The sequence below is a fragment of the Chionomys nivalis genome, chromosome 4 (genome assembly GCF_950005125.1).
Source record: "Chionomys nivalis chromosome 4, mChiNiv1.1, whole genome shotgun sequence".
Taxonomy (NCBI): Eukaryota; Metazoa; Chordata; class Mammalia; order Rodentia; family Cricetidae; genus Chionomys; species Chionomys nivalis.
In genome coordinates, this window is record NC_080089.1 from 119847234 (window position 1) to 119919322 (window position 72089).

The 72089-nt window shown below is 40.1% G+C and overlaps 1 protein-coding gene across 1 annotated transcript; it reads left to right on the forward strand.

Moving 5' to 3' along the window:
- Window positions 1-27325: 27325 nt before the first annotated feature.
- Window positions 27326-35856, forward strand: LOC130873656 (probable C-C chemokine receptor type 3). Its single transcript, XM_057768526.1, has 2 exons — window positions 27326-27383; window positions 34639-35856. The coding sequence occupies exon 2, from the start codon at window positions 34649-34651 to the stop codon at window positions 35726-35728; it is 1080 nt and encodes a 359-aa protein (XP_057624509.1). The 5' UTR covers window positions 27326-27383; window positions 34639-34648; the 3' UTR covers window positions 35729-35856.
- Window positions 35857-72089: the final 36233 nt, after the last annotated feature.

Genomic DNA, 72089 nt, shown 5'->3' on the forward strand with positions numbered 1-72089 from the left:
AAAAAAATCACACAACCATAAGGACTGGTGTCACTCTATGGATGAATATATTAAAAGGCTCTATTAAAAATTATATTTAACATCTGTCAGCTGTGTTTCTATCCACAGGTCAATATTTAGATTCTGTCTTTTTTTTTAATTCCTCAACATCCTCTCTGACAGCCTTGCTTTCTATTTCACTGAGGAAATAGAATCTAAAGTTTCAGCTTCTTCTCTATTTGTTCCTCTTTATTGTATCCTTCAACTCTGCCTTCAGTCCTGTCTCATAGATAAATTCTAATTTATCTAACTCACTCTAATTTTGTGCAGGATCTCAGCCTATTTTACCTATTCATGACCATAACCTAACAATTTTTTGTCTTGTTAGTTTTTCACAATGCCCTAATATATTATTTCTCTGAAAACACACACACACACACACACACACACACACACACACACACACACTCACATTTCTGTATTAAGCAAGAAAGCAAACAAGCAAGCATCAAAGAAAGAAATTCTTGATGCTACTTCCATCTACAGGTACTCCGTTCCTTCCCTCTTCGTTACAATAGTTACTTGAAAGGGTTGTCTTTAATTTTGTTCATTCCCTTTCTTTCTGGAACTGAGTTTCTGCTACTGGTTCCTGTTTAATGTCTTACCTTGAGGCCTTGTGTGCTCCAGGCACAGTCCTTGAGCCTATGCTCTTTTACTTCCTTTACTTCTATGTCATTGTTTCAGTAAGGTCATCTTTAACCATCTCACTTAAAGTAGAATTTGTGGTCCTTTCCTTGCTTTATTTATCACCACCTAACATACAAAATATATAATTTAATTACTTGCTTACTGTTCTCCAATAAGTTACATTCTTACTGTGAGAAGCTGGAATGGTCTCTTGTGTTCATAGCTATAACTCAGATGATATGTGTTTAATAAACACATTTAAATGATTAAAAATCCAAAGTTGGAGGTTTGGCTACAAGGTGGCTGATTAACTGAGCAGCTGTGCAGCTCCTCCTGAGACTCATATTTGCCCTATACAGTCTTTCTGCCTTGTCCTGTTCAGACCAGCTTTACTTGGGGTAACCATATGACTGCTAGTGCCATTCATACCCAGGTGTGATGAAACTCATCAGAGAAAGGATTTCTATTATTAGTGGGTAGAGGCGAGGAATCATGGACAGACACTGTGCAAAAACAGTCACTTTGAAGGGAATTTCTTAGGATGTAAGTAAGACAGAAGTATATGCGTGCATGCTCACAGGAATAATCCGTTAGAACAGCAGTTCTCAATCTGTGGGTCGTGACTCCTTTGAGGGTCGAATGATCATTTTGCATATTAGATATCTTTCATATCAGATATTTATATCACAACAGTAGCAAAATTACAGTTACGAAGTAGCAACAAAAGTAATGTTATGCTTGGGGATCACTACATCACGAGGAACTGTATTAAAGGGTTGAAGCATTAGGAAGGTTGAGAACCTCTGTATTAGAGCATTTTAAAGAATAGCAAGATAGAAAAAAACAGTTAGACTGTGGTCTTGAGTGGATGAAATAGTTTGGGGACCTGCACAAAACGAAAGAAGGGAATTAGATTGGAATAAGAGGGCTAGGAAGAACCTGGGAATTTGCCATGTTTGTTATCTCTCTGTGAGTCTTTTCCTTAGTGTTTATCTGTCAATGATTTTTCTAGCTTTTAGTCCCTCAGAATAACTTAGGCCAGGGTGTAGCCTGAGCTCTACAATTGTCACCTAACAAAGAAAATAGGCTAGTAAGTGTTGCTCATTACAGGCTTCTCTCTCATCTAGTAGACCCCCTCCAATGTATACATATGTTAAGCTGCATCTGCCCTGGCCATGCCCACTGCATGGCAGTGTGAAGTATGAGACAATTGTTCCTTTCAAGCCTTCAGTCACAACAAGATGCACAAACCAGACACAGGGGGGCAGAATTTGAGAGCTTATGAATACAGGAAGAACTGGCTTCCTGCTTCTATCCTTTCTATGTCCTATATGCTTTGTGTAGATACCTACTTCTAGGTCCTATTCTGATTCTGAGGCTTACTGAGGGTCACTGTTTCTGCTGATAATGGCCACAGAGTAGGACCACAAAGCTGCAAGGAGGATGCTTCCCAGAACAGCAGCACATTGTGTTCTGAGCCTAGGGAGGGGGTAGTCAGGAAAGAAGAGCCTGAAAAATGATAAGAAGTCCTTTGTACACCAAGCTCAAGCTTCAGACAGTCTAGTGTACATACCTGAAAGCTGCGATTTAGCCGGATCCTGCTGTACCTGATGTCTGCTCCCCTTTATGACAAGCACATCATGTGTCTGAAGTTCATGTGTCTTCCTTGGAGTCCTCGGGAGTATGAATCAGACAAAGCCAGGAACCAGTGTCACTCCAGGTGACGTGGTGCAACAGCATCATTAGGATCTAGCTGGACACCAAGCTTCAGGGTCCAGCCCCTCTCAGGGGGAGGAGCTGTTTTAATAAGCTCACTGAGTGCTTCCTATTTATGCTAGACTTTGAGAATCCTTCTCAGACCTTTGCTGTTCAGTGATGGCAAGGCTTGAGGGCCAATCAGAAACACAGACTGTCCCACAGAGTACTGAATGGAAGCCTGAACTTCCACCTGATCCCCTGGGGGAAGTGTTTACACATTGCTATGTGACTGTATCATGTCTAGTGAGACATAAGTCTGCACAGAGTTCAAGAGACACCTAGGAGAGACATGGTTGGAGTGAAAAAGCACATTGTAAAGATGTACTCACTCAGGGTCTAGTAAGACATGTTGGGGTCAGTCAGATGATCTGGGCTAGGAGATGGCTACAGAATCTGAATAGAGAGTCAGGTATAGCCAGATGTGGATTCTTATTAATAATTTATTATTGGGTGTGGGACCTAAGGACAGATCCACTAAGCTGTATAGATAGAAAACTACATCTAGGTCCTATTCTGATTCTGAGGCTTACTGAGGGCCACTGGAGTTCTGGAGTCAGTTCTGACTTTGACTTTGGAGAGGTGTGTGTGTGTGTGTGCGCGAGCATGTGTGTGTGTGTGGAGTATGCACATATGTGCAGGAAATGTCATGTCTTCCTTTTGCTGGTGAAAGTGGAAATTAAGTTTCCTGCCACAGGAATTGTTTGGTTATATCTATGATGCGGTGGGTATATATTTTGTTCCAAAAATTGCGTTTTTAGGAATTTATCTTACAAATTACAAGTTAATAGGAAAGGATTTTGCTGGGGGTGTGTAAGTGTTGACTAGTTTTACTTGTAACCCTATACAACCTTAAATTCAGACTTAAAAGAAGATAGAAGACCAGAAAAATGAGCAAGTGTACTGTAATTATTCAGTGGTTCCTGTTCAGGTTTCCATTTTGAGATGTCTCTGATATCTCTGGAAGAAAACCCAATAAAGTGCTAACACTCGTGGAACCTGGGAAAGAGAGAGATAAAGATGTATTCATTATTTTGTACTATTTGACTTTGGAATCAGGTATAACTATTATTAAACTACTGTTCACAAAATGTGTTCAAAAGAGCTCTGTGGGTTCTCAAAAATCAATGCAAGGGGTCCCAATTATCTTACTGCTCCAATTATTTATCTGTATAAAGTTGGCTTTTCTTCATAAACTTCTACCAGATCTGAAGAAGAGCAGCTAAAAGTCACGTGACTTCTACTATGCCAGGCAATAGGTAGTTTGCAAAAATGGAGAACAATGCCATTATGTTCGTTTTGGAAAATATAATTATTGTCACATTTTAATTTTCTTTTAAATTTTCTTTTATTTAAATAACATTTAAAAATTTATTTTGCATACTGACTGCAGTTTCCCCTCCCTCTTTTCCTCTTCTCATCTACACCCCTCCCTTCCACTTCTCTGTCTCCACTGAGAAAGGGACAGACTTTATGGACTTGAGCCAAGCATGGCACATCAGATTGAGGCAGGATTGAACTCCCCCTCTTATGACAAGGCAAGGTAAGGTAATGCAGCATGCAGAACAGATTCCCAAAAGACAGCTAAGTTCGAGGGACAGGTCCTAATCTCACTGCTAGGAGTCTTACAAAGAGACCAGGCTAAAAGACTGTCACACCACATGAAGATGGCCTAGGCCAGTCCGATGGAGACTCCCTAACTGTTGGTCCAGAGTTCATGAGTTCCCATGAGCTCAGGTCAGCAGTCTCTGTGGGCTCCGCAGACTTTTTGTTCAAAAGTTGATTCAAGGCTCTCTGCTCCTCCCTGTTCTAGAGACAGCCGCTTCTTTTCGTGCAGTGCCAGCCTCATTCCAGAGACGATGGTGAAGGTCGGAGTGAACGGATTTGGCCGTATTGGACGCCTGGTTACCAGGGCTGCCTTCACTTCTGGCAAAGTGGAGGTTGTTGCCATCAATGACCCTTTCATCAACCTCAATTACATGGTCTACATGTTCCAGTATGACTCCACCCATGGCAAGTTCAAAGGCACAGTTAAGGCTGAGAATGGGAAGCTTGTCATCAACGGGACGGCCATCACCATCTTCCAGGAACGAGATCCCGCCAACATCAAATGGGGGGATGCTGGCGCCGAGTATGTTGTGGAGTCGACCGGTGTCTTCACCACCATGGAGAAGGCTGGGGCCCACTTGAAGGGTGGGGCCAAAAGGGTCATCATCTCCACCCCTTCTGCCGATGCCCCCATGTTTGTGATGGGTGTGAACCATGACAAGTATGACAATTCCCTCAAGATTGTCAGCAACGCTTCCTGCACCACCAACTGCTTAGCCCCCTTGGCCAAGGTCATCCATGACAACTTTGGCATCGTGGAAGGACTCATGACCACAGTCCATGCCATCACGGCCACCCAGAAGACTGTGGATGGACCCTCGGGGAAGCTGTGGTGAGAGCCGTGGCGCTGCCCAGAACATCATCCCTGCGTCTACTGGCGCTGCCAAGGCTGTGGGCAAAGTCATCCCAGAGCTGAACGGGAAGCTCACGGGCATGGCCTTCCGTGTTCCTACCCCCAATGTGTCCATCGTCGATCTGACATGCCGCCTGGAGAAAGCTGCCAAGTATGACGACATCAAGAAGGTGGTGAAGCAGGCATCTGAGGGCCCACTAAAGGGCATCCTGGGCTACACTGAGGACCAGGTTGTCTCCTGTGACTTTAACAGTGACTCCCACTCTTCCACCTTCGATGCTGGGGCTGGCATTGCTCTCAATGACAACTTTGTAAAGCTCATTTCCTGGTACGACAATGAATTTGGCTACAGCAACAGAGTGGTGGACCTCATGGCCTACATGGCCTCCAAGGAGTAAGAAGCCCACCCTGGACCACCCATCCCAGCAAGGACACAGCAAGAGAGGCCCTCGGCTGCTGAGCAGTCCCTGTCCTAACTCAACCCTTGACACTGAGCATCTCCCTCACAGTTTCCATCCCAGACCCCCAGAATAGCAGGAGGGGCTTAGGGAGCCCTACTCTCTTGAATACCATCAATAAAGTTCATTGCACCCCTAAAAAAAAAGTTGATTCAATAATCTACCCTTTATCTTATCATTCCTGTGTCTCTCTTTTCTTTTTTCATAAAGAGATCCCTGAATCCACTCTCCCTTAGTTTCCAAAGTAATAATTGGAAACCAACCACTCTAAACAATGACAAACATCCATAACCCACCATATGACTAAAAACTATTCACCTCATCTCTTGGAAATGTGGGCATAATGTTCTTAAAATTACCTCCTGTTGTCTGGGGGTAATGGCATCTTTAGGAGACCCTGGGAAAATTGAGATAATGAACAAGTCCTGGGAGAAGTATCTCTACCATTTATTGTCCAGTCTCTGTGTAATAGGAAAGTGCAGGGCTTATATGAAGCCCTGGATGGAGTAGCCGGCAAGGCTGGCTTATCTCAACTAGCAACTTTGAAGCTGTTCTGGATGCAGTTTTTGTGGAAACAGCAACAAAGACATTCTGTGAGGCTGGATAACCTGGATTACCTGTGTTTATTGGTGTCTGGTCCTTTTTTTTTTTTCGTTTAAAGGTAATATATCTATCTGCATATCTGTATGAATGTGTGGTATACATAAATAAGCTAACAATGTCTCTGCTCTATGTTTGAGCAGGTAAAATGTATAGGTTTGTTTAATTTAGCAGATTTTTCTATAATTCAATATCACTCAGCAGCATTTTCCCTTTGCTCATCAGCATTGAAAAAAGTTAAAGTCAACAAAGCATCATACAGGATCCAGACGCCCTGCGGATTTCACATTCTTCTGTGGCTTATTCTTTTTATATTACTTTGATCTTTCTTTAAAGACTTCACTTTATTATTTTAAACTATTTTTTCTAGGATCATCTATACTCATTTTCTTTTATTTTTTCAGTACCTAAGCATATTTTCAAACATATTGCACCTGTTTAGAGATTTTTTAGGTCTGGACCTAAATTTTTGCATGTCTGCAGACTTCTCTGACTGTGTGAGCCAAACTTTAAACTGTTAGGTGGCAGATAGGTTATCCAACACATGACTCTGCTTAGCATAAGGCATGGGCATCAGGTTCTGCCCCTTTTGGTTCCAGCAAGTAGCTGTGCCTCTGTGTTGACAGAAATTTCTGTCCTGCCCAGTGCTGAAGCCATTAAGTCCCAAAGAATCACATAGAGATCTACATTAATTATAAACTGAATGACCTATTAGCCCAGGCTTTTTATTAATTCTTTCTTACATCTTATATTAGCCCATTATTCTTGACAATGTTAGCTGCATGGCTTGTGTGTCTACATGCTCTATGTCTGGTTTCCTCTGTATCTGGGTGATGACTGAAGACTGAGCTTTTTTCTCTTCCCAGAACTCTCCTGTTCTCCTTGCCCCACCTCTACTTCCTGCCTGGTAACACCACCTATACTTCCTGCCTGGCTATGGGTCAATCAGCATTTATTTAGATTACAAGTGACAGTGTACAGACCACCATCCCACAGCACCTCTATACGCGGTCATCATGGAGCCCGTTTAAGAGACCATGGCAGCAGGAGGCTGTATCCTCTGTGTTCAGAACTTTCCCCCCAGCTTTCTCAGGTCCTATGTGGATTTACACGCACCACATTGGACACCATTCATGGTCTGACTTTCCTTTGTTCTCAAAAAACAACACAGAGACTTATTACTAATTATGAAAGCTTGGCCTGAGCTTAGACTTTTTCTCGATTAGCTCTTATAACTTAAATTAACCCATATTTTAAAATCTCTGTTCTGTCACATGGCTCAGTTACCTCTCCTCTACAGAGGACATATGTCCAACTCCTTCAGTGACTCACTGGTGTCTCTTGTGTGCCTAGATTCATCCCAAGTTCCTCTCTCTTCTTGGAAGTCCCACCTATTCTCTCCTGCCTAGCTATTGTCCTTCAGCTTTTTATTAAACTAATCACAGTGACTCATCTTCACACAGTGTAAACAAATATTCTGCAACAAACCATCTCTTTCATGCCCCTCTTTTTATTATACTAATTCCCATGATTTGTTCCTACCTGCATCCAGGAGCTTTCAGGTACATGTCCTTTGTGTGTTCTGTACAGGGTCCCAGAGTCTTTACAGAGGTTTAAGTTGGAGAAGTGTTTCTCAAGTTAGGTAGTTCTGAGATTGCTGGGACATTCTTGCTCTGGGTACTTCCTTTTTGAGCAGTGGAAAAGGGACAAAGAGAACAAGTCTTTCATTCAGGGGCCTAAGGTGGGAGAGCTGCTAGAATAGCTCACTGAGATTCTGACCACTGAAATAATGACCATAGATTGTAGGAGAGATAGAGTCAGTGGACAGTCCTCTTGTGATACAAAGATGAGAGGATTATTAAAAAGACTATGATTACCAGTGTCCATCATGACAACCCTTCTCCTCAATCCAGAGAAAGTAATGGCTTTCTACACATAGTGTAATATCAAAAATTCCCTTTGACTTCTCAGTCACACTAGCAGACTTCCCAGTCTGTAGACTCACTAGAATAATGGAGATTAGATCTCTCTAAGTTGAAGGGTCAGTGAAACAGAAGAAGGACAAGGAGCCATGCTAATACCACGTTTACATAAACATGTAACCTCATCTCTGCCAGGGCTCAAAGTTAGGCTTGTTGAGAGCATTTCTGGGGGCATTGTGGAAATAGACATATGAGAATTTTCTGAAATAGATGAATATTCAGCCACACTGGGCATATGATAAATTCTGTATTATACCTTGGGGCTGACCAAAAACCTGGTTATATCACTCCATCTCCTTAGATTTGCCTCCCTATTATTGCCACTTTGACTTTTGAAGCAAACCAGGCAGGTTTAGATTGACTCTTGACGAGTGTCATGAAGCTTCCAGGGAGTTCAGGAAAAAATCTTCAAGACCCCTACTCCTTTTGGGTCTTGCACTAGCTGTCTATCACCTTATATCGTGAGTATCCATGCCTCTTCCATGGCCCTTTGTGAAGGCAAAGAGCAAAGGTGGTATCTTGCAGCAGTCTGCATGCACTCAGTGTACAAGTCTGTGGCTAACACATGGTTTCCCCAGTTACCGGTCATATGACTGTGGGCAGTCTCCTTTACCGCTTTTTTTTTTTTTTGAGCCTCAGGGCCCCAGTAGTTCCTCCTCAGAGTTGTTGCAGGAGTTAAACGTGGTTTAATGTGTATGTCTTACAGTTAAAAGGTGCTCATTGAATGGGAACTATGCATCTGTTTGTTTCCTCACCACAAGTCTCAGTCAAACCTGAGGTATCTGTTAAATGCCTTCTATGTTCAAGAAAGCTGCCAAGAAACCCCCATCCTGAATAGAGGAAGGACAGTATCTCAAGGAAGTGTTCCAGAAACTTCTCCTCTTGGTTCAGTCCAACTTAACACTTATCAGTGCTGCATGTCAAGCTTTAAAACTCTTGATTCCACACTTCACTTTTATTAGCCAATATGACATATTTTATTATATCATGTCTTCTGTATTATGTCTTTCTTTCCTAATATATTGAAAACTTCTTTCTAACTGGGCCCATTTCTAATTCTTTATATGTGAAGCCTTAATCTAATTAATCTAATCAATAAAAACCTGGAGTCAGATATCAGGGTAAAAAGCCAGAAGATCAGAGAACTGGGCGCCGCCACCAGTTGCTTCCTACCTGTTTCCTTCCTCTGTCCAAAATGACCAAGATCCTGTCTCCACCCCACCTTATCGTTTCCTGTCTCCACCTCCTGACTGCTTGGATTAAAGGCATGAGACACCACCACCCTGCTTCTATGGTTAACTAGTGGTTAGCTCCACCCTCTAATTTCCAGGCAAGCTTTATTTGTCAGAACTTAAACAAAATATCACATAACAATGTTTTCTGTAATCCCTAGCATGGAGCTAGATGTGTGTATGAGAGAGAGAGAAAGGAAGATAAAACAGGAGAGAGGGGTAGAGAGAGGGCAAGAGAGATAGAAAGGGAGAGGGAGAGGGAGAGGAGGGGAGAGAGAAGAGGGCAGAAACTGAGGTAGAAGTCAAGGGGAATTCTGCTAACTAGTTTATTCCCCATGCCTCACTCAATCTGTTTTCTGATATAACACAAGATAATCTGCCCAGAAGTGCAAAAGCCCGCAGTGAGCTGGGCCTTCCCACATCAATCATTAATCAAGACCATGCCCCACAGACTTGTCTACAAGTCAGTCTTATGGTAGTGGGGTCATTAAGTGGTTATTAAGAACAGTTTAAAAAAATTAAGAAGAGGGGCTGGAGAGATGGCTCAGTGGTTAAGAGCATTGCTTGCTCTTCCAAAGGTCCTGAGTTCAATTCCCAGCAACCACATGGTGGGTCACAACCATCTGTAATGAGGTCTGGTGCCCTCTTCTGGCCTGCAGACGTACACACAGACAGAATATTGTATACATAATAAACAAATAAATATTTAAAAAAAAATTAAGAAGACCTAATAATTGAATCCTGGTAGCTTAGGAAGAGGAAGAGAGTCCAGAAGAGATAAAGATGCCAAAGTGCTCTCAACTTCTTGCAATGTGTGGCCTTGTACCATCTTTGCATTCCCTGAGCAAGAAAAGATTGTTATTAATAAAATAGATGGTGCTTTATTTATGTGATGGAATACTGTGTAGGGAAAAAACACTGCCATCACATACAGTCTATGAACTTCTTTATATTTTCCAAAGCTTGTGTATGGTGATAGAAATAGAGTAGCAGTGTACTATATGTACTATGTGTGCTGATAGAGAAGAAACACTAAGGGATGTTATGAGGTTCTGGCAATATCCTGACTGGTGGTTATATGGGTATAAGCATACATAAAATTTTAAAATTAGTAAAGTGCATGTTAGTTCTTTTACTATAGGAATGCTACATTATAATGTAAAAAATCTTAAGACTGGGGAGATGGCTCATTTGGGTAAGAACTTGCCAAGCAAGCATGATTATCTGAGTTCAGATCCCTATCACCCACATAAAAATTTGGGGGGGCATAGTAACATGTGTCTGTAGTTCCAGTGTTGGGGAGTTTGAGACAGGAACTCAGTTGGTGAGCTCCAGGTTCATTTAGAGATGCTGTTTCAAAAAAACAAAACAAGTGTTGTCTGGGTCAGGGCTGCTTCCAAGAGCCATGTCTAGGTCCGTGGCCCTAACTCAGGGTCTGTGTTGACGTCCTTGGTTCTTGGTACCATCGAAGGCAGAGCCAATGCTAGGGGTCTGGGCTGCCATCTGGGGCCATGTTGGTGTCTGAGGGCCTTGCTGCTACAGGGTCCTTGCCAATATGAGTGACCTGCGTAGCCACACGAAGGCAGGCCTGAGCTGTTGCCGTGAGTAATGTTTATGTCTGTGGTTCAACACAGAGTATGGGATGATGCCCACGGCTCATGTTACTACAGGGGGTCATAGAACTGTGTGTTGAAACCCAAGGGCCATGCTGAGCCAGCCCTGCTCTAACTGTCCCTGGGATAGCTGGCCCTGACACTGCAGCAGGAGGGCTGGTCCTGCCCCCAGCCCCATGGGAGAGCTCACCCCCCCTGGAGACTTTATTTGTGACACATGAAAACCCTCTCTTTTATTTGTGGTATGGGTGTCTACTTAGCCATCTGTTCTGAGGATTAAGTCATGGAAGTATTTTCTCTAGTCTCTCCAGAGTTTTTGAACAACATGACATAATCTTGATATTCTGGTGACCTCTGTTTTTGGTGTTTTGTATCTCTCTGCAACGGACTTGTTTTGCTTGATGTTATCATTACAGATTGAGGAAGGAGTAAAGACCAAGGCACAAATCTATTTTTGCCCAGATGATAGCTTTATACGCATGGCAGATTGCAGCCTTATGATTCCATCCTGTTTCAATCCTCATCTGCAAGTAGGAAAGTCATAGAATTTGAAACATAAATGTGATATTGCATGATAAAAAAATTCACACATAACTGTTCAACAGACAGTATTTCTTCTTTTTTGTTTGCTTTTATTATTGCTGTTTTATGACAGGGTCTGGCTATGTAGCTTAAGCTGGAATGTAACTCACATCCCTGTCTTTGGCTGCTGGGCACTAGGATTACAAGTGTGGGTCACCACACTTGCACTGAAGATGGTTATTGTTATCTATGTCTGATTGTTTTCTTGTTGTGATGTGTTATCAATGTTGGTGAAGTTAGACTCTTTCTTCTTTTCTTTTCTAGATTTTTCTTTGTTGGCCATATAGCTATATGCTAAGTGAGAGCATGTGTACATGGTGCCTAGGCTTGAAGGTGGCTACATTTCTAGCTTGTCTAACTTTGGTATATGACTGTCTCACTGAATGAGCCAATGGAACACATAAAAAAATGAATGAGCAATTTCTAGAGTTGTAGGTAGAGTTTCTCTGTGTCCTGGCAGTCACTCATAAATAGTCACACAGAGTCCTATTATTAATTATAAATGCTTGGCCAATAGCTTAGGTTTGTTACTAACTAGCTCTTACAACTTAAGTTAATCCATATTTCTTATCTCTGCTCTACCACATGATGATACCTTTATTTAGCACAGCATGCTCATCTTGCTTCCCTCTGTGTCTGCATGAAACTCCGAAGACTCCACCCTTATTCTTCCCAGCATTTTCTCTGCCCCCAAAGTCCTGCCTAGCTATTGGCCAATCAGCTTGTTATTAACAATGAGAACAACACATTTTCACAGTGTACAGAAGAATTATTCCATAACATAGAATGGTCTGTAAAACCCTTCTATGAACATTATTTTTAAATATATATTTTATTAGTTCCTTGATTAACATTATCATTAACATTCTTTTATATCTTTCTTTTCTCTTAGGGTAGCTATATAAAACATGGTCTTGCATGCTGACTTATATAATAACAGAATTGCAGCATGAAAGGTGTTTTGATCTCTGAATTAATGTTTAGAGGAGGTTGCTGACCAATTAGAAACCCTCATTAGTGTTACATGAGCAATAAATAAACTCACGCATTTAATCCATTTTATATTTTGGAATTTATTTGCTATAGTACCTAGAATTTTCTTGACTAATACAAAAATTAGAACTTTGGAGATGGAGGTTTCCATCTAAAACTGAAACAAGCAGCATTCACTAGATGTTAAGGAATCTTATATTCAGGACCGGAACTGGTAGTTTAATCTGGAGTTTGAGGTGGAAAAGAGAATATTCTATGAAGAAACATAAGGGATACCCTAGTGTGATAAACAGATTTTTTGTTTATAGTAGAGATCATTACAGTTGTAAATATCTGGGTACTTGTTAGTTTTTATGTCAACTTGATACAAGATAGAGTCATTTGGGGAAATGGAGCCACAGTTGAGGAAATACCCCCATTAGATTGGCCTGCAGGCAAACCTTTAGGTAAACAGAGGCTTTCCATCATGCCCAGTCACATAGTTGCTTGCATTTATTTATTTATTTATTTATTTATTTATTTATTTATATTATTTTATTTTATTACTATAAGAAAATACCAATCCAAATTCCCACTCCCTCTCCTCCTTCCACTCCTTCCACAAACCCTAGTACCCCACCCCATCCAATTCTAAGAGAGAGCAAGGCACCCCACCCTGTGAAAAGTCCAAGGCCCTTCCTACTACATCTAGGTTGAGCAAGGTATACATCCAAAGAGAATAGGATCCCAAAAAGCCAGTACATGCAGTAGAAACAAATCCTAGTGCCAATGTCAGTGGCCCCTCAGTCTGCCCCGACTGTCAACCACATTCAGAGGGTTCAGTTTGATCCCATGCTCATTCATTCCCAGTCTAGTTGGAGAGCTGGAGTTGGTGAGCTCCCATTAGCTCAGGCAAGCTGTCTCAGTGGGTGAACTCCTCACGGTCTTGACTTCCTTGCTCATACTCTCACTCCTTCCACTCTTCAACTGGATCTTGGGAGCTCAGTCCCATGCTCCAATGTGGGTCTTTGCCTCTGTTTCCATCTGTTGTTGAACGAAGGTTCTATGGTGATATTTAAGATAATCATCAATCTGACTACAGAGCAAGGCCAGTTTAGGTACCCTCTCCTCTATTGCTTAGGGTATTGGCTGGAGTCATTCTTGTGGATTCCTAGGAATCTTTCTAGAGCCAGATTTCTTGCTAACTTCATAATGTCTCCCTCAATCAAGATATATCTTTTCTTGCTCTCATACCTGTCCTTCCTCCATCTCAACTATCCCATTCCCTCAAGTTTTCCTCAACCCTCCAAATGGCCAAAAGATAATTAAGGACATGCTCAACTTCCTTAACTATCAGGGAAATGCAAATCAAAACAACTCTGAGATACCATCTTACACCTGTCAGAATGGCTAAGATCAAAAACACTAATGATAGCTTATGCTGGAGAGGCTGTGGAGTAAGGAGAGCGCTCATCCATTGCTGGTGGGAATGCAAACTTGTGCAACCACTTTGGAAATCAGCATGTTGGTTTCTCAGAAAATTGGGAATCAACCTACCTCAGGACCTAGCAATACCACTCTTGGGAATATACCCAAAGGATGCTCAATCATACTACAAAAGCATTTGTTCAACTATGTTCATAGCAGCATTATTTGTAATAGCCAGAACCTGGAAACAACCTAGATGCCCCTCAACTGAAAAATGAATAAAGAAAGTGTGACACATTTATGCCTTAGAATACTACTCAGTGGTAAAAAACAATGACATCTTGAATTTTGCATGCAAATGAATGGAATTAGAAAACACTATCCTGAGTGAGGTAACCCAGACCCAAAAATAAGAATATGGTATGTACTCACTCATAAGTGTATACTAGCCATAAACAAAGGACATTGAGCCTAGAGAAGATAGGTAATAAGGTGAACACAAAGAAAAACATATATAGACCCACCTGAAAATTGGAAACAGACAAGATCACCTGACAAAATTGCAAACATTGGGGTAAGAGGTAGGAGAAACATAGTTGCTTAAAAAAAACACACTCACCCGCAGGGCAGGGAATTTGGACTGCTCTTCAGTATCGAGAGGGAGGGGGAATGGAGTGGGGGGAGGAGAAGAGGAGTGGGGATAGGGGGAGGGAAGTGGGGGGAGGGGGCAATATTTGGGAGGAGGGGAGGGAAATGGGAAACGGGGAGCAGGTGGAAATTTTAATTAAAAAAGAATAAAAATAAAAATAAAAAATAAAAAAAAAAAAGAGTGGGAACATCTGAGAGAAGGAAGGGACCAGTAGGAAGGGAGAAGACAAGAGAAGGGAATGAGGAGTCATAGAAAGAAGGTGGGCAATAAAGTGTCACAATGAAACCCATCATTTTATGCTAAAATTTTTAATTAAAATATGAGTACAATGATTAAAATAATAAAAACCTAAAAAAAAACACACTCAGAAGTTTAATATTAACTATAATTGCTTGGATGATGGCTCAGGCTAGATCTTACATATAAATTAACCCATTTCTGTTAATCTGTGTATCACCACATGACCTGTGGCATACAAGCTGCTGGTATCTCTCTCAACTCTTCCTTCTTTCTCCCTGCATTTAGTTTGGCTTTCCCACCTAACTATATTCTGACCTGCCATAGGCCAAAGCAGTTTTATTCATCAACTAATAAAAGTAACATATATTGGCAGCTTACAAGGACATCCCACATCATTTGTGAAACATTTTCGTGATTGATAATTAATGTGGGTGGGTCCAATCCCACAGGTGGCAATCCTGCCTCTAGGTGGGCTGCCAGTGGCCATGTCAGAGGAGCAGCAGCTGGTAGCTGAAGTTCAGGAGGTCAGCACACCAAGAAGCAATCTTGGATAGACCAGGCCCCAAGGCCTTTGGCTCCAGAATGTCCCTTACTATTGCTGTGCCACTGCTGTTTTTCCTCTGGTATCTGGCATGGTGTGAATAGGTGTGCGGGCAATCTCCACTGCCTTTAATGTGGTGTGATTATCTCATGGAAATATCTCTTTCTACTGGGCATTTTTGCCTGTGGAATATTATGAAGATGATCTCTTCTTAAGCTGTACTGTTTAATTGAAGCAATGGTTTTGTATAATAATAGTGTTAGTTTAAATAGAATTTCAATGATTAAGGGTTTCTAACAAATATAGCAAAGGATTATTAATAGAGGTTAGTTTAGTGAGAACATTAATACAGGGAAAAGTGGGATATAACGTTGCTTCCTCCCTTGGTAAAGCAGGGGCTGCAGAAAAATAGAAAATAAGAACAAGGGCATATCACAGAGCTAGCTTCACTTGAGGAGCTATGTAAAATGTGGCTTATGTTAATGATAAGAAAAAAACAATTGAGTCCCAGAAGCCCAACTAGCTCAAGTTCTTTTAATCTTAATGTTGCGAGTACATTCCTAGGTTTTGGTGTGAATCATAGCTAAAACAAAGCTTTAAACAATGACTTAAGATTAGGTTAAGGTGTTTTTGTTAATGGCTTTGAGGTAGAAAAATTCTGGAAAATTTAAAATTGAGGAGGACATACTTTTAATAGTTGAGTGAAGGACTTCTTGAGGTCAGAGAGCAGGACCATGGTAACCTGGGTATTGCTGAGTGATGTACCTTTCTTGTTAGGGTGGGTTGGTGATCAAGGGTGATGATTAAATCCTTATACCCATTTCTGTCTCCAGCTTCCTGACATAAAAACTGTTGATGAGTGGATATGTACCCTGAGGATTTAAAGTAGAGTGAACTGATTGTTCTTCATATATAAAACTTTAAATTTGTGATTTCTTTAAGACGATAAAATAATTGGTCTTTTCTTTGTAACAGCAAAATGCAGCCTTTCAGTAAAAGAACTTGCTGAGAAAAATACCTTGCTTGCTTGTTTACTCTCTGTTAATCTATAAGAAGTTACTTGGACACGAACATATGTAGATTCTTGGGAAAATTTGTTTTTCCCCTGTAATATATAAAATGTTTAAGCATGTAAGAGATATGAAAAACATGTTACTTTTTACTTGTATTCACTTAAAAATAGAATGTAACCACACTGTAATTTTTATACTGCTTGGAAGATTGCTCCAGGGTATATAAGTTGTAAGGGAAAAAAATAAAGTTTATTAGGGCCGGAGAGATGGCTCAACAGTTTAAGAGCACTGAATGATCTTCCAGAGGTCCTGAGTTGAATTCCCAGCAACCACATGGTGGCTCACAACCACCTATAATAATAAAATCTGGTGCCCTCTCTGGCCTTCAAGGACACATGCAGGCAGAACACTGTATACATAATAAATAAATAATTAAGAAAAATAAAGTTAATTAGAAGGAAATAATTAAGAATAGACAGAAGGGAAACATCAGGGTAGGAGAGCAGAACAAGCAACCGAAAAAAATTATAAAATAAAGAACTAAGCTTTGGCCCTCAGAAATTCCTCATGTGTCTGTTTGTCTGTCCAGTAGTTTGCCTGCTCTACATCTCCTTTTCAGTTTCTCTGACCTAGTGAGGCTTGCCATTTATCAGCATCTTAGGAAAAATCCTGACATATTGGAGGTGTGTATGTTTCTGTTTTATACCATCAGCCTCAGATAGAAAAGCCAAGTTGAGTATTTACTTCACCAGATCGTGGATCCTTGCCAGTCCCTGAGCTGCTGAAGGCTGCTCCTCATGGCAGCAGTGAATGGTTCTAGATGTTATAAGAAAGCAAGCTGAGCTTGGCATAGTAGCACACATCTTCTTCAATCTTAGCATTTAGGAGCCAGAGGCAGGTGGATCACGTGAGTTCAAGGTCAGCCTGGTCTACCTAATGAGTTTCAGGACAGCCAGCTCCACACGAAAAGATCGTGTCTTAAAAACAAAATGAGCAAACAGACAAACACAAAACAAAACCAAATCATAAAACAAAAGACAAAAAACAGGCTGAGCAAGTGATAAAGAACAAGCCAGTAGCAAGCACCACTCTTCCATGACCTTTGAATCAGATCCTGCCTTGCATTTTTGCCCTGATGAAATAAAACTTTTTGTCCACAAGTTGCTTTTGATCAAAGTGTTTTGTTAGAGCAGTAGAAACTCAAACTAAGAGAAGCTGTCAAGTTTTTTGAATCATAAAGATTAAATGATATGATTTAGTATGCATTTATTGTATTTTAATAACTTAAAATAATAATAACATAGTAGGCACATGCTGCATTGAGGGGGCAGATATGGCAGTTAAAAGCTGATAAATAGAACTGTTTCAAGTTGAGCCCCAGTGCTTTCTTGGTGTGTAATTGCTGACTTCTTACTTAATAGCTTGCCTCAGTTCCTCTTCTGATAAGTTGTAAAAAACAAATGCACTAACCATGCAGGCTTACTGGGTAGCACATGCTATAGGATGGTAGTAAACTTGTCCCTTCTTCAGGCCCTCATCTATTCTGGTCGCTGTGTAGTTCCTTAGCTTGAATGAATTAACACCCTGGGGTTCAAAACTGATACCCCTTTACATCAGCTTTCACACTGACTCTTTTGTCTTTTCAGAGAAATCACCTTCGTACCTTTTAAAATCCATGCACTATTTGCTCAGAGCACAAGCTTTGATGTGTTTCTGAAGCTCCTAGTCTAGTCTTGGGGGTGGGTGCATAACATTGCTCCAAATGAAGTGAACTCCCTGAACTCCCTACTCTGTGGTCCTTCTATTAATAGATTAAACCATTGATTATGTCAGTGCCCTCATGATCTAATCACCTCTCTACCTCCTTATAAAGCCCTACCTCTAAACATTGTTTTGTAGATCCAGTTTTTAATATGTAACTTATTTGATGAATACTTTCTGTCCAAACAATACTACTGTGTATCCCCTTCGTGCTATGGTACTGGGAGGCACAGGCATGGGGCTATCATAACGCATAAGCTCATAAGCAGTTCACAGCTTCCCTAAATAATAGCCTAACTTCCGCATTCTTAGTCTTTCTTACAGAGTGGCCTACTGTGGGAAAGTTTTGTGTTTTTTGTTTTTTTGTTTAGACTTGTTGCTGTTGTTCAGGCTTCATAGAGACTGAAGAGCTTTGCATGGGGGTAACACAGAAATATATTCGATCACTTGGGAAAGCATAAGAGTATCTGCATAAAGTTTTCACTGTTTTTCTTGGGGATATGATAATAAGCAGAAATTTTGACTAGAGTCTAACATTTCTGTCTCAAGTAGAACAAGACACTCCACTGTGGGGCTGTGTGACGGAAAACGGATAGAAGCAAAAGAAACACTGTACTTCTCTCTCCTCTATTCCTCTTCCTGCTGCCTTAGCAATTATTTCCTTTCACATACTCAAGTTTACAGCTTGAACTGGGTTCTCCTGAAAGAAAGTTCTGGCTTTTTCATAGTTCTGAAGGGTGTTTAGAGAAAGGGTCTCAATATAGCCTAGGTTAGCCTCAAACCCATCGTGAATGCTGGAGTTACATGTATACACCACTAGAGTCACAGTAAAGGTTTGCTTTCTTTTTATATTCTCCTATAAATGTAATCTGCCTTTTATGGTGTTGTGATTTGGGATATTTTTATTCTCCAGTGTAAAGTGACACAGACAATTGGGGGTTGGAGAGTATAAAGATTTTGTTCAGGACTTCCCATTTGCCTCAGTTTTCCCTGTGATCTAAGCTTAAGCATACAACTTCAAAGTAAGTGTCCCCAAATACTTTGCTCAGTTTAGAAAGAGCATAGAGAGTACAAACCACTCTCAGTTTCGAAAATGTTGGGTTCTACTTCCCTTTGGGTTTGAGGCTATCTTTAGCTGAAGGATGGCAGATACCATCTGACTATAATAAAATAACACAGAAAAAAGAGCCAACTCTTCTTTTTCCATGACATTTTCCTCATCTTTATAGAGTCAGCAAGATCATTGCTATTAACCCAGGAACTTCTAGGGAGATTTCTAACCAAGTGAACTTATAAGACCAAAGCACTTTGTATGGGCTATGGGAACCATCCAAATAATTATCAAACCATTACCTCTCGGGGGCTCCTAGGGAGTCTGGTCTTGAGGGGTGTTAGAAGCTATTTGAGGTGAATTATTTTCCCTCCAAGTTTTAAAGAGGTTTATTACTATAAGCCTCCTTAGGAACTTTAGTGCATCATGTGTCTTCACAAGGTTAATCCCCCTCAACAGTATATAAACAAATCTCCTCTAAATTTTATGGGTCTATGGTATACACTTTAAGAAAGACCATTTTAGACAATATTGTGGTTCTTGGATAGAGGATAAACTATTTGACTTGGTGCCGACTTTGAAGGTAATGCTTGTTTCTTAAATGAGTAAACTCAAGAATGGATCCTTGGCTTAATCATTGGAGAAGCTACGTTCTCAAAGATGCAGAGACTTCTTGTCATCTGTGAGACTGATGCAAGATCTCCCAGGGCTATGACCTACTACTCAGAATTACATTCTGGCTCCAGCTTTGACACATTTTCATCAAGAACCATGTATAGATGCTTATCTTCATACAAACTAACCCAACTTCCACTTTTTCAGAGACTTAATCTTTCAGCTGATGGTCAACCATTGCCTTTACTGTGCTTAATGACCTTGTTTTATTTGAATAAAACAAATAAAGTTTGAATTTTCCTTGTTTATATGTGACGTGTGGGCAGTAGGTCTACTGCTGGGTTACTACTGATGCCATTCTTCCTTTATTTTTATTTTTAAAACAGAAATTTTAAATAAAAATAAAAGAGGATCAGGAGCTCAAGGATAGCCTAGCATTTTTAATGAGACCCAGTTTGAAAGAAATCACAAAAAAATTCAAAGAAGGATGAAAGGAAGGAAAGAAAGGACAGAAGAGAGAGAATAAGGAAGAAAGATCTGCATAAGAAAGGCCCTCATAGACCTATATATTTGAATGCTTAGCCATCTGGGATAGCACTACTTGAAAAGGATTGGAAAGCTCCCAATCAAATGTTTTCTTTTATAAACTGCTTTGGTCATGGTGTCTCTTCACAGCATTAGAGCAGTAACTAAGATATATGTATTAATTACACATAATGAGTTCCATCTTAACATTTTCACACATTTATGTAATGTATTTTTATTGTTTTCAGTCCTGTCATGTTTATTATTTTTTATGGCATGTGTGCTTGCATGTAGAGACTGGAGGACAACCTTGGGTGTAATCATCAGTAACACTGTGCACTTTCTTTGAGACCAGATTTCTCATTGACCTGAAGCTTACTAATTTGGCTGTGCTGGCTGACTCACTAAACCTCAGGAATCCTCCTTTTTCTACATCTCTAGCACTTGGATTATAAGTGTATGTTGTCATGTGTTACTTTTTATGTGGGTTCAAGGGGTTAAGTACAGGTCCTTGTGTTTGTGCAGTTCAAGGGGTTAAGTACAGGTCCTTGTGTTTGTACAGAAAGCGCTTTACTTACTGAACTATTTTCCTGCCTCAAGATATTACATTTTAAAAATCACTTGTTATACTGGTGCAATGGTGGCATAGACATTATGTGAGTAATTAACCACTCTCTGATTGGATTTAAGGCACATTTCATGAGATGGAACCCATACCTGATATTGTTCGGGTGGCGATGAACCTTAGACTGGATATGCCATAGGCGTAAGGTAAAACAAAGCATTGTTCTGCTTAAGGAACGTAGCAATAAAACAACTAATGACATTCTTCTGTACCCATAGATCAGTGCCTCACTCAGCCATCAGAGACTCTGCTTCTTACAGTAGTAAGAACTAAGGAAAAGACTCACAACTAGACAATGCACAGAAAGAGCTTAAAATATTCAGCCCTAAATGGAACTTCTTCACCAAACCCCTTTCCTCAGTGCCCAGGGAGCTATTTGGGAGAGGAAAGGGAAAGATTTTAAGAGCCAGAGGGGGTAGATGACTCCAAGGAAACAATGTCTTTCACACAACAGGATTGACGCAGATATTAGCTTATAGTCTGTGGTAGTATTCACAGGACTTCACAGGTTCAAGCCAGATGGGGTTCTACCACTGAGAAGGGGAAGTGGACACAGTCTCCCACCCCTAACTAAAAAGTTATCTGCAATTGACACCTGTTTGCAAAGGAAAACCTAGTGTTATCCAAAGGAGTTTCACTGGGTATAACAGTCACAGTTCAGGGCAGAGTCAGAATTCAGCAGAAGATGGCCAACACAAAATGAATTCAATGGTATTTTTGTAGATTTTAAAAAATTTTTTCATATTGCTTTGTTTGGGCATTTTTAGTTTAGTTTGATTGGTCTTTTGTCTATGTATTATTTCTTCCAATCTCATGTTTTTATAGGTTTTGTTGTCTATGTGTGTTTCTTGTGTTTTTAATTTAAAAACAATTCTGTTTCGTTTGCCTGTTTGCTTGCTTTCTAAAGAAAGGGGAAGGTGGTAAAAGTCTGGGAAGAGTTGGGGAGAAGAAACTATGATCAGAATCAATTAAAAAACAAACAAACAAAAAGGACCATTTAAAACTTAAAAAAAAAAGTGTTCATGGGCTGGGAAGGAAGGGACCTGCCTTATTTTTAAATCAGTTCCAACACTTTGCATTCTTGCTAGCCTAGCATGAGAGTTCCAGTGAGGATGGCAGAATCCTAGAGTACAAAGGGCTGAGAGTGTGCTATATTTAATTATGGCAGTATTGCAAGGGAGTGTGCAGCTGTCATCACACTTATTGAATTATACACCAAAATGGGTACAAGTAAAAAAAAAATATTGAAACATGGCTAACTGAAGAATTGTTGGGAACTAGGAGTATTAAAAACAAACAACTTTGTTTTCAAGGGCCAGAAAATGCTTCTTTTCTCCCTTTGTTTTTCTACAGGGTCTAGAAATCTAAGTGAAGACACTTTTTAAAACAGTTTTTAAAAATCTTGTTCAGTAGTGTCTCTACCAAAATCTCCCAATATTTCTAAAATCTCCACAACTTCCTAGGAGATACTACAGTTTGATGATTTCACTTTCTTAGTTTCTTCTCTGCAGAGTGGTCATTTGGTAGCTGGAGTTCCTTGCTAAGTCTCTGCCCTGTGCTTTGTTTTAACTCCAATTTCCACTGCACTGAGTATCTCATGCTGGTGGCTTCGGTGAGGCTGAGGTGAACACACATGTCTAGTTTGACTAGTCTTAAGCCTGTAGCATCTTGTCATATCAACGGTGAGAAAGCAGTCTGAATTTTGTCCTCACTATTTAGTCATGTATGATAGTGGGTTCCCTTACTTGCAGTTAGATTACCAGACCTTTCTTCTCCTTTTGGTGTTCTGTACAGTTCTAGGAAGAAATGTTTGTGTGCACTATAGTGTGGTCCATAGAGGCACCCATGGGCAGATAATAACCCCAGTATGACAAAAGTTGGTATGGTTTTGTAGTCATAAAACATCTGTAGAAATGCTTTGAAAATTCTCTACACAGATCTAGATAAGATGCCAGCTGAGTCATCTCCCCAGCAAGTTTTACCACTCAAGAATGGCATGAGCTCAGAACTATGAAACCTCTTTGTGCTTCAGCTCTCTGTATTAGAATGATACCTGTGTGCTTTGGAGCCATAATTCATATTTCTCACTATTCATGAGAAATAAATGAGTTGGGACTATAGGCCAACCTGTGTGTATCAAGTGACTAAGGTAACATGGAAATTATGTTACTCAAAACCTGTAGTAGTAAAAAGTTTCTGCAACCCGATAAGCCTCTCCACTGATACAATAATCTAAATCAGACCAAATCAATCCAAATTAGAAAAAAAAATAGGTTTACTGCATACCAATGCTTCTGGTGGCCCTTCAGCCCCCAAGAGAGGAGCTGAGAAAGAAAGACTGGAAAACCACATGTTTGTTCTCTGGGATATAATTTAAATATTCTATGGGAGTGGTCTTGAGCATCTCTGGGGAGTGGTCATCCTCTGGTGGGTTTTCTCAGAGGTAGAGTCTGGACTGAGGCAACGCCCAGGGGAGGGGGCTTGTGATGGAACTTCCACTCAAACATTCCAAACTTTTTGGGTAGATGGATGCCTGGCACTGGGGTGACACAACCAAACAAGTAGCTTTCCAGTCACTAGAAAAGGTATTGCACTTGCTTTAGCTTTTTATAATCCAGTTAAGGTCGATGTTCAATTTTATCTCTCTGTACTCCACAGGCCTTCTACTCCTAGCAGGGCTATCTTGAGATATCATCAACCATGTGTTTATGTCTCACTGAATCTAGAGATTAAAAACTCCCCTGAAGTGTGAGGAGTAAAGTAGTAACTGTTGGACCACATAATTCCATCTGCGATGGAACAGACCTTCTGCTGGTTCTGAATTTGTTGGATAGATAGAGCTTCTGAATATACATCTTACATATGAGTGAATGGATTAATGGTGTATAGACAGATAGACATATGAATACATTTGTGTTTGACTTTTGAGTACCTTTACCAGGACCCATGTTTACCTGTTACCTAATGTAATTTGCATGACTACCTCATACAAGGATAAACCCTATTAGCTCCTGACTGGGAAATCTATTAACCCTCTCCTGGAAACTTTCCCTCCTTCTACTACATGAAGTTCTATGTATGTTAGAGGCCCTTGCTTTGTTGTGAAAACTTTCCATTCTTTGGCCCAGATGGGCGTGTTTTCTGAATTCCTCAGAACTTGCATTTGGTGTTCCATATGTTCATTTGGAACGTAGTACACTATACTAGTATTTAACATATGGCATGAGTCACTTGATACACACAGGTTAGCATATAGTCCCAACTCATTTATTTCTCATGAATAATGAGAAATATGAATCATGGGTACAAAACATACATTTCATTCTAACAAAGAGGTTTCATAGTTCTGAGTTCATGCCATTATTGAGTGGTGGAGTGAGAGATTGAGAGGCTGGATATTGACATACAAAAGAGTTCCACAATATCTCACAATGGAGTACAACAAAGGTTTATTTACTTGGGGGATAAACTCACAAAAGAGTAGCAACCCGTAGTCCTCTCCGTGTTCTGTGACCTGGAACTGAATCCAGCAGCCAAGAGGTCCATGCACACTTGGCATCTGCATTTATAGTACATGAGACCACTCCCAAAGTGGGCCAGTATCTTAAAGGCTATTGAATATAGGAGTTCCCACAGCAGCTGGTGAGATGGCTCAGTTTGGAAAGTGTTTGTCATGTAAATGCAAAGACCTGAGTTTGGATCTTTGTCACCAACATAAAAAGCCAAGTGTGGTGGCATAAACCTATAACCCCAGCATCAAGAAGGTAGAAATAGACAGATGCCTTGAGCTCCCTGGACAGTCAGTATAGTCAAACATGTGAACTCCAGGGCCAGAAAAAAAATCCCTGTCAGAAAAAGTGAGGTGGAGATCAATTAAAGAAGACACACGGCATCAGTCTTTGCCCTTCATACACATAACAAGCATGTGCATAATCACCCCCTACATCATGTGTGTGTACACACACACACAGAGAGAGAGAGAGAGAGAGAGAGAGAGAGAGAGAGAGAGAGAGAGATGATGGGTTCTGAATCCAGTCATCCAGTAGTAAAGTATAAGCTCTTATTGCTATAAACTGAAGTTCCCAGAAAAGAAGCCATACTTACGTTAAAGGTTTTATCTACAAGACTGATTGGTTAGAATTTCATACTTGTAGAGAGTTAGAATGTTCCAGATCTAGAGTCATATCACCTTGACTCATCTTTAGTCCCCTTAATATTAATTAATTGCCCATCTCTGTGTCTGACATAATATTCTTGTGAGTATCGGGTGAGAAACATTTTGGACTTTATTCACAGATCACTAGATCCACCAGCCTATAAGCACCTGAGACCTTATAGCAGAGTTTTCCCTACTTTAAGCTGTCTCTGTGACATTCCCACCAAAATATTTCAGAAGAGCCTCCACTTGTGACTTAATTTTTTTCTCTAACTATAAAAGTCTCATTAAATCATTTGCTCTCTGAAACACGTTATTTATGAAGTCCTGAACCCATGAACTTGGGCCACGGTCACTCATATTTGTCTGCAGAATAAATTATAGACAAGTCCCTTAGAGATAAGAATTGTGTTTTATATTGAAGTAGTCACAAAGGGAAAGTCATTTAGCCAGTGTGAATAAGCTGTATCAAATATACTACAGATGAAAACAGTGTATTGCTAGTCAGGGTTCTCTAGAGATGCAAACCCTTAGGATTGAATCAGTTTATGTTAAAATAGTATCAGTTGTCTTAACTGTGAGTGCTTTGAACCTTGTAGTTTTTCAGTCCGTGAGGTTTTAAGCAGGTCCTGGAGAGCTGCCGGTCCTTAGTCAAGAATGGAAGCCTAGGTATGCTGATTCTGATATCAGTGAAAGAATCCTCAGCTGTTAGAGTAGTTCAACAGTGCTGTCTGTCTCAATGCTGGAGACATCATCAACCTGTTAGCTGCTCAGTCCACAAGTCTCATTCTGGCACCAAAACCTGGAAGGTTCCTGGAAAGCCACTGGCCCTTTGTCCATGAGGGAAGCCTGGGAAAACTGGTCCTGATATGAGCAGCAGCAACAGGGTAAATTACTTCAGCAGAAAGAAAGGAAAGCCAAAAAAAAGAAAAAAAGAAAAAAAGGGGGGGGGGCAAATAATATGGCTTCTTCCATGCTCTTTTAACATACCTGAGCTGCGACCAGGAGGTTTCAGCACACTTCGGGTTGGTCTTCCCACATCAATTAAGGAAATAAGAACACTTTTTTCAACTGACGCACCCTACTCAGTGATTCTAGTTTCTGGAAAGTTTATGTTAAAAGAAACTATCATGGATAGCTAAATATCTGTCTAGCTATTATTTAATACTACTTGTATCTCTTGGTATTTTATTAGATGTTGGTCCCCGAGTTATGGTTTGAATCTGAAATATCACTCACAGGCTTATTTCTCCGAGCACTTGGTCTTTAGCTAGTGATGCTGCTTTAGGAGGTTGTGGAGTCTTTGGGGACTAGGTGGCACCTGTGGATGGCTAGGGGTAGATCTGGAAGGTCATATCTCCCTTTAGCTCCAGCTCCAGTTTTGTCTCCTGATTGGTAATGTAAATTCTGCTGTGACTTCTCCACTATGAGACAGAAGAAATCCTTCATCTCTTAAGAGGTTTCTGTCAGGTTTCTATCACACAGATAAGAAAAGTCTAAAACACCCGACAACTCACTAGGTACCTTATAGTAAAAATTAAGTTCTCTTTCTTCCTCTTTGTTCCTCTTTCTTTCCCCTCCCCTTATGTATATCTAATAATCCCTTGGTGAATCATTGACCTGTCCAATTAGTCAGTATCAGAGATTGTAACATACAGTTGGAACTATTTCCATCAATATTAGATGAGTGTGTCTGGTGTCCAGCATCTCACTAGGTCCCTGGGGATGTCAAAACATAGGGAAGATATATTCCCAGCCCTGGGAAGCTATGTCAGAGTGGAATTCAACCTAAACTTTACATTGCTTAAACTCTGCACTTTACATAGAAACTACTAAGTTTTTCTTAATTGACTTCATGGCAGTTTTAGGAAAGAAATATCTCTTGCAATTATAGAGGAGAAAACTAGGGTCCAGCAAGGCTGATTCAGTGATTGTCCTGAGGTCATGCAACTATGCAACGACAGCTGAAATGTAAGGTCATGTCTTCATGAATTGTCAAAACCTTCGCTGATATATTTGTCCTCATCATCTTCAGCTGGGCAAATTTGCTGTTCTCATCTTTTCCTTAAGGGGAAATTCCCATATCATTTTTCTGCCAGCTTGACCATGGGTCAACACAGTAATTAATGAGAAGTTATCACCCCCACCTCACATCAAAAATGAGCAATGCCAAACGGGTAAAGAGCCTGTAAAATAGCTGCTGAATGTCAGCAGTATCCATCCCCAGATAACTCAACTGAGAACTGAGTATGCGCAGTAAATAACAAAAAGGAAGAACTGTAACAAGTTGATGTCTTTCTGAAAACTTGCAAAACCTGAGAAGCTAGCCTATTTAAAACAGGAAGCTGTGTTGTTTACTACCTGACTGGTGTATGTGATCGAACGTTATCTCTGTCTTATCATCAGTGAGACCTAAGCTACTACTGGACTCATAAAAGGCTTAGCAGAAAATCATCAGGTATCGTTTCTACTCTTTGTTCTCTTCTGGACAAGATATACTGAAATTTGATAACTGTTTCATTAGAAGATATTTTCATGTAGGTTTGTCAGAGCTCTAGAAGGAAAAACGGATATATTAGTCCAGGTAGGTGAAAGAAATGGGTTCCAGAAGCCCTCTTGCTTCCAAGAGGGTGGTGTAAAGTGATTTAAAGGTAATGTGAGGTAGAGTGAAAAAAGATTTTGTAATATATTTCCATTTTCTTCTTGTTTCCCCCTTTCCTATCCTTTAATCTCCAACCTATACTATGACACCCTTATCCGTTGTGTTCATCTGAACATGAACTTTATGACCACTCATGCTACATTATTTGTTACCAGCCTATACTTCTTATAAATTATAAACCATGGAGAATGGCCTCATTCCCAACCTGTTACAACTGTGTAGTTAGTGTTTATTGATACTGACTTGTAAGATCATCATAAAAATGTAATCTATTGTGTGCATGCATGTGTATTAGCATGTAATATATTCATGTATTTGTGTGTATAGAAAGTAATTTTGTATTTAATTTCATAGTTAAAGTTTTCATTGAAAATTCACTCTAAGTTAGGCTGCTAGATGGTTTGGTTGATGATTGCCTCAATGTCTTCTTGCTGTGTGGATCAGGTTGGCTGGCTGTTGTTTGTAGATCTTTGTAAAAGGGTAGAGACAAAAAAAATCTCATTTAATCTTCTGAAAAACCCTAATTTGGCTGAGGTTAGAAGTTAAATGGCTTTGGTGGGTGCTTTGAGAGAAGGTAATGACTTTCAGTACACAAGCAGATTGGGACTAGAGCAGTGGTTCTCAACCTGTGGGTCGCAACCCCTTTGGGAATTGTGTATCAGCTCTCCTGCATATCAGATATTTATATTACAACAGTATTTGTAGATATTTAAAGATATTTATATTCATAAAAGTAGAAAATTACAGTTATGAAGTAGCAACAAAATAATCTATGGTTCGGGTCTCAACATGAAGGACTGTATTAAAGGGTGACAGCATTAGCAAGGTTGAGAACCACTGGGCTAGCTGATCATCTTACCCCTTTCAGAAGATGATAATGGTTACACTGAAACCTGCCACTGAGTAATTTCTCCTGGCATAAGAAATGTGGGCACTCTATGACTCAATAAGAAAGGAGAAAATATACTCAGTAGAATATACTAAGAACAGTCAATGCACAGGAAAGGAAATATAGTTATTAATAATTACAGTTTAAAAATCCTTCAGTAATTAATGAAATGGTAATTACAACAATAAGACAACTCTATATCCACTTGGTTGGCTCAGTAATTTATTTTAGTTCTTTTCCATGTTAGTAGATGCTTTTTAAAACTGGAACCACCATCTACACTGCTATGAATTTATAATTGTCATGTTTCCTGGAAGCAATTTGGAAAAATACATTGAGAGTTTTGGAGACAATTAATATTAGAGTTTGAAAATGTGCCTTGGGTATATAGCTTAGGGAAATAAGTTTTAAAACAGACATAGATGTTTGTTGCTGTATTGTTTATAAAAGGGCAAATTGGGAACAACTTCTTTCAGCAATAGAGCTAGTTCCAGGAGAGGCTCCAAAGCTACAGAAACACTATCTTGAAAAAAAAACAAAAACAAACAAAAAAAAGAAAAAAAGATTATGATTAATTAACCATGAATATTTACTCACTATGTTGACACCACTAAAAATTATATTTTAAATCATTTTAAACCATAAGAGATCAGCATGTTGAATCTAAGTAACAGAAAACAATATCTTGTGCAATATAATTGCAAGGCAATATAATTGTGCTGTCAATTATAATGTGCATGGCACATAGAGTGTTTCTTAGTATGCTTACTAGAAACACTTGGGCTTAGAAAGCAAAATATAATTTCCAGAAAAATGAGGAAACTTACTATTGCATATAGTTCTTATGATTCTAATTTTTAATATGACATGCAGCATGCTTGTAGATAGATACAAACATCTATCTGTATGGGAGCAACCCATAGTCCTCTCCGTGTTCTGGGACCTGGAACTGAATCCAGCAGCCAAGAGGTCCACGTACACTTGGCATCTGCATTTATAGTACATGAGACCACATTTTAAATGATCACACTTTTTAAATGATCACAGAGCTCAATAATTTGTGTAGAGCTCCTTAACATTACATTCTCGAGTACAAAAATATTAGAAAATCTTTAGGTATATAATATTTTTTCCACATGGATGATTTACATCTTGTTTATAAGAAATAAGGGGGGGGAGGCTGGAGAGATGGCTCAGAGGTTAAGAGCACTAGCTATTCTTCCAGAGGTCCTGAGTTCAATTCCCAGCAACCACATGGTGGTTTACAACTATCTATAATGAGATCTTGTGCCTCTTCTGGTGTATATATGTTAACAGAACATTGTATGCATAATAAATTTTTAAAAAAAGAAATAAGAGGGATGGAAGAGTTACTCTTTCCTTGGAGGAAGACAATTTTGTTTGGATTGGATGGTTTTCAAGGGTCTTTAACAAACTATGTAGTCGGGGCTAGAGAGGTGGCTCAGCACTTAGGAGCACCAGTTGCTTTTCCAGATGACCTGGGTTCAATTCCTGGCAACCATATAGCAGTCCACAACTGTCTGTAACTCCAGGGGATCTGTCAATCTCACACAGACATGCATGCAAGCAAAATACCAATAAAATAAACAAATAATTAAAATAGTTTTTAAAAACCCACAAACTATGTAGTGATGCCTGGCACACTGATTTTTTTTTTAATCGGGGATGACAGAATGTACAACTGTGGTCCCATAGGATCGTGAGGGACCCCAAAATTCCTTTCATTTAGTGATTCCATAGCTTTTACAACACCATAGCACTGTTCACTGCCAGTATGGACAGAGATGCTGTGCAAAGAAGCCTATTGTGTTGCCAGTCCTGTAGAAGCCTAGCATAGGGCCAAGGATGTAGCTCTGTGTCTTGGCATTCGCCTAACACTGAATGTCTTGGATTCAGTCTCCAGAACTACATACGTAAACAAACAAATTACAAGCTTCCTTTTAAAAAAATATAACAATCATGTTGAAATCCACAGTATTTGATAATGAAGTAGATCTCTAGGTGAGTGGTTTATATAGTTTCTGTACGATGTTTTAATTATTATTTTAGAGTAGGCATTTAAAAATTATGCTTAGATTGTGAACTTAACTTGTGAGATACATTTTATGTAGATGGAGCTGTGGGCTGCGTTCCCAATTTTATACTTTGTTTTAGCTGAAAACCAGACCTTTAGAAGAACAGAATTAAAGTTAAATATTAGCTTAGATCTATGGAGCAAATAATCGGATCAATAGTCAAAAGAATTGACAGATGATAAATCCATTAAAATCCTTAAAATCTTTGAGGTTCCAACATATTTTATGGGACTGGAGATATGGCTCAGCATTTAATAGTACTTGTTCTCATGCAGAAGATCTATGTTTGGTTCCCAGCATCCTTATGGCAGGTCACCACTACCTGTAACTGTAGTTCCAGGGAACCTCATGTCATCTTCTGACCTCCTCGGGTTCCTGTACATATACAGTATACATAAAGTCATGAAAGTGCACACACACATATAAAATGCTAACACATAAGTTTGTATGAAAAAGAAAAATGTATCTTGTGAATTTTCATATGCTTGTGCACATGATTGTTACATCTGAGGCATGTTTATACTTCATGTTGTTCACATGGCAGATGCAGGTGAGTGCCGTGCACATAAACTAAAGCTGGCAAATGAGCTCAAACACTTTATAATTCATGTGACTTAAATAAAAAATACATTTGACCAATGAATTTCCAGGTAAGAAAAAAGCTAAAGATATCCTTAAATTATTAGCATATATTTTGCCTAGGCTAATAGGCCAGTCTGGATTGAATGAGCTTACCTATTAGATATTTAACTTAAAATGTGTATTATTTTCCATATATCAAGTATATCAACTTTTGGAGTTCTCCTTTGGTGAAGAAATAAGTTAAAGTACTGGCTATATTTGCATACTCTGTTTACATGAAAAGTCTAAAATAGTTGTTAAAAGTAAATAAACTAGATAAATTTAAATGTAAAGGTTTTTAAATGCACTTTTCATGTAATTTAAAATAAAGTTATGAAACAGGAGTTATTTTTAAGTAAGTTAAGATACAAAGTTATCATTCCTAAATATGAATTATAAATTCTACCAAAATAACATATATCTGGGTCTATTAATAAATATAGCTGATTATAGTGCTTAAATTATTGATATATGGCACACAATTTAAAATTACTTTCTTCCTGTACTTTTATTATAAATTGGGATTATTAAAAACTTAAAATTCATCTTAATATAAGCATTTCCACATGCAAAAATTTAAAAATGTGACTTTAATGGAAAAGCAGATTTTAATGGCTATGAAATATATTCTTTTATTGAAAGATAATTCTGTCTACTTTGGAGATTTCTTAAAGCATTACTTCAAAACTTAAAATTAGGGAAAGAAAACAATTCAGAGAGGAATCAATAAATAACTAAGAAAATACAAAAATTAATGCACGAGAGAATGTATTTTAGGTGAGAACATTTCTTTGCAAAGTAAAAAAAATACATAAATTAATTTTAAGATAATAGTTTGCTCTAAAGAATAATTTAAAAGAACATATGACAAAACCATGGGTTCCAAAAACTAAACAGTGTCTTCAAAAGATTGTAATTTGTAGGCCCTGGAATTTCTCGTTGTGTCCCTGGTGTCTGGAGATACTCCAAAACTTAATTTTCAGATATTGTCACCTCTCAATTAAAAGAACCTTCCTTTCAGACTTCAGACACAAATATGATTGGACAGGGAAAAATGAAAAAGCAAGTTGATTTTGTGGCAGTTTCTTTTTGAGTCTTCCAGGTAATACCTAAATAAGGAAGAGGCCTTTCCTAGTGAGAGTTTTTGTCTCCCATTGTGAGACCCATCAGTTATCAGTAAATCTGGGGCCAAATCACTGTTCACCTAGCAAGCAGGTTTATTGGAAGATAAATATGTCCAAACCATCCTTAGAGAAGTAAGCTAGGTGACCATCCCAACTTATTCATGCCCTCACACTTTTCCCTTCCTCTTAGCCAGGAGAAGGTTAGTGGGACTCTTTGTGAGTAAATGCAGCATGGATTTATTGTCATTCATGAGATTTCTGCTTGTCTGCTTTTTTTTTCTTTTCTGCTAGAGTCTGTGGGAAGGCAAGCACTGGTCCTCCAGCTTCTGATATAAAAAAATAAGTTGTTTTAGTTTTTTTTTATTTTTAATAATTTTTTATTACTTTGTAAATAATACCATTCAAAATTTCCACTTCCTTCCCTCCTCCTCCCTCCCTCCCATCCTCCCCCTCCAGTCCTGAGATTGAGCAAGGTACCCTGCCCTGTGGGAAGTCCAAGGCCCTCCCCCCTCCATTCAGGCTTAGGAAGGTGAGCATCCAAATAGGCTAAGATCCCAAAAAGCCAGTACATGCAGTAGAGACAAATCCCAGTGCCATTATCATTGGCACCTCACTCTGCCCCAATTGTCAACCACATTCAGAGGGTCGAGTTTGATCCCATGCTCATTCAGTCCCAGTCCAGCTGACTTTGGTGAGCTCCCATTAGATCAGGCACACTGTCTCAGTGGGTGGACAACCCCTCACGATCCTAACTTCCTTGCTCATATTCTCCCTCCTTCTGCTCTTCAACTGGACCTTGGGAGCTCAGTCCTGTGCTCTGATGTGGGTCTCTAGAAAGTGTGGCACATCTACACATTAGAGTACTACTCAGCAGAAAAACAAAACAAAACAAAACAAAACAACAATGACATCTTGAATTTTGCATGCAAATGGATGGGACTAGAAAACACTATCGTGAGTGAGATAACTCAAACCCAAAAATATGAATATGGTATGTACTCACTCATTAGTGAATTTTAGCCATAAACAAAGGACATTGAGCCTATAGTTCGTGATTCCAGAGAAGCTAAGTAATAAGGTGAACCCAAAGAAAAACATATATAGATCCTCCTGGAAATTGGAAGCAGACAAGATTGCCAGGCAAAAGTTGGGAGCATGGGGGTGGGAGGATGGGGGAAAGAGGAGAAGGAGAGAGAAGGGAGAAGGAAAGGATAGGGGAGAGCTTGGGGGATTGGGATGGTTGAGATGGAGGAAGGGAGGATATTGGAACGGGGAAGAAGATATCTTAATTAAGGGAGCCATTTTAGGGTTGGCAAGAGGTTTGGCTCTGGAGGGGTTCCCAGGAGTCCATGGGGATGTCCTCGGCTAGGACCCTGGGCAGTGGAGGAGAGGATGCCTGAACTGACCTAGTCCCATAGTCAGACTGATGACTACCTTGAATATCACCATAGAACCTTTGTCTGGTAACGGATGAGATAAGTTGTTTTAGACAATCCCCTTCCTATACCCACTAGCTCACCATCTCTGTAGTGAAAGAGAAGCTCTTGGAATATCATTGCTTACCTTAATACCACCAGGAGCCAGAGAAAAAAGAGCCACTGAGGAACATGCTGCTTAAAATTATACTTTATTTCAATGCTCAATAATCATAATAAGAATAGCTAAATCATCAATAGCTAAACTTAAAATGACTACATTAAATTACTGACAAGAGGATTGCATATATAATATATATTACATATATATTATGTATAATGGAGGGAAACTAAAACTCTATCAAACTTTTATACTTCCTTACTAGAAAATTTCAGATAAAAAACTGTTTCAATAAGTATCGGTTTCCCCATTAAGTGTTTTGGGGATGTTAATCAAAGGACCCAAGAAAAGTGGTTATCATTAGTAATACCATAAACATTTTGCAATTATATGAATATAGTGATTTTGAAAGTCATAATATATAAAATAAAAATTTTTAAATGTGTTAAAATATTCAGTAGTAATAATAGTTACATGCATGAATGGGTCATATCATTATTATTCTTTTCATTCCTCAGTTCAAAACTTTGAATTTCCTCCTTCAATTACTTTCAGAAATTAATATTTGCATTCTTTGCCACCAGTCACAGCATTTCTGTTTCCTTTTCTATCATGAATCACGATGACTTTGAGAACTGCAGAATTTCTCCTCCTGATCCCTACTCAGATCATTTCAGATATATCTTTAAAAATACATACTAAACAAGTTTTAACATGAGTTTCTTCATTGAATAATCAACTGGTATGTTTCACACAGTTATTTTTTAATTTTTTTTCTATTACAGAGACCAGTGAATGGCATTCCACATAAATGAAACCGAGAACATGGCTGAAAGCTTTGAGACCACACCCTATGATTATGAGTGGGCTACGCCCTGTGAAAAAATGAGCATCAAGGAGCTGGGGTCATTGCTCCTACCTCCACTGTACTCCCTGGTATTCATCATTGGCCTCCTGGGCAACATGGTGGTTGTGTTGATCCTCATAAAGTACAGGAAGCTCCACATTATGGCTAATATCTACCTGCTCAACTTGGCCATTTCTGACCTGCTCTTTCTCTTCACCGTTCCATTCTGGATACACTATGTTATGTGGAATAAATGGGGTTTTGGCCATCACATGTGTAAAGTGATCTCTGGGTTTTATTACCTTGCCTTGTACAGTGAGATCTTTTTCATCATCCTGCTGACAATTGATAGGTACCTGGCCATTGTTCATGCTGTGTTTGCCCTGAGAACCCGGACTGTGACTTTTGCTACCATCACTAGCATCATCACCTGGGGACTGGCAGGGCTGGCTGCATTCCCTGAATTTATCTTCTATGAGTCCCAAGACAACTTTGGAGAGCATTTCTGCGGTCCTCATTACCCAGAGGGTGAAGAAGACAGCTGGAAACGTTTCCATGCTCTGAGAATGAATATCTTTGGTCTAGCTCTCCCTCTCCTCATTATGGTTATCTGCTACTCAGGAATCATTAAAACTCTGCTGAGATGCCCCAATAAAAAAAAGCACAAGGCCATCCGACTTATTTTTGTTGTCATGATAGTCTTTTTTATTTTTTGGACCCCGTACAACCTGGTTCTTCTTCTCTCTGCTTTTCACAGCACATTTTTGGAGAACAGCTGTCAACAGAGCAAACAGCTGGACCTGGCCATGCAGGTGACTGAGGTGATTGCCTACACCCACTGCTGTATCAACCCAATCATCTATGCCTTTGTTGGCGAGAGGTTCCGGAAACACCTTCGGCTTTTTTTCCACCGACACGTGGCAATCTACCTGGGGAAATATATTCCATTCCTTCCTGGTGAGAAAATGGAAAGAACCAGTTCTATTTCCCCATCAACTGGGGAGCAAGAAATCTCTGTGGTGTTTTAGTTGGGCAGAGAAAACTTGCCCAGATTATACGAACTGGGGAATGAAGCAAACACATGAAGTCAATCACAATGATCTCTAATTCAGTCATTTGTACTGTCCATGTAGCACTGATGATCTCAAAGACCTTAAAACACACATAGTGACTTCAGTAATCTTCATGTACCCTGTGATCATGACCAGAGGTATGTGCTGGCCATTTGACAATTCATCAAACGTGAAAACAATAGCTATTCTTGAGTCTTTGAAGAGTTGCATATATTCTGATTCACATAAGTGTTAAATACTCTATTCAGCATCAGTAGGTAGGTTTTAAAAAAATTTAAACTTCTACTTCACCCATCTTTTGACATCAGTGAAATGTTCACAAAATGCATTTACTTCATTCCCTGATGTAAGTAGTTTTCCTCTTAGTTATTATTAATATTTGTGTAAGGACAATTACTCTTGAAGAAGACTGGATGTCATATCTTGTTTAATTATTCTTAAAAGTAAAATGAATTTCTATTCATGTCAGGTGATCATATTTTAGTGACTGAGAACATTCTGGAAGGAACACATTGTCCTCCTAAATGTCAATTTCACATTGGAGCCATATGTATTGAGGAGTCCAGGTGTGGTACTCTAGTTCAATTCCTCTAAACTTGACATCATAAGTACCTGGAGGGTATTTTAATCCATGGATATATAATTCCAACTGTAGAAGAAGAGTAGAGATTTAGAGATAGGCATCAAGAGTAACAAATAAATTAAGTTGGAAGAAAAATCCTTTTTCACCTGGCCTCACATACCAAAAAGATCAAATACAAGAAAAGTTCATGATATTACACAGGGGAAAGTTGGTGCTATGCAAATAACCTATGAATGATCAGAACTCAGATGGTGCAGTGCTTTTGAATGTCTGTCTTTTCCCATATCATTAGTCCTCTTCTATAGATCTCAGGAACATCTTTTTATCTTTTATCTATCTATTACTATCATTATCTATATGTTTCTGGTCAAATTCATTATTCTGGCAAAAGACTCTAGAAATCTCAGGAGTTGCTCTATGGATTCATATGTACACTCATAACACCACCCCAGAGCTTATGATTCATGTTTGAAGAGAGACTTGAGCATCAACAACAGGTTCCCAGGTGATGGTCATGATACTTGTCAAATGACCACATTTTTAGAATTGTTGTAACTATGATGCATTCAGAGATGTGACAACTGTCCTGAGGATTTCACAAGTGCTGTGGGAGGGATATATGGGCTCTTTACGTGGTTATCTGCCATAATAATCAGCCTATATGATAGGCTAGTCCATATGAAACTCATTAGTGTAGTAGGAACTTCTAGCCTATTAGTTTTATTCAGTTGAGCTTTGCTTAAGTGTCTGTATTTAGCATCCTGAACTAGAAACAGAGACATAAAAATGAGTGAGGAAGATAAACAGAGTGTATATGGTTCAGGTCTCTTTCTTTCATTCCTTTTTCCCTGTTTATAGCTTTTTGGGAAAGTAAGTTCTATGGTTTTCCTTAACTTGTAATATGACACTTTTCTACTGGGTGTAATTTCATAATTATTTTGAAGTAGATTGCTCAATAGTGATACTATTGGAGCTACTGATACTCCATTGTAGGGAGGAATCTACAGTCACAAGACACTCCTCTTGGATTTCAACCATTACTTTCTCTTGCTCCAACTTGCACATGGTCTTGGGAGATGCTAAATATATATAATTATGGAGCTCCATGAGGTCATCATTAAGGATGAGATGAAACTTTGTGATGATATAGCTGTTTGGGATAACCCTCACTCTTTAAAGTGTACTCTCAATAATGCTCTATAAGTATGCCCAATAAACTCATTAATTTGCTAATCTTAACTTTGGTGGAATCATTTATTCGCTCTATGATTTGGTCCCTGTCTGGGGCAACTGCATATTTGTTCAAGAAAAATTAGTGGGGCTGGAGAGATGGCTCAGTGGTTAAGAGCATTGCCTGCTCTTCCAAAGGTTCTGAGTTCAATTCCCAGCAACCACATGGTGGCTCACAACCATCTGTAATGAGGTCTGGCGCCCTCTTCTGGCCTGCAGACATACACACAGACAGAATATTGTATACATAATAAATAAATAAATAAATATTTAAAAAGAAAAAGAAAAATTAGTGCAACAGTTTGTCATTTTCTAAAAAAGATGTATACAATATGATATAAACCTGTTAGTTGTTCACCTAACACTTCTATATTAAGTTACAGGGATGGGATGTTAAAAAAAAATGCTTTGGATTAAGTAAGGAATCCAATGTGTATGAAAAAGCATCAACCTGGACCTCAATAGACCTCAGTCAAGTAGGATAAATAAGATAGGAACAAAGTAATCTATGCAAATGGGTAGACACTTGATGCTATGCCTAGGTCAGAAAGGGACAGATCATTTTTGGTTGTAACTTGAGTAAAGAATGACTTTATGGAAGAAGGAACTTCTGAACAGGTCTGTGCAGAGCAAAAAGGATTTGGAAAGATTTAAACAAGGATTTGCAGAATGCTCACTCAATTCAGTGGGAAGAGGGTAAGGGCTCATCATGAGTGGGCAGAAATATGGAATGAAAGGATCAGGATGGGCCATGAATTTCAGTCAAAGTATCTCAAGCTTTGTTAAGAAGGTAAGAAAGGCTAATAAAGAGTGTATCTGATGGGGATAAAACACTCAATTCTTTGTTAAGAAGATATGACAATACATAAAAGATGAGTCGGAAACCCCAAAACTACCCAAAGAGATAAGTTAGGAAGTGAGTCAAATATGGAGGAAAGGTAAGAATAGCAGATGGTAAGAAGTGTGAGAAACACCCTGAGGAGAATCTGACAAACGGATAGAATGAAGAATCAAAGCACTAGGTGAAATCTATGTGTGAAAAACAACAAAACAAAACACTGTACCATTCAGCTTTGCATTGCTACAGTGAAATATCTGCAGTAATTTATAAACATAAGAGGTAAATTGAGCTCATGCCTGGGATCTCCACTTGTATGATCTTAAATTTTGGATCTTTGGTAAGAGTGGAGAGCATGTGTTGAAGAGAATTACTTGTACTTACTATAAGCCAAGAAGATTACTGGGTCCCACAATTTCTTTTGGTGGTACACTTTGAATGACCAAAAGATATCCTATTAGATCTAACTTCCTACAGGTCTGACTTTCAATAGTGATGTTCTGGGGACCATATGGGGACCACACACACACACACACACACACACACTACTTTTAGATGTACATGCCGTGCCATCTCCTATAGGAGACTTATGAAATCATTGCCACTGACTGTCTTTTTTTTTTTTTTTTTTTTTTGGTTTTTTCGAGACAGGGTTTCTCTGTAGCTTTGGAGCCTGTCCTGGAACTCCCTTTGTAGACCAGGCTGGCCTTGAACTCACAGAGATCCGCCTGCCTCTGCCTCCCAAGTGCTGGGATTATTCTTTAAGAGGAATATAGTTGGCTAAAGATAGGAAAAATGAGGTGGCCTTTTGTATCTTTGGATTTTTTGAGTCATGAGAACCTGTTTCTTATTAAAAATAAAGTCTCAACCCACATTGGAGCACTGGACTGAGCTCCCAAAGTCCAGTTGAAGAGTGGAAGGAATGAGAATATGAGCAAAGAGGTCAAGACCATGATGGGTTCACCCACTGGAACAGTTTATCTGAGCTAATAGAAGCTCACCAACTCCAGCAGGACTGGGAAGGAACAAGCATAGGATTAATTTAGTCCCTCTGAATGTGGTTGACAGTTGCAGGGCTAGGGCAGACTGGGGGGGGCCTGGCAGTGGCACCAGGATTAATCTCTATTGCATGTACTAGCTTTTGGGGATGCTATTTTCTTTGGATGTCTACCTTGTTCGGCCTAGATATCATAGGGAGGGCCTTGGACCTTCCACAAAGCAATGTGCCTTACCCTCTCTGAGGATTAGATGGGGGTGTGGTGGGAGGGTGTGTGGAGGGAATGGGAAGAGGGGAAGGAGTGGGAACTTGGATTTTTAAAAAATCTAATAAATTTTCAAAAAGAATTACATTAATAAATAAAAAGTTATGCATTGGTTTGAATATTGCGATGTGAACTTCTATCCTAGCAGCCTTAAGGATATTAGAGGTTTCCTGGCATAAATTTACCCTCTGAACAGGAACAAGTTATTTTACTTCTTTTAGTCCTCTGCTGTATAATGTAGAAATTGGGAAAGATCATCCTTAGGCTCCTCATATCCCAAGTAGACTCAGACTTTGTTGAATAATTAGAGAGAAGGAAGAACTGAAGGCTTAACTTTCGCAATCTAGACCACAGAGAGAGCAATGGTAGAGCTGCAGCACATTAATCAACAGTGGGCCAGGTGTGCTCCTCATTGTTCGGTAAGGTGCATTGAGGGTGCCATTGCCTTTACATTCATTTGTTCACTTACCATCTATTTGTTTGGCAGATATTAACTTAATTCTTACCACATTCTCAGCCAAGTCCCAAGGAGACAAAATTGCACACCCTGGATTCTTTCTCAGAAGTTGGTACTTTTTGTACCTCAGTGTGATGACAAAAAGTTATAGAATTGCCTTTTCTCTCTCTCTCTCTCTCTCTCTCTCTCTCTCTCTCTCTCTCTCTCTCTCTGTGTGTGTGTGTGTGTCTGTTTGTCTCTGTCTCTGTCTTTCTCTCTGAGACAAGGTTTCTCTGTATAACAGCCTACTGGTCCTGGAACTAGCAGTGGACTTGAACTCACAGAAATCCACCTGCCTCTGCCTCCCAAGTACTGGGATTAAAGGCGTGTGCCACCACTGCACTGCCTAAGTTTTCTTTTTTTTCTTTTTTTTCTGGTTTTTCGAGACAGGGTTTCTCTGCTAAGTTTTCTTTTAAGTCTAGAAGGATGGCAGCCTCTAGCTGAAGTTAAAGGGACAGTGAAGCATCAATGTGAAGTTTATACTCTATGAGTTCTGTTGATTCAAATTATAGACTCCAAACTCCAGCCCTCTGAAGTCCAGGTACAATCAGTTGGATGCAAATAGGTAATAGAGACCCAAGACCTGGCTGAGTAATGGGACAAAGAAAAAAAAATCCATGATTTAAATATGTGTATAAAAACACAGACTTGAGTCTATGTCCAACACAGTTCCAGGAACTGACCTTACTGGGGTGGTAAGGGAATGAACAAAAGACAGATAGACAGATAGATAGACAGACATATATCAACACAGAAAAGCTGGGGCCAGATGGGCTGGGGTCTCATATAGAGAAGCCACAGCAATTCAGAAGTTCAATTAGAGGAGCTGACAAATTGTCTCCAACCTTCCTCAGATCAAGTTCTTTCCTTGCCAGCATCTCTTTTCACTACAGTTGAAATAGAATATAACACTAGAGGGCACCAACCAACGACAGTACATCGGCCACACCCAACGCCAAGCAGAGAGTGTGCTCATGTAACCAGGAAAGGTGGATTTTTGATAATATTACAAGAAACTCTAGAATACCTATATCTGTCTTGTCCACCTGTGCTGCAAAACACTAGGAGGTGCTATTAGTATCCCCAGGAATTGGGTGATACAGTGACAGCAGGAAAGAGTGAAAGAAAAAAGGAAATTCTTGTTTATTATCTGGGCCAATTTCTACCCTCCTCTAAGGACTTTGGTAAAGCTGGTTATACTAAAGACCTATAAAAGTCTACTACCTCCACTTAAACCTAAATTTGTATTTTCTTCAAAGAGGTATTATGGGAGGTCAAAATAATAAATATGCTGAAAACATGTGTGAACAGAGGACATCAAAGAAAAAGACACTGGTATCTATGAAGCCCACCCCCATTCTGTTGTTTGAGGGTGGATGGAGCCTAGCCTTGCCAGCATATGCATGGGAATTTTTAATATGCAGGGGCTGTAGCCTTTAAGAAGCATGGTTCAACTCATACTCTGAAATCTGACACTGCAACCAACAGCTTCTTGGACTGGAAGAACTGAAAGTGGATAGGGAGGCAAAGAAGATTCTGTTTATTAGTCAACCCTATATGTCATACTTCCTGGGTTCAGAGCTCCTTTTGACTCAGAACTGACATTCAATCCAGTACCTAAAAGAAATATATTCTCCCATTTTCCTGCTATCTTTTTGTAGAGTTTCCTTAAATTGCCTGATTTGAGCATGTCATTTGTTTCTTGCTGGAAATCTGAGTGGCTCAAGGAGACAACATTCAGTATAGGAAGAAAATTGGTCATAAAAGAGAAAATATGGTAGATGTGAAATGTTCAGGAAGTCTTCCTTTCTTTTTAAGTTTTTACTTACTTAATTTGTTTATTATTTTTAAAATTTATTTTACATACCAAGCACAGTTTCTTCTACCTCCTCTCCTCCTGTGCCCTCTCCCCACCTCCCTTCTACTCCCTTCATGCACTTCTCCTCTGTCTCATTCAGATGGGGTAAGGCTTCCCATGGGAATTAATAAAGCATGGCAAATCAAGTTGAGGCAGGACTAAGCTCCTCTTCTCATCCTTGCATCAAGGCTGAACAAGGCATCCCACCATAGGGAATAGGTTTCAAAGAACCTGCTCATGCATCAGGGACAGGTCCTCGTCCCACTGCTAGGAGGAGGGAAAGATCTTAAAGGCAAGATGCTATACCTTTGTGAAGAGCAGAGGTATGGATTAAACAGAGGCACAGATAGGAGCAGATAGAGGATATTTAGAGAGGGATGGTAAGCATGGAACAGAGAAGATGAGCTAGTAGTTGTGGAAGAGGTCTAGAGGCAAGGGCACTTTGACTGTCTGAATTAAGAATCGTAAGAGGGAAGAGTGTAAACTTAACCTGTGACCCATGGAACATGGCATTGGCTCATCATGAATGCTGTGACATCACTAGGCTTCCCAGATTTCCTGGACTTGTTTGATCCAAGGGTAGTGATCCCACCTTGCTCTAAGCTAGGCCAATTGGCATAGAAAATGAAGAGAGAGGTGGGATGACAGTCTGTGGCTTAGAGGGGAACTATGTGAATTGCTGGAGCTGAAAATCATCTGAGGATTGGTGCTTCTTCATTCTTCCATTTTGTAAAGACACATTCATGTCTTTCTTTATAGCCGTTCTTGGTTGAAGTTAGGTTAAAGTTTAAAAGGAAAGGGGAAGGGATATGTGAATGAGTGCCAGAAAGCAGATGGTTGACATTGAACTTCTAGAGAATGGACAAGTATGTGAATTCGTTGGTAAAAAGTTTAATTCCAGGATGGGAAAATGGCAAGGCATAAAACCAAGAGATGTAACAAAGCATCAGGTTGCACCTCTAACCTTGTGTCCCTATTTAGGAATGATGATGAGTGGAGAAAGAAGCTTTAGTTTTCCAATCTAAGGAAGATACAGACCATCAAAACCAGAGAACATAATGGCTTCCCTTGAAGGCATCTAGCAACTGGAACCTTTCTGTGACCATGTATTATAGTTTGCATGTTAGAAATCCTTCATGTATTTAAAAGGCTTCTCCAGTTAGTAAGACATTTTTGGGATACTATAGAAAAATGGTTCTCAACTTTCCTAATTCTGTGACCCCTTAATATAATTCCTTATGTTGTGGTGACCCCCAACCAAAACTTATTTTCTTTGATACATAATAACTATAATTTTGTTACTGTTATGAATCATAAAGCAAATATCTGTGTTTTCCAGTGGTCCTGTGATTCCTTGAAGTAATCAGGATAGAAATAATATTTTATTTTTATTTTATTCTCTTATAGTTTACAAAAATGATTTAAAATTTATCAAAAAGAAGGAACTGATCAGATAGCAAAAATAATACATGTGTTTTATGACCTGATATGGAACATAAGAAATGGGTTGTGAAAGGGGTTGTAATAAACTTTATTGACTCATGGAATGGATAAGAAGAGAGACTTAGGAGAGGAATGAATATTTGTAGAAAAATTAAAAAGAAGTGTTTTAAATTATGCAAATGTACTTTATGACCTCTGTAATTCAGTTGAGAGGTAGACATGTTCAGTGAGATACAGGAAGATGAAAGTGAACTTCACTAAGCAGTGGTTGCCTCTTGTGTCAGTCCTATCATTAATAAGCCATGATTTAGTTTTTGAAAGTCAGACAAGACTTTTTCTGCTCAGAGTAAACATAGTTTCCATCCTGGGCTACCAGTTGGTCCCTAATGCTCTAAAGGCACTTCATAGTTCCTCCCCTCCAGCCAAGATCTCCACTTTTTTTTGTTTTGTTTTGTTTTTTTGTGACAGGGTTTCTCTGTAGCCTTGGAGCCTGTCCTAGAACTAGCTCTTGAAGACCAGGCTGGCCTTGAACTCACTGAGGTCCACCTGCTTCTGCCTCCCAAGTGCTGGGAGTAAAGGCGTGTGCCACCACCGCCTGGCTCCAGCCTTCTTAAATGTTCCAGGCTTTTTCCAAGAACAACTTATGGTTTGCTGTACTCCCTTTACACTTGTTCAGTTTCTCTCAGAGTCCATTGAACAGGCATGGAACTTGACCAGACTTCTGTAGATCTGCCTATTAGCTTTCAGAAGTCTGAGTCAATTCATCTACTAGTGTTTCTAACATCAGTAGCAAGTATTGTCTTTCATTTCCCAAATTTTTTGATCCTGAAATTTCTTACCATGTGGTTTTTAAGCAGTACTTCTTACACTCTTTCTCTTGTCATAAAAACAAGATTGGAGGACTTTTCCTCTGTCATGATGGTGAGAAGAGTTGTGGTTGAAATACAACCCTTGACTCTAAGACAGGATGTTTTAGTCTACCAGAAGCAATACGGATATGGACACCATAAGGCCACAGTTAGTGAGTAGAAGCACCTAGAAGCCTCTGACTATGTTCCCTTATCATAGGGGTCCTAAGATTTAGACCATATATTACTTAAGAAAAAAAATTGATCTGGGGAAATCCAGTACACCTTGAGGTGCACTGAGAGGTGTGACTCCCCTCCAAATTCACAGAAGCATGTAATTACATAAAACCAGGCTCAAGTGACTTTGAAGAGGAACTGTACAATGGTACCATTCAAGAGAATGTTTGCCATTTAGATCCCAGTCAGCTGTGCTGGAATAATTAATATACTGCTAAAAGGGAAAACTTTCACATCTTTAGCTGTGCGAACTAAATTTTTTTTGAGATTTCATCTCACTTTAGTCAGAATGGCTATCACCAAGAAAACAAATTACTTGCTGACATGAACTCTAGTTTCCAGAAGCTCAGAATTTGAGGGGAGGCAGCAGAGTTGACAGACTATTGCTCAACTTGATTCTTCTTTTCTTTTTCTTTTTGTGTGTGTGTGTGTGTGTGTGTGTTTGTTTGTTTGTTTATTTGTTTTTTTCAGACAGGGTTTCTCTTTGTAACTTTGGAGCCTGTCCTGGCACTCATTCTGTAGACCATGTCAGCCTCAAACTCACATAGATCCTCCCAAGTGCTGGGATTAAAAGCAAGGGCTACCACCTCCCAGCTGTCAACTTGACTTTTCTATCTGAGGGAGTAAAACTTAATTCTCAGGGTCTGGTGAGGGGGCTAAACTCAACTCTCTGTGGCTGGTGAAAACGGAAAACACAGATACATTCTTAGGGTCTTTCTCTGTTCTCTCTCTCTTATTTATTTTTCCTTTATAGTTTATACATTCTAACAAAATCTTCCAGCCAATATAAAAATTACAATGTAGTTACAATCTATTTTTTTCAGGTGAATGATTATAATGAATACAAGTACAAAAACATCTTTTTCGTTTCCCTTACATGATTAAACATCCTATGTATTATAGATGAAAAACAAATTGTTCCAAGAACCCTCATATATTCATGTCCAAGCAACTTGTTATAGATTAACAGAATTTAAGCAAGCAAGGTATTTTCTCAGCCAGTTCTTTTACTGGCAGCATCCATTTTGCAGTTACAAAGAAAGGACCAACCATTTTATTATCTTAAAAGGTAATCTAATGGTTGAGACTATGCTAAACAATCAGAACAGCATTTAGTTAAATTCTATGAGCATTGAATTTTTGGAAATTTGATGTGAAATTCCCCTCTGTATGCTATGAATATGTTTTATTACCATTGGTTAATAAAGAAACTGTTTTGGCCAATGGTTTAGCAGAGTAAAGCCAGGAGGGAAATCCGAACAGAGATAGAGAGAGTAGGTGGAGTCAAGGAGATGCCATGTAGCTGCTTAAGGAAAATGACCCCCACCTAGAACCTTACCGGTAGACTACAACCTAGTGGGAATACACAGATTAATAGAAATGAATTTAAGTTATAAGAGATAGATAGGAATATACCTAAGCCATTGGCCAAATAGTATTATAATTTTTTTTAAAAAGGTGATCTAATAAAGAATCTTAAAAGAATCACAAACCTAAACTTTTATATACGTAAAACAGTCATTTCTATTTTAAATCCTCAGGGTGCATACCCATTCATCAACAGTTTTTCATATCAGGTAGCTGAGGGCAGAAATGAGTACAAGGAGTTAATTGTCATCTTTGTTCACCAATCAATCCTAGCAAGAAAGGCACGTCAGCCAATAACAATTTGGCTGCTTTGTTCTCATTCCTTGACCTTTTGAGTCCCTCACACAACTATGTGCCTTTCTAAACTTTAGATTGCCTTCTTGGGCTTTTTTTTTTCAACCTCAAAGCTACTAACTAAAATATCTTAATCTAATGTTAAGTCATATTTTAAAGCTCTGTTTTAGCTATGATGCACACCAAAACCTGTAAACACATCTCCCAACATTAATATTAAAAGAACTTGAGCTATCTATGCTTCTGGGACTCAACTGTTTTTCTTTTTTATTGATTTTATTGAGCTATACATTTTTCTCTGCTTCCCTTCCTTCCTCTCCCCTCCCCTTCAACCCTCTCCCATTGTCCCCATGCTCCCAGTTTACTCAGGAGATCTTGTCTTTTTCTACTTCTCATGTAGATTAGATCTATGTATGTCTCTCTTAGGGTCCTCATTGCTGTCTAGTTTCTCTGGGATTGTGAATTGTAGGTTTTTTTGTTTTGTTTTATGTCTAAAAACTACTTATGAGTGAGTACATAATGATATTTATCTTTCTGGGTCTGGGTTACCTCATTCAATATGATGTTTTCTAGAGTCATCCATTTGCCTGCAAATTTTAATATGTCATTATTTTTTCTGCTGTATAGTACTCCATTGTGTAGATGTACCACATATTCCTAATCCATTCTTTGGTAGAGGAGCATTTAGGTTGTTTCCAGGTTCTGGCTATGACAAACAATGCTGCTATGAACATAGTTGAGCAATGTCCTTGAGGTACGATTGAGCATCCTTTGGGTACATACCCAAAAGTGTTATTGCTGGGTCTTGAAGAAAGTTTTTTTCCTAATTTTCTGAGAAATCACCATACTGACATCCAAAGGGGCTGTACCAGCTTGCACTTTCCACCAGCAATGCAGGAGTGTTCCCTTTTCCCCACAAGCATAAGTTGTCATCAGTGTTTTTGATCTTGGCCATTCTTACAGGTGTAAGATGGAATCTCAGAGTTGTTTTGATTTGCATTTCTCTGATGGTTAAGGATGTTGAGCATTTCCTTAAGTGTCTTTCAGCCATTTTAGATTTCTCTGTTGAGAATTCTCTGTTTAGGTCTGTACTCCATTTTTTTATTTGATTATTTGTTCTTTTGATGGCCAATTTCTTGAGTTCTTTGTATATTTTGGAGATCAGCCCTCTGCTGATGTGGGGTTGGTGAAGATCTTTTCCCATTCTGTAGCCTGCTGTTTTGTCTTGTTGACCATGTCCTTTGCTTTACAGAAACCTTTCTCAACTGTTTTTCTTAATCATTAACCTAAGCCACAATCTATATGGTTCTTCAAGAGAAACTATCTGTGTGACATTTTCTTTTTCTTATTTCCTATTCTCTGCAGCCCCTGCTTTATCAAGTGTGGGGAGAACACCATATCTTGCTTCTACCTATATTAATTTTCCCACTAAGGTAACCTCTATCATAAACTCTTACTATGGTTAGTTTTTTTTTTTTTTTGCATGGTTTGGTTTTCTTGACTTTTTTGAGGGATTTATTTTTCCCTCTGATCAAGAAAAATTTTTATATGTTGGGTGTTTGTAGAAGAAGGCTACCTGAAGAAGCAGCTGTCTTTCCACTGCTGGGCACCCTTTCCTTGTTTTACCTTTCTTTTTCTTTTTTTCTCCTTCCTTCTTCCCTTCCTCCCTCTCCCCTCCCTCCTTCTGTCCCTCCTTCCTTTCTTCCATCCCTTGTCCCTTTGTCTTTCACTTTCCATTGTCATTTCACTGAGTTCAGACTTTTCACATGCTAGGCAATGGTTCTATTACCAGTCCACACCCACAGTCCCAGAAAACACTTCACTGTTTTGCTACAGAATTAGGATATTACTGTATAATTTGCTCCATTCTAGTCTGCAGGGACCTCTCATCATCCAAAGGGAAACTGTCATCAGAATTGTGCTGAGTGAATCTGGACAGTAGAGGTAACAAAACCTCTGAATGTGTTGTTGAACACATAGCTGAAGATGTCAGGTAAACCCAAAGAAAATACCAGTCTTCTGTTTCAGGGAGGATCATAAGGTCAGATTAAGGACTGGAGATGGAATGGTATAGACAATCCATGACTGTATAACAATATGTCTGCAAATAGTGGTTTAAAAAACAGTACTTATGGTAGGTGCCGAGAAGTTTCATCGGGACGGGTGAGTGTGTGCTATCCTGGGGCGGACTGTCCAGGTAGAGAGCACAAACACCCCTCCCCCAGCTCCTGCTGCAGGGCTTGCTCTCCTACACACCCGCCCCCACCCCCACCCCCAAACCTGCCTTGTCTGCAAGGTCCTTAGCTGTGGAACAGTTTCCTGCCATTTCACTAAGGCTACCAACCCAGAGCAGTGAGTCCCTGACCAGAGGGCAGGCCTCAAGGTCCCCGCCAGGGAAAGCGGGCCCCTGCTGCTGGGGCTGCAGTCTCTGCTGTGATCTGCTGGACCTGCTCTGCCTGCGCCCTACTTCCCTTAGTCCCTGGCTCATTGGGGCATCCAGGAGTTCCTGTGTAGGTGCCGAGAAGTTTCATCGGGACGGGTGAGTGTGTGCTATCCTGGGGCGGACTGTCCCGGTAGAGAGCACAAACACCCCTCCCCCAGCTCCTGCTGCAGGGCTTGCTCTCCTACACACCCGCCCCCACCCCCACCCCCAAACCTGCCTTGTCTGCAAGGTCCTTAGCTGTGGAACAGTTTCCTGCCATTTCACTAAGGCTACCAACCCAGAGCAGTGAGTCCCTGACTAGAGGGCAGGCCTCAAGGTCCCCGCCAGGGAAAGCGGGCCCCTGCTGCTGGGGCTGCAGTCTCTGCTGTGATCTGCTGGACCTGCTCTGCCTGCGCCCTACTTCCATTAGTCCCTGGCTCATTGGGGCATCCAGGAGTTCCTGTGTAGGTGCCAAGAAGTTTCATCGGGACGGGTGAGTGTGTACTATCCTGGGGCGGACGGTCCCGGTAGAGAGCACAAACGCCCCTACACTAAGGCTACCCAACCAGAGCAGCGGGCAGGCCTCAGCAACCCCCGAAAGGGAGCGCAGGCACCTCCAGCTTGTACTGCAGTGTCACCTGTGTTCTACTGGACCCCGCCCGACCCCTTGCATTCGGCCTTCTTTACGCGGGTCATTGGAATACCACACATCCATGTTTTGGTGTTGAGGAGTTCACCTGGAAGGGAACGGTTCCTGCCCCTACACTGAGGAGATACACCTAGAGAGTTAGTCACAGCAAAGACTGGTCCAAGACATCAGGCCTCTCCTGGCTCCATTTGAAGGAAAAGATGGGCAGGCGCCAATGCAAGAATTCCCCCAACAACTTGAATGGCAACGTGACATCACCAGGATCCAGGAATCCCGAAATGAGAAGTCTAAACCCTAATACAGAAGAATTAGAAGAATTCGACTCAAAAGTGAATTTTATGAAAATAATAGAGGACCTTAAACAGGAGGTGAAAAACTGCCACAACCAATTAGAGATTACAAACAAAAAGGTAGAGGAAATGAATAAATATCTCAAAGGTACCCAAGAAAACCAAGAGAAACAAGAAAAAGTAATCAAACAGGTAAGGGAAACGGTTCAAGACTTGAAGAACGAAGTGGAAGTAATAAAGAAAACACAAACTGAGGGAAGGATGGAGATGGAAAATTTGAATAAACGAACAGGAACTACAGAGACAAGTACCACCAACAGATTACAAGAGATAGAAGAAAGAATCTCAGACACTGAAGATACCATAGAGAAAATAAACACTCTCATCAAAGAAAACAGCATAACCAACAAATTCTCATCACAAAACATTCAGGAAATCTGGGACACAATAAAAAGACCAAACCTAAGAATAATAGGGATAGAAGAAGGAGAAGAAGTACAGCTCAATGGTCCAGAAAATATATTTAATAAAATTATAGAAGAAAACTTTCCCAACCTTAAGAAAGATATTCCTTTGAAGGTCCAAGAAGCATACAGAACACCAAATCGACTGGATCAAAAAAAAACATCTCCTCGCCATATAATAATCAAAACACAAAACATACAGAATAAAGAAAGAATATTAAGAGCTGCAAAGGAAAAAGGTCAAGTTACCTATAAAGGTAAACCTATCAGACTTACACCTGATTTCTCTATGGAAACCATGAAAGCCAGAAGGTCCTGGATAGATATACTGCAGAAACTACGAAACCATGGATGCAAGCCCAGACTACTATACCCAGCCAAGCTTTCGTTCACTATAAATGGAGAAAACAAAGTTTTCCAGGATAAAAACAAATTTAAACAATACGTAGCCACAAATCCAGCCCTTCAGAAAGTAATAGAAGGAAAATCACAAACCAAGGAGTCCAACAATGCCCACAATAACTCAGACATCTAAAGACCCTTCACCAGCACAACTTGAAGAAGGGAAACACACAAACTCTACTACCAAAGGAAAGAAAGAAAGAAAGAAAGGAAAAATGACCGGAGTTAACAACCACTGGTCATTAATATCACTTAATATCAATGGACTCAACTCACCTATAAAGAGGCACAGGCTAAGAGATTGGATACGAAAACAGGATCCAACATTCTGCTGCTTACAAGAAACACACCTCAACCACAAAGACAGACATCTACTCAGAGTAAAGGGCTGGGAAAAAGTTTATCAAGCAAACGGACCTAAGAAACAAGCAGGTGTGGCCATACTAATTTCTAAGAAAGTTGACTTCAAACTAAAATCAATCAAAAGAGATGGAGATGGACATTTTTTACTCATAACAGGAACAATTCACCAGGATGAAATCTCAATCCTGAATATATATGCCCCTAATATAAAAGCACCCACTTATGTAAAAGAAACGTTACTAAAACTCAAGGCAGTCATCAAACCACACACACTAATAGTAGGAGATTTCAACACTCCTCTCTCACCAATGGACAGGTCAATCAAACAGAAACCTAACAGAGAAATAAGAGGATTAAGGGAGGTAATGAATCAAATGGACTTAACAGACATCTATAGAACATTCCACCCAAATAGGAAAGAATATACCTTCTTCTCTGCAGCTCATGGAACCTTCTCGAAAATAGACCACATACTCGGTAACAAAGCAAACTTACACAGTTACAAAAAAATATCGGTAACCACCTGTGTCTTATCAGATCACCATGGATTAAAGTTAGAATTCAACAACAATGCTATCCCCAGAAAGCCTATGAACTCATGGAAACTGGACAGTCAACTACTGAACCTCACCTGGATCAAGGAAGAAATAAAGAAAGAAATTAAAGTCTTTCTTGAATTCAATGAAAACGAAGACTCAACATACTCAAACCTATGGGACACTATGAAAGCAGTGCTAAGAGGAAAATTCATAGCATTAAGTGCCCACTTAAAGAAAACGGAGAAAGCACACATTGGAGACTTAATAGCCCACCTGAAAGCTTTAGAAAAAAAAGAAGCAGACTCACCTAGGAGAAGTAGAAGACTGGAAATATTCAAATTGAGGGCTGAAATCAACAAAATAGAAACACAGAAAACAATCCAAAGAATCAATGAAACAAAAAGCTGGTTCATGGAGAAAATCAATAAGATTGATAAACCCCTATCCAAACTAATCAAACGGCGGAGAGAGAATACGCAAATTAACAAAATCAGAAACGAAAAGGGAGACATAACCACAGACTCAGAGGAAATTCAGAGAATCATTAGATCTTACTACAAAAATCTGTATGCCACAAAATTGGAAAATGTTATAGAAATGGACACTTTTTTAGATAAGTACCATATACCAAAGTTAAACCAGGACCAGGTGAACAATCTAAATAGACCTGTTAGTCGCGAAGAATTAGAAGTTGTTATAAAAAACCTCCCCACCAAAAAAAGCCCAGGTCCAGATGGCTTCAATGCAGAATTCTACCAGAACTTCCAAGAAGACCTAATACCTATACTCCTTAATGTATTTCACAATATTGAAACAGAGAAGTCATTGCCAAATTCCTTTTATGAAGCTGAAGTTACTCTGATACCAAAACCACACAAAGACACAACCAAGAAAGAGAACTACAGGCCAATCTCACTCATGAACATCGACGCAAAAATACTCAATAAAATACTGGCAAACCGAATCCAAGAACACATCAGAAAAATTATCCATTATGATCAAGTAGGCTTCATCCCAGAGATGCAGGGCTGGTTCAACATACGAAAATCTATCAATGTAATCCATCATATAAATAAACTGAAAGAAAAAAACCATATGATCATTTCATTAGATGCTGAAAAAGCATTTGACAAAATTCAACATCCCTTAATGATAAAGGTCTTAGAGAGATTAGGAATACAAGGGTCGTTCCTAACTATAATAAAAGCTATTTATAGCAAGCCGTCAGCTAACATCAAATTAAATGGAGAGAAACTCAAAGCTATTCCACTAAAATCAGGAACACGACAAGGTTGTCCACTCTCTCCATACCTCTTTAATATAGTGCTTGAAATTCTAGCAATAGCAATAAGACAACATAAGGGGATCAAAGGGATTCAAATCGGAAAGGAAGAAGTTAAACTTTCATTATTTGCAGACGATATGATAGTGTACATAAGCGACCCCAAAAACTCCAGCAAAGAACTCCTTCAGCTGATAAACACCTTTAGTAGCGTTGCAGGATACAAGATCAATTCCAAAAAATCAGTTGCCCTCCTATACACAAAGGATAAGGAAGCAGAGATGGAAATCAGAGAAGCATCACCCTTCACGATAGCCACAAATAGCATAAAATATCTTGGGGTAACCCTAACCAAGGAAGTAAAGGATCTATTTGACAAGAACTTTAAGTCAATGAAGAAAGAAATTGAGGAGGATACCAGAAAATGGAAGGATCTCCCTTGCTCTTGGATAGGGAGGATCAACATAGTAAAAATGGCAATTCTACCAAGGGCAATTTATAGATTCAATGCAATCCCCATTAAAATCCCATCAAAATTCTTCACAGATCTTGAGAGGACAATAATCAACTTTATATGGAGAAACAAAAAACCCAGGATAGCCAAAACAATCTTATATAATAAAGGATCGTCTGGAGGCATTACCATCCCTGACCTCAAACTCTATTACAGAGCCTCAGTATTGAAAACAGTTTGGTATTGGCATAAAAACAGAGAAGTCGACCAATAGAACCGAGTAGAAGACCCTGATTTTAACCCACAAACTTATGAACACCTAATTTTTGATAAAGGAGCTAAAAGTATTCAATGGAAAAAAGAGAGCATCTTCAACAAATGGTGCTGGCAGAACTGGTTGTCAACGTGTAGAAGAATGAAAATAGATCCATATCTATCACCATGCACAAAACTCAAGTCCAAATGGATTAAAGACCTCAATATTAGTCTGAACACACTGAACCTGATAGAAGAAAAAGTTGGAAGTACTCTACAACATATGGGTACAGGAGATCACTTCCTACGTTTATCCCCAGCAGCACAGACATTAAGGGCAACATTGAATAAATGGGACCTCCTGAAACTGAGTAGCTTCTGTAAAGCAAAGGACACTGTCACTAAGACAAAAAGGCAACCCACTGACTGGGAGAAGATCTTCACCAACCCTGCAACAGACAAAGGTCTGATCACCAAAATATATAAAGAACTCAAGAAACTAAACTTTAAAATGCTAATGAACCCAATAAAAAAATGGGGCACTGATCTGAACAGAGAATTCTCAACAGAAGAAATTCAAATGGCCAAAAGACACCTAAGGTCATGCTCAACCTCCTTAGCGATAAGGGAAATGCAAATTAAAACAACTTTGAGATACCATCTTACACCTGTCAGAATGGCTAAAATCAAGAACACCAATGATAGCCTTTGCTGGAGAGGTTGTGGAGAAAGAGGCACACTCATTCATTGCTGGTGGGAATGCAAACTTGTGCAACCACTTTGGAAATCAGTGTGGCGATTTCTCAGGAAATTTGGGATCAACCTACCCCAAGATCCAGTAATACCACTATTGGGAATATACCCAAGAGATGCCACATCAAATGACAAAAGTATCTGTTCAACTATGTTCATAGCAGCATTGTTTGTAATAGCCAAAACCTGGAAACAACCTAGATGCCCTTCAATGGAGGAATGGATGAAGAAAGTGTGGAATATATACATATTAGAGTACTACTCAGCAGTAAAAAACAATGACTTCTCGAATTTTGCGTGCAAATGGATGGAAATAGAAAACACTATCCTGAGTGAGGTATCCCAGACTCAAAAAGAGGAACATGGGATGTACTCACTCATAATCGGTTTCTAGCCATAAAATAAAAGACATTAAGCATACAATGTGTGATCCTATAGAAGCTAAATAAGAAAGTGAACCCAAAGAAAATCATATAGTCATCCGCATGGAGAGGGGGAAGTAGACAAGATTCCAGGGCAAAAACTGGGAACTTGCGGGTGAGGTGGCATGGGGCAAAGGGGAAATGGGATGAGAAATATGAGAAGGGGAGGATGGGAGGAGCTCGGAGGATTGGGATGGTTGGGATATAGGAAGGATGGATACGGGAGCAGCGAAGTATATATCCTAAGGGAGCCATCTTAGGGTTAGCAAGAGACTTGACTCTTGAGGGGTTCGCAGGTGTCCAGGAATATGTCCCCAGCTGGTACCTTGGGCAACTAAGGAGAGGGAACCTGAAATGACCCTATCCTATACTGATGAATATCTTGCATATCACCTTAGAACCTTCATCTGGCGATGGATCGAGGTAGAGACAGAGTCTCAATTTGGAGCAACGGTCTGAGCTCTTAAGGTCCAAATGAGGAGCAGAAGGAGGGAGAACATGAGCAAAAAATCAGGACCACGAGGGATGCACCCACCCACTGTGACAGTGGAACTGATTTATTGGGAGCCCACCAAGGCCAGCTGGTCTGGGACTGAATAAGCATGGGTTGATTCCGGACTCTCTGAGCATGGCGGTCAATGAAGACTGATGAGAAGCCAAGGACAATGGCACTAGGTTTCGATCCTAATACATGAACTGGCTTTGTGGGAGCTTAGCCTGTTTGGACGCTCACCTTTCTGGACGTAGATAGAAGGACCTTGGTCTTCCCGCAGGGCAGGGAATTTGGACTGCTCTTCAGTAACGAGAGGGAGGGGGAATGGAGTGGGGGGAGGAGAAGAGGAGTGGGGATAGGGGGAGGGAAGTGGGGGGAGGGCAATATTTGGGAGGAGGGGAGGGAAATGGGAAATGGGGAGCAGGTGGAAATTTTAATTAAAAAAGAATAAAAATAAATAAATAAGTAAAAAAAAAAAACAGTACTTATTTGATTTCTTTTCTATTGTTCTTGAGGACTGCCCCTGAGAGGGGCTGTGAAAGATAATTTACCAAAGGCTGACAAAAGCAAAGAACAGTCCTCAGGCTAGGCAAGAATGGGTAGATCCTCAGGCAGATTACTCTAGTAAACTTATTGTGAGCACATGAGCCCAAGGGTGGCAGTAGGTTGGAATCAAGGCTAAAGTTGGTATGAATGGTCTGCCATGGTGCCTTCATAAGTTTTATGGATTTGGTTCTGTGAGGACACTTTCCTCTATGAGTCTATACTGTTTGACTGCTCCTTTTTTTTTATAAAGTAGGTCAGAAGGTTGTCAGTTCAGAGTAAACAACTGAGTGTATTGGCAACCTGGTGGCCCATAAGTAGTCAACCAGTCTCCCCTGGAGTCCATAACAGCCTCAGAATTCTTTCTTGTAGAAGCAAGCATAACATTATTCCATCTGTGGGCATGAAATGGAATTTGAAGCTAGCATCTGGCATAAGAGCCCATGCCTTAACCATTGTTTAATATTATCACTTTTAGAAGAATGTCCATGGGAAGATAAGAGAAAAATTAGTAGTCATAAAATTAGATAGTTTAAAATATTTTACTAGGAAGTTTGAAAATATTAAAAAAAATTTTGGCAAGGATATTATCACAAGGCAGTAGAAGAAGTGATTCAGGGAAGTCTCCAGAACAGGACAGAGTCAAGGGTCTTCGTAATGAACAGGCTCCAGATTCCTGGTAAGATAAATGAGCATAGAGCCAGATTCCTTGGAACTGATGAGAGTTATTTAAAAAAAAAAAAAAGACAGACAGTAGGAGACATAGAGACATAACGTTGAGTTCTCAACAGCACTTTGCATGATAAAGGATGATGGTTGGGCGGTGTTACTGTGAGAGCCAAATTATTAGATATGTTACAGGCAGAATATGGACATACTTAGAGATGTAAGGACTTAAAAAAATTTATCTCCAATTTACATTTTCTCAGTAAGAGACAAAATACACAGTTCAGCAAAACAGAGGTCATGTTTTTTGTTGCTGTTGTTATTGTTTTGTTTTTCTGCACAGAAGCGTGGAAAAGAGGAATCTAAGGACTCTGAGCAGCCAATCAGAGGAAACAAGGAACTGGGAATTTTGAGGATTTTGGAAGATTATTGTTGGGTCCATAACAGATTAAACTGGAGAAATGTAGAAGAGTTTTGCTAAATATGAATATAGAAGCTAATTAAATTGTGGGGGGAGAGTCCCCCATTAACTTTAGGAACATGAAACAGCAAGTCAAGGAGCTTGATACTAACACAGTTGCAATAGCGTGAACAAAACTTAGTGATTAACCAGAAACTGCCAAATAACGGTGTTGAGAGGATGTGGGGATGGGTAGGAAGTGTGATGAGCTTAACACTATAAGGACAGGAAGTCATTACATGTTGCTTAAAGTGAGACTCACCTATCACTTACCACATGAAGGCAAGCACCAGACCAGCAGTGGACAGACAGGAGAGTGGCTGCTGCCTGGGGGAGCGGGCAGGTGGAGAATAGCTGTTTCTAATTTCTTTCTTAAACAGCAATATCATTTTTATAAACAGTAACTTTAGAATGTTATGTTACCAGGTCAGGCAGTAAAAGCAAAGGAAAACAAAAGTAGGAGAGAATGATATTACAAGTAAAATTCTTACTGCATAGAACACCCTGGATTTTAAAAGAGATGGGCAAACCAGAGAAAAGAACAAGCCCCATTCATTGCAGTCACTAAAGTACTATTAGGTTAGTAAAACAATATTAAATTAGAGGACAGTTTACTACACGGGTGAGACAAATGCTGAGTGGTCCAACGTTAGCTAAAAACTCAAATAAACTACCTAGTCACACCACAGAGTTGCCCTCATTACAGAGAAAAATTGCCTGGATATAAGGATACTCTGAGGTTTTATTTTAAAAGGAGCTGTTAAGTTGCAAATATATCACTGACAACGACTGCTCTGAGTTTTACATTTCATGTCACAGTTAAAATACAATCACTCCTCTTCTCTGTCTTTGTTCAACGGTTCCTGTGGCCACTTTTTGGCAAGTAAAATGTGCTAATGAGTTGTTTGTTTCCCACTGAGGTTGGTTGGGAGTTAGGTTTGGTGTTTGCTATATCATCTCAGGGATGTGTTCATAGCGATGTTGTCACCAAGTTATTGCACTTTATCTCTTGTGATAATCAGCTAAGGTAGCAGCTTCTCTGTTCTTCAGCTCCTGGAATTAAAGATAGCATCACTTGTGATGATATAACCTCATTGGGTACTGTTTGAAGGTTTCAGGGTATTTTTTCGAAGCTTTCTGGACATGTTGTGGCACCATGTCCAACTGCTGGCATCTTCATGGGCTCCAGTTAACCTCACATAGATGAGGCCCAAAAGTTCGCATGCTAGGCCTGGTTCATGCCCCTCACTGCCTGTACCAGGACTCCTCCACAACACTTCTCACCCACAGAGATGACTTTGAAGCAGTCTTGCTGCTCAGAGGGGGCAAGATTTTCCTGGGAGGGGCAAGAGCTGATGGAAAAATGAGTTCCCTGACCATCCACTCTCTGGATATGGAGAAGTACTTTATGAAATACTTGTTAGCAAGTCTGGAGAGATCTCACAATGTTCCCTTTTTCCTTTTTTGATTTCTTTCACTGACCTTAACCTTTGCTGCCTGAGATCGTACATCCTGATGGATTTTGGGCATAAAACTCTACTGGGTCTATGCCTTCTTAGGAATCCAAGCTGTTTCTAATACATTTCCATGTACTTGAGATTCCAAAGACATCTCTGAGTGAAGTTTGTACTCAAACCTTGAATCTAATAATGGATCAGGCAGCAATGTGGTTGAGATTATTATTACTACTATTATTTTTAGCAAAATGTCTCAAATTCTATGTGCCTTTTAAACCTTCCTTTCATGGATGTCTCTGCACAGGGAAAATGGTGGAGTCTCCATAGGCTGTCAAAATGGCCTCCTTACGCCACTACCATTTTATTTCCTTCTTTTTTATTAAAATAATTTTTAATTTATTCTTTGAGAATTTCACTTCATGTACCTAATCCTGCTCATTTCCCATTCCCTCTACATCTGCCCTTATCTCCAATAGTGTCCTACCCAAATGATATTTTTAAAAAATATTAATTAAAAACAAAACAAAAAACAAGCAAAGTCACTTTGCTCCCCCATCTTTCCCACCTCTCCTTAGTGACATTTTGAGGGGCAGTGTGTCATAAAGGATACATTTTTGTCCACTCAGGTTTGTTGTTTGGTTTTGGTTTTTTGCAAATGCTCACTGAAATGCATTATTGGTCTGGTTCAAGGCCTCTGGCTTCTGGGACACCATCAGTGCTGGACCCTCTCTGAAACTCCTCCTAGATACCCACTGTTGCTCAGAGTCATGGAGATCCTGTGGCTATGTTTCTGCAGGACCAGTCCCTTCATATGATTTGGCAGGTCATAAATGGGGTAGATGCTGGGGTGGGCCAACTCAAAACTCTGGATGTGGGTCTGGATGGTGGCTGATTTGATCAGTCCAGGCCACTGAGGATGACGTTCTTCAAGTGAGGGTCAGAGCCAGCTCTTCTACACCCAAGGCATCAGGGCCAGCTCTCCCAGCACTTTGACTACAGTGGACAGTGAGGGAGCAGGGTCTTCTCTCCTAGGACTGGCAAAGGGCAGTGCCAGCTCAACACGGTCCTTGAATTTCAACACACCTGGTTCCTATGCTTCCCAGCCTGTGGTAACAAGGGCCATGGATATCAAAACATAGCCCCGGCTGCAGCAGGACTATGAACCTAGATGTGGCCCTCAGCAGTAACTCAGGCCTGGATGTCACCATGGTCCCCATGTCAGCACATGCCACCCATGTCAGTATGGCCCGGATGGCAGAATGGCCCTAAGATACCAACCTGGCCTCAGGTGGCAGTCTAGACTCCTGGCATCTGCACAGCCTTTGGTGGTAATAGGAGCCATGGACATCAATACAGACCCTGACTGCATTAGGGTCACAGACCTAGAGATGGCCATTTGCAGCAGTTCAGGCCTGGATACCATCACAGTCCTGGACGGCAGCTTAGGTCACTCAGTTCAGCATGGCCCTGGTGGCGGCACTGCCCTTAGAAACCAACATGGCCACAGGTGGCAGCCCAGACTCAGACGGACATGGTGGTCTTTGGTGGTAATATGGACCATGGACATCAACACAGACCCCAGCTGTGGTAGGACCACAGAGCCAGACATAGCCCTTGGCAGCAGCCCAACCCCAGGCATCACTACGGCCCCAGGATGCAGCACAGATCATTCAAATCAGTGTGGCATAGCTGTATCCTGGCTGTCAGACACCACATGACCTCATGTAGTGGGCCAGACCCTGGGTATCTGCATGGCCTTTGGTGGTAACAGGAGCAACAGGCATCAACACAAACATCAACAATAGGGCTGCATGGTACCAGATGGCAGCACAGGCCTTTCAGATTAGCCTGGCCCCTGCAGTAGCACAGCCTTTGGACACCAACAGACTGCCCGGACCCAGAGCATCCATGTGCCTTTGGTGGAAAAATGGGGCATGGACGTCAACACAAGACCCTGGCTGGGGCAGGACCATGAACCTGGGCATGACCCTTGGCTGCAGCCCAGGCCCAGATGTCACTGTGGTCCTGGATGGTTAGCAGGCCACCCACATCATCCTGTTCCTCATCACCTACACTTCTTCAGTTCCTCTCCTTCCTAAAACACATGACCTAGTTTGCTTCTCTTTCTCTCTCATTTCTTCACCATATGTCTGCTCATCACAATGGTGCTTACCCACTTAGTACAACAGGGCACCAGGCAGGCCTGTGGGTGTCTTCAGCCAGCATGGGGCTGTGAGGACCCAGGTAAGCCTGTGACTGTCTTCAGCTATACTGGACTGGGAGAGCCAGTACCATTTTATTATTATTTGTTTTGATTTAATGACCTTCCTAACACCATAGATGCTATAATAGTTTCTGAGTGTTCTGAATAAGTGTACATTATGAGGTTTTACTATCTTACTCATGTCATGACATTTACTTTGGGCTATAAAACAATGGGGCATATGAGATGTACAATTAATACATTAACCAGGAAAAAAGGGTGAGGAAATATATCTATTTATTATAAATAAGAATATATATTATATACAAGAATGTATTTTATATCATATAAATTACAAATAAGAAATATATCACTTATCATAAATAAGAATATTTTTCCATAAACAGAAAAATAGTTTTTTTTTTCTGTTTTTTTGAGACAGGGTTTTTCTGTGTAGCCCTGGCTGTCCTGGAACTAGCTCTTGTAGACCAGGCTGGCCTCAAATTCACAGAGATCCGTTTGCCTCTGCCTCCCGAGTGCTGGGATTAAAGTCGTGCACCACCACCAACCAGCTAGAAAAATTATTTTTTAAGGAAGGATCTTACTATAGCCCAGGCTGGCCTCAAACTCCAAGTCTTTCTCTTTCAACCTCCTAAATGCTGTATTTACAAGAACAAACCACAGTTCATAGATTGTTTATGATTGTTTCAAATAAAAATTCATGAAGTAGATTGATAGAAATTATAAACAACCATGGGAAACAAATAATAAGCTTTGAAAATGTTACAATAAAAGTTAGAAAGAAAAAGAATAATCAAGAACACAAAGCCCACGTTGTTGCTTACAACTAAAGATTCTGCCACATTCTGCCAGATTGTTCCTAACTTCTGACAGCACAGAAGAAAGATGAGAACAAAACATTGCACCTTTGAGACCGCTGTGTTACTCACAGTTTCACTGTGGGTTACTAATAGAGATCAGAGCTGCAGAATATTTTCTTTTGTTGTTTTTCTTTAGTGACAATTTCTTCTTTAGGCCCACTGTGGTGATTGCTCTGTATTTGAGACCCATATATCTCACCACCTGAAGAGAAGCCAGCGCATGGTAGAACTGGTGTTATTCCAGCACGCTGTTATACAAATAGCACAAGAAGATGACCAGTTGTCTTTGAATATCTAAATGTCAGGTGCATGATGGAAAACTGGCACACTCAGCATTTCTAGTAATCACAGTGTGCACCAGGACTCAGAATCAAATGTGTTCTATGTGGATCTTTGAACCTATAATTTATAGCATGAACACATCTCAAAAGCAAACTTCCAAAAGTTATTGACAACTCTGTCAATGCTTTTGGCAGAATTTTTGCTGGAATTTTAGCATCTATGTTCTCAGTTGTCTTCTGAAAGCAAGGACTGTGTCTGTAAAATATTCTATGAAATATCTTGTTTCAAAGTTCGACTTGGACATAAAATATATTTGAGAGTTTCCTTTTCTTTGTCACTTTTATTCTTTATAAATAGTATGATTATACTAAGTTTTTATATTCCTACACAATTATTTTTCAAACTGGGGCTTCAAATATGCCAGGCGAGGACTCTACTATGTATTCTCCACGTTAACTTTCAACTTATTTCTAGCTATTTTACCATTTGAAAAATTTCATTTTGGTACATAACAGTAGCTTATTATCATTATTGTTGCGACATTTTACCTTGCAGTTTTCAGTATACATTTATAGTTTAGTGACTAATAGATTTTCAACATATAAAGAACAAAGACTGATCATTTTCACTTATCGTACATCCAAAAGTTTAGTTATATTTAGAATTGTCCATTCATTTTTATAATAAGCCCATACTTCTGTTTTATGCATTGATATGATGGCAACTCTCACAATCACAGAGCCTCTGACATCACAGAAGCTCAAAACTCTCAAAGACATTGATGTAGGCATTTGGATTTTGAGCCATCCAATAGGCAGGGTCAACACTGAAGTTCAAACCCGATGCCTTCAATTATATTCTTTGTTTCTTATTATCCTTTAATCCCAATTTGCATGGTTCCAAATCCCTGTCTTTCCCCTTTCCTTTAACCCTCTCCCATTGTCCCCATGCTCACAATTTACTCAGGAGATCTTGTCTTTTTCTACTTCTCATTTAGATTAGATCCATGTATGTCTCTCTTAGGGTACTCATTGTTGTCTAGGTTCTCTGGGATTATGATTTTTAGGCTGGTTTTCTTTGCTTTATGTTTAAAAGCCACTTATGAGTGAGTACATATGATAATTATCTTTCTAGGTCTGGGTTACCTCACTCAATAATGTTTTCTAGCTCCATCTATTTGCCTACAAATTTCAAGATTTTTTTTTCCTGCTGCGTAGTACTCCATTGTGTAAATGTACCACATTTTCTTTATCCATTCTTCAGTGGAGGGGCATTTAGGATGTTTCCAGGTTCTGGCTATGAGAAACAATGCTGCTATGAACATAGTTGAGCACATCCTACAGAATGGAAAAAGATCTTCACCACCCCCTCACCAGACAGAGGTCTGATCTCCAAAATATACAAAGAACTCAAGTAATTGGTCATCAAACGAACAAATAATTAAATAAAAATATAGAGTACAGACCTAAACAGAGAACTCTCAACAGAGGAATCTAAAATGGCTGAAAGATAGTTAAGTTAATGCTCAACGTCCTTAGCCATCAGAGAAATGCAAATCAAAACAACTCTGAGATTCCATCTTACACCTGTAAGAATGGCAAAGCTCAAAAACACGGATGATAACTTATGCTGGAGAGGTTGTGGGGTAAAGAGAACACTCCTGCATTGCTGGTGGGAATGCAAGCTGATACAGCTCCTTTGGATATCAGTATGGCGATTTCTCAGAAAATTAGGAAACAACTTTCTTCAAGATCCAGCAATACCACTTTTGAGTATATATCCAAAGGATGCTCAATCATGCCAAAAGCTAGTTTTTGAGGCACCACTTCTGCTACCCTGGTCTGGCCTAGTCCTTGTTTCCTTATCTTTTACATATTAGTCCATATTTACAATCTGAACATTACCCAGTTGCTTGTGTAAGGAGATCTGTAATGGAAACATGGACTACTGTAGTTGGAGGTGTACCGACCTGAAATAATCAAACAATAATCAAACTATATTATTTGCAAAACTGTTTGGCCAATACCTTGAGCATCTTTCTAGCTGACTCTCACATCTTAAATTAACCCATTTCTATTAATCTATGTATTGTCACTTGGTTGTGGCCTACTGGTAAGGTTTCATACAGCATCCAGCATCTGTCTCCTGCAGCAGTTACATGGCTTTTCTTTGACTCTGCCTACTCTGCCCTCCTCTATCTGCGTGCAGCTCCCACCTTGCTCTATTCTGCACTGCAATAGACCCAAAGCAGATTCTTTATTAACCAATAGTATTCACAGCATACAGAAGGGAATCCAGCATCATCTCCCCTTTTCCGTCTAAATAAAAAGGAAGGTTTTAACTTTAACATAGCAAGATTACATATAAGAAAACAGGTGTCAAGTAAGAATTACAATTATAATATTTATATCTATTTTACCTTTTATTATAACTAAGGAAAACTATAATTATAACTATTTATTCTTCAACTCCTTTATTATAACTAAAGAAAACTATAATTATAACTATCTATTCTTCAACTCCATCAACAACCCAGAAGGATATAATAATACCTAAGCTAACAAGTAGTACATTGTAAGCAACTTTCAAAACTCTAAAATTGATGGAGACATCTTGCTGCCTGGACAGTCATTCAAAGTTCCTCTCTAACATTGGAGCATCCAATCTTCTGCCTATAGGCCCATAGTATCTGACAGACTTTTCCATGAATCAGACAGTTCCACCTATACTGGCAGTTTGTTAGTCACTTTCTACTGTATCCTGAAGAATATTTGGCAGACTCTTTCATGAAGCAGGAACCCCTAAGGATTGTCTCATTTTAGCCAAATTCAGCAGTCTTTTCTGTGGGTCCTGCATGTCCACTTCATACAATATAACATCAAGCAGTCGAAGCAAGAGCAGTTTTTGCCCGAATGACAAGCAAACTCCATAAGGAGCTTCTTTGATGCTCATCATCCTCTTGAAGTAGATTGGTGTTACCAGGAGCAAATGTGTCTCATTGTCATGAAAAGTCTTAAGTTCTTAAACATTTTAAATGCCATACTTTTAGTCTTTGAAAGGTTTGAAGAATAACTATACATCTGAACTATATCTCTGTACATCTAGAAAACCTAACTAACATGACTACAAGCTTGACTATTATAGATGACTATATATTAATCTGAATGTTTTAATTAGACATTATATTTTTAAATGAACTGCACAAATATAATACCTTAATCAAGAGCAGAAATATACATATAACAAAATTGGTCTTAAATTTGTGTCAATATCCATACCAATGCAAAATATTCATCTCTATAGCATATCCCCCTTTAAATGTAAACAAAAATTTATTTTATATATATATGTATATATATATGGTATCTTGCTACTAAGCTAAACATATATATATATGTGTGTGTGTGTGTGTGTGTGTATGTGTGTTAGTAGCCTGTACAATAAAATGTCTCTCTGTACTTAATTCATTCACAGTCAAAAAATTCAAAGAAAACACAATAATATACATAATCCAGACTCTCTATGTATATTCCATCTTTACATGGCTTATTTTTCTTTACTCCTTTTATCTATGACTGTCTGAACTCTGTCTCTTTAAAGATTTTGTTTTATTTCTTCTATATTATTTTCCTTCTCTCTCTCTCAAGCCTATATACATTTTTAAACACCCTGTGTTTTGTTTAGAGGCCTTTTATGTCCAAATCTGTCCTATTGTGTATCTGAAATCTTTTTCTGACAGAACGCATTTTAAAATGGTAAACAGTACAGTTGCCACTGCCATGGATACTGGCTCACCTCAATTGTGGTGAGCAGTTGGCCCATGCTATCACCAAGTAACTTGCAGCAAGCTTCCCACCAACCCCTTTCAGGTGTTCAGCCTCCTGAAAGAGCCAAATAACATTCTGCCAACAGGAACCAGGAAGCCACCATACCTCTCTTAAAGGAGCAAGTGGCTCTTGTTGCTGCCAGCAAACAAAGTCTATCTGAAAAAAAGCGGCTACCAAGAAGTTGCACTTGGCTCCCATTTTTCTGGGTCTGGAAGTCCTCTTTTTTTAAAAAGTTTTTTTAGGTCTTGTGTGAATCCATGCCCCAGATGGTGTTGGATACCATTTAGTAGGAAGAGGCTGCTTGTTCATTCCTGGCTGCCCAGGCAATCCTGTTTGGCCAATATCTTAATTGTATTTCTAGCTAGCTCTTACATCTCAAATTAACCCATTTCTATTAATCTGTGTATCGCTATATGATTGTGGCCTACTGGTAAGATACAGCACCTGTCTCCTGTGGCACATACATGGCTTCTCTTTGACTCTGCCTCATCTCTTCTCCTCTATCTGCTTGGAATTCCTGCCTTGCCCTATGGAGTGCTGCAATAGGCCCAAAGCAGCTTCTTTATTAACCAATGGTATTCACAGCATACAGAGGGGAATCCCACATCAGGGTACATCTTACCCCATGTTTGTATCTTCAGTGAATCATTAAACAGTCTGTTCCTTTGAACCTGAATGAGTATATTGCAGAAGGCAAAGTGACAGAGCAGCCACCAAGGTGTGCAGAAATTATAGGAGAGTAAGTAGTGTGTGAATGAGATAGCATCCATAGTTTCTCTGCTTCAGAGAGAAGGCTGATGTACAAGCAAGGAGGAGAGTCTACTGGGGAGACTTAAAATCAACTTGATACATCTTACTAGGAAGTGGGCTTGGGAGTCCACTGGGAACAGAGAGAGGGAGACTTTCAAAAGCCTGAGAGATGAACAAGTAATGATGACCTAACATAAGGAAATTACTCTCAGAGTTTAAACTCAAAGCTGTTAGTTTCAGTCTTTCTAAACACACCAAGATGAAGGTGTGAACATAACAGGTGAGAAGGGGAGTTCAGCTCAGAAATTGAAACTGGTACAGCCTGAGATCAAGAAGGCAGTTTCTTTCTCCTCTTCTGCTCCTTCCTTCTCTCCCTCTCTTCCTCTCTCCTGTGTCCTCATTCTCTATCCCTGCCAAAACCCACAACTATGGATGCAACCCATGAAACTCTGAGGAAGCAACCTGGGTTTGTGATTTTTCTGAGAGTGTCCAAGAAAGCAGTTCAAGGATCAAGTATGAATAAATAATGAACCTGTAACAAATGGTGTTATCATTTGTCCTATCATGAAGCAATTGGAAGGCAATGAACAGCTGTGATGATGTGGGATTCCCCTCTGTATGCTGTGAATACAATTGGTTAATTAATAAAGAAAACTTCCTTGGCCTGTTGATGGGGCAGAACTTAGGTAGGCAGGGAAAACTAAGTGAATGCTGGGAGAAAGGAAGCAGAGTCAGGAGAAGCCATGGAGCCTCTGCTGGAGACAGATATGCTGAAACTTTGCTGACATGCCACAACCTTGTGGTGATGTACAGACTAAAGGAGATGGGTTAAATTAAGATATAAGACCAGGTAGTGGTGGCACACACCTTTAATCCCAGCACTCAGGAGGCAGAGGCAGGCAGATCTCTATGAGTTCAAGGCCAGCCTTGGCTACAAGAGCTAGTTCCAGGACAGGCTCCAAAACTACAGGGAAACCCTGTCTCAAAAAAAAAAAATAAGAAGTAAGAGTTAGCCAATAAGAAGCTAGAGCTAATGGGCCAAGCAGTGATTTAATTAATATAGTTTCTGTGTGATTATTTCAGGGCTGAGCAGCCAGGAACCAACAAGTGGCTTCCTTGCAACAAATTGGCACACCAACATGGTGGACTAAATCCATGTAAAACCTGAGAAAGTTTTAAAAGGAATCCTAGACACAAAAGAACAGAGTTAAGCATGTTTTGGTAGCAACATTTCCTTGGGTGTGCTCTGTGGAAATAAGAACAAAACCCCTTCCCCAACAAAGCACCTCTCCTGGTTTCCATTGTGAGATCAACATATCCTTGAAATACACCAGCTGATTTAACTCAGAAGACTCTTCTATTATCCAATGTCTCTCTGCTGCTGTTACCATATAAGGCTGAGTGAATTCCCAGGGTCTGGGCTGCCACCTGGGGGCATGTTTTTGTTTGGGGGACATGCTGTCACTTGGGCCATGCTGATCTGGGAGATCTACAATGCCCTTAGGGCCACGGTGACATCCAGGCCTAGACTGTTACCAAGGACACATCTGGGTCCATGGTCCTACCACAGCCTCTGTGCTGATTTCTACAGCCTGTGTTGCCATCAAAGACCACACTGATTCCCAGGATCTGGGTCTCCACCTGCAGCTTCCTTGGTGCCCTATGGCTGAGCTGCTGATGGGACCATACATATCTGAGTAACATGTGCTGCCACCTCGTGCCAGGCATGGTATGGGCCTGACCTGCAGCTGGGGCCATGTCTGGGTCCGTGTCTTTGTCACACACAGGATTTGTACTAATGTTTGAGACTTCTGTCCCTGTCAAAGGCAATGCGGATGTCTGAGATTTGGGCTGACACCCACACATGTGGGGTTTCAAGGTGTACACTGACATTGGGTTAATGCCAGTCTAAGTGATGTTGGGGGAGGCTGCTTATTGGTTCCCAACTGCTTAGCCCTGAGATAATCACACAGAAACTATATTATTTAAAACACTGCTTGGCCCACTAGTTCTAGCTTCTTATTGGCTAACTCTTATATTAATTTAACCCATCTCCATTAGTCTGTGCATCATCATGAGGTCATGGCCTCCCAGCAAAGTTTCATCACAGTTGTCTCCAGCATCAGCTCCATGGTTTCTCCCTGACTCCAATTCCTTTCTCCCAGCATTCAGTTTAGTTTTCTTTGCCTAGCTCTGTTCCGCTTGCTCTGCTATAGGCCCAAAGCAGTTCCTTTATTAACCAGTGGTATTCACAGCATACAGTGGAGAATCCCACATCAAAGTGACCTGTGCTCCACCCAGCGCTATGGTTTCATCTAGGCCTGGGCTGCTGCCAGGGCACGTGTCTGGGTCCATGGCCCTGCCTCAACCACAGTCTTTGTTGATGTCCATGGCATCTGTTATCACCAAAATCAGCGAGGAGAGGGCTGCATAGAGTTGGCCCTGCCCCTCAACAACTGCTCCATTCTGGAAAGCAGGCCCTGTACCTCCCCGAGGGCATCACAGTAGAGCTGTCCCTCCTGGCTAGAGTGCTGGTGTGCTGGCCTTGAATACACAAGAGTGGGAGAGCAAACCCCATGGTCTGTCATGTGATGGTATGGGCAATGAAGAATGAAATAGGACTTCCCTTTGGGCTAGCAGTTTCCAAATAACCACATGGAGAGATATTATTAATTATGAAAGCTTGCCTTAGCTTATGTTTGTCTCACTAGCTCTTATAACTTAAATCAACCCATATTTTAAAGTCTATGTTATGCCACATGGCTTTTACCTCTCTCCCATTCTGTATGTTCAACTCATTTAGTGTCTCTATAGCATCTCCCACATGCCTCGATTATCCTCTTTCTCTCTGTGTCTGGAAGTCCTGCCTATCTTTTCTGCCTCACTATTGGCCATTTAGCTTTTTATTACACTAATCAAAGAATACCTTTTCACTGTGTACAAATATCCCACATAGGAGAGATAACCCCTTTGCTCCTCGTCCCTTGCTACCCACTTCAGACTGGAAAAACCAGTCCTTGGGTACAAGAGTGGGAGAGCTGATCCTGCCCCTCACAGGCTACAGCACTCAGGAGTGGACCCTGCACCTAACCCAGGCAGCATAGTAGAGCTGACCCCACTGATGGAGCTGCAGGTAATCCAGTGCCCTGAGTGTGCATGGGAGATCTGGCCCCACCCCTCATCTGCCACATGGTGGAGGGAGTAAGGGAGAGATGACCTACCCCATATCCCCTACCCCAGCCCTTGCTACCTGTGGTGAATGGGAGGGCTGTCCCTGAGGTCATGAGAATGGGAGAACTGGCAGTTTCCCCCACTTTCAGCAGAGCTAGAGAGAGTAGGCCTTGCATTTCATCTGGGCAGCACAACAGAGCTGACCCTGTTGTCAGGGCATAGGAAAGCAGGCAGGGAAGACATGAGAGCAGGAGGACTGACCCTGCCCCCATCTGCAGGGTATCCCTCCAAATGTCAAGATGTGAACCTCTTTCTCTTTCCTTCTTTCCTTCCTTCTTTTTTTTTTTTCTTCGAGACAGGGTTTCTCTGTAGCTTTGGTTCTTGTTCTGGAACTAGCTCTTGTAAACCAGGCTGGTCTTGAATTCATAGACGTCTGCCTGCCTCTGCCTTCTGAGTGCTGGGATTAAAGGCACAAGTCACCACTGCCTGGCTAAAACATGAGCCACTTTCTACCTCCTTTTTTTGTAACTTCTAATTTGTAACTCCTAATTTTGCAATTTTATAGCTTCACAGGCATCTGCATAGTACCGGCTGTGTCTGAGGCACTGTACTAAATTCTGAGAGTAGAGGAGCCAAGTCAAAACTTCCACAGGCAAACATCAGTCTCCAACTTTAGGGACCTGGTAACTGTTTTTGCAATGAAACTATTAAGGCAAGTGATCCCAAAATATAAAATACAGTAAGACAAATACAAAGTGTTATAGCTGCTCAAAGGAGAAAGCTGTTGTAAACAGTTTAGACAAGAATTAGGGAGAGCTTGGGGAATCTGTGGGCTTCACAGGAAAGGCAAATCTGGGTGTGGCCTCTGAAAGTTTGGGCAAAGTGTATTGGCAGAGAGGCAGCCAGGGATAACCAATGTGAACAGAAACAGAAGGCTGGACGTACCAAGGTCCATGAGGGGCCTTGAAACTTGAGAGACAACTTAAGACCACAAAGTAAGAAGAGTGTATTTGAAGGATACTTTGTGATATTTGAAGACAGAGGTGTCAGTGACAGATGGGAGCTACCCTTGGGAATCATGAAGCCCCTTTCTCCTCCTCACTTCTCTATTAGTTTGAGTCTGTCTCAATAACTGCATGTAGCTTTCTATCTCCTACTTCCCACATCTAAAGGATACCAAACAAGGAGTCTAAAATCCTTTGTCTTGTCTTTGTTACCCTGGAAACTGCTCCTCTCTTGGATGTAGTCAGGGATTCATGCTTGGGCTGATGCTTGTGAAGGCTGAGACAGTTGTTTCCACCTAGGTTCCCTTTCCTGAATCATGGGTATGGAAGTGAGGCTTTTCTCATGTGTAACATCAGTCAGGAGCTTGGGAAAGACATCAAGTACAAAGCCTGGCAATAAGGAGTTTGCTAGCTTTAGGTTCAGGTCCAAGAGACAGTGCTAGTCAAAATTAGATTCCCGGAACCAATACAATATACTGTTAGAAAAGTAGTCTTTCCTTCCCTCCATACCTTCTGAATGTCAGAGCAAGTCTGAGGAACTAGGTAGGACTCAAAAACCAGGTAGAACTTAAAAATGTCTCTGTGTTTGAGATAGACAATTTCTGTATCCTCACCTATCTTTATTACTAGTTCCTCAGAATCAAAATGAAATATGCGAAAGAAATACCAAAAATACAAGCATCTGGGTGGTGGCAACCTTTTTTTTTTTTTAATAACACACAGTATGCCGAGTTAGAAGCAACTTCCTGATATCCACAGATCACAGAGATGGAACACAACCCCCCTTTCTCTTTGTTCTTAGGGAAATTCAGGTTCTGGAGGCAATGTCTCTTTAACATAGAAACAGTAGCACAAAGCTCATGCTCCAATCCATCATCATAAAAAAAAAAAAGTAAGACTTTTTAGGTCAAAGAAAAAAGTAATGAAGAGAATAGATTAACCTGAAGTCAGATGAGACCAGTGTGAAAATTTAAGAACCAGTGATGTGAGCCAGCAGCATTAATTGCCTCTCCAGTGTCTTTTTTTTGGAATCACAAACCAAAATTACCTCCTTGAAGTACCATGATCAAGCCTCAAACTCCACCATTATAGAGAGTGCTTCACTTACCACAAACAAGGTAGCTCTAAAACCACAGCCACGTCAATACTGGAGTATTGTAGACTTTAACAAGAAAGGGAAGGAGGCGGAGAGGAAGCAGACATTTTGTAGAAATGCTGCACTCAAAAATATTAGCTCATTAGTTCTTAAGTTTCAGGAGATTTGTGAAGTGTTTAGCAGGGCAAAACCAGCTAAAACCTTAGACATGGCAATTAGAAGTGAAAATTATCTACTCTCAAGTCTCAGCTCTGCAAACTGCAAACAAAGAGAAGCTCTGGACAGGGAGTATGTGTGCCTTGATAAAGGGAAGTGATGGGTTGGGTAAGCCTGGGTAAGTGTGGGAAGTAAAGAGGTTAGCAGTGAACAAGGATCCAAAAGAGGAACGAGTCTAAACCAAAATGTAGATTTGTCTGATTGTTTTCCGTTCTCAATTTTGCCAAGATGTGGAGCAGAGGGGTGAATTGCTAAGAACAGTTGAACAGATTGAGCCTTAAATGAGGCAGCACTACCCCTGTCAATAGGCCATTGCTACCTGTAATCCATCTAGTAGTTGGTGACTAGCCACACTTACACAAGGCAAGAGTTGTGAATGTTCTCCATCTAACAGGACCCTAACAGGACTCCAAATAACAGTCACACTGCTGGGATGAACGAGTACACATACATTCATACTAACTGTTGTCTGTAAACAGATTGCTCTTTCATTACCCAGATGGCCAGACCCAAAT

Coding starts and splice junctions, on each gene's coding strand:
- LOC130873656 (XM_057768526.1), top strand. CDS start 34,649: ATGGCATTCCACATAAATGAAACCGAGAACATGGCTGAAAGCTTTGAG.